Genomic DNA, 61,927 nt, shown 5'->3' on the forward strand with positions numbered 1-61,927 from the left:
GGTAATGACTGCCTTGTGTGTAACACTGGCAGGTATAGGTGAGACTGTCTGAGAAGTCTCTGCTCATGAAGAAATGGTCTGAGCTGGCTGTAAACTGACATATATTAGGGCTTGTCTTCACTACGGGGGAGATCGATGCTGATGCAATTGATGACCCACTAAATCAATGGCAGAACGCTCTCCGGTCAACCCCAGTACTCCACCTCTCTGAGAAGAGTAAGGGAAGTCGACCAGAGAGCATCTCCTGTCTACACAGTGCAGTGAAGACACTGGGGTAAGTTGACCTAAACTATGTCAACTCCAACTCCGTTATTCCCATAGCTGGAGTAGCATAACTTAAGTCGACTTACCCCGGTAGTGAAGACAAGCCCATAGTTCTAGGGTTGGGTTGATACCATCCACACTGCCACTGCTTGGCATGAATCTATACATTTGTGTTTTAATTCAGAAGTGTTCATTTCAACTCCTTTCAAAACACAGAAGAATCAATGACTGCCTCCATACCAAAGGTCAAAATTGTGAGGAAAAATATTTTGAAGCTTCAAAGATATTTGTGAACAGGAAGTACCAGCCACATTTTAAAACATTTGAAGGACAAGAGTCTTTTGCTCGCATTTTCAGATAAGCCCAGAAGTGAATATCTAAACAGAAGGCTTTTTTTAAAAATAACAGTTAATCCATATGTATTTTTCAGCCAGCATTTGGCTGCTCCCCAGCCATTCAAGCAAGTATTCAATCATACGAATATCCTAGTTCCACTAAGATCTATAAAGTCAATATTATTTACTCTATTTCTGGCCAAGCTTCAGTAAGAAGTTACATCGTTGTGTTTGTGCATTCCACATAGTAAGATCATTATTACCCTAAGACACTTCAAAGCAGTTTTCTTATCTTAACAGTCACATGTTAGCACTCTCCTTTTCAGTTGGAAAAATGCTTTCTGAATGTGGGGCAATGTTTAGCAGTGGTAGCCAGGTGGATAAACCAGCAGTACCATATCCAATCATTTTGCCCCAAATCTGACCTACCTTAAAACTGTAATAACTTGATGGCAAATGGCCATTGAAATCTAAATGAATATATTTTAACATGCATATCTCTGTAACTGACATGTTTTGAAACAGGCACTTGTTCGTGTAGGGACAGACAGAGGTGATGTAAGTAACATGTAGGGGGCACCAATTTCTTGGCTCTCTCTTTCCACCTCTCTCCTTGGCTTCCTAGTGTATGTGAAATTCTGTGGGCAGGGACTGCCTCTTACTCTGTGTCTGCTCGGTGCCTAACACAATGTGGCCCCCTTCTCCTTTGGCCCTGCCCCCAAGGCACTACCCTGAGAAATAATAGTAATGAATCTTCCTCAGACCCAGAATCCTTTCCCAGGAAACTGCTCTCCCCATCTACATTTCTTTGGACCTGTGACTGCTAAGATTACGGAGAATGATCACATGGCTATTCAGCTGAAAGTCATGGGATACCATGTGCAGTGGCCAGGGTCATATATCCCTAATCTGTCCCTGTTCTCCAAATTAGTGCTTTCTTATGTCTTCTCTCCACATACTACAGCAGCAGTTAACTAACACATACCAGCACCATCCCCAGGCCTGTGTTACTGAGCTTATCACTGATGTTTACACACAGAAAATGACACACAAAAGAAATTCATTAATTGTCACTAATGACCAGGGGTTCTGTGGCAGACTACTGAACTTTTGAGAATCAGTTAATAAATGAACCAAGTCAGTAAAGATGTGGCATCACAAAATGTACTTTGTACTTTCAGGGCTGGATCCTGCAAATTCAGATTATGGAACTCGCATTGACTTCAATGGGATTTTTCCTATGTGAAGGGCTTTTCAGATGATGATGTTATTTTGATAAGTGCAGTTTAGGTTTATTTAGTTTTGTATTACTTGCATTATGGTAGCACCTTGGAACCCCAACCGAGATCAAGGTCCCATGGTGCTAAGTGCCACACAAACATAGCGTAAGAAGCCGTCCTTGCCCAGAAGAATTTACAGTCTAAATAGACAAGACAAACAATGGGTTGGGGGGAAAAGGATATAACATACATTCAGTGATCAATGGAATGGCACAAGCAGCATGTGTTAGTTCTTTGATTTTTTCTTGGTCTGTTACTCTTTTAAGTGTGGGGTTTTGTTGGGAAGGAATTACCTAATCAGGAAGGGAAAAGGGATACTGAAGGGAAGTGGGAAAGGGAAGGATAAAGGGCAAGTGGAGTGAATAGAGCTGGCAGAAAATTTTTCAGTGGAACTTTTCTCTTTAGAAAATGCTGTTTCATCCAAACTGAAACCGTCCATGGGAACGTGTCAATTTTGACACTGTGTCATTTTTAAAAAAAGTTTATATATATATAAACATTTAAAAATGTAAAAAGTCAATTAAAATTTTTTGAACAATTTTGTTTCATGGGAAACTTTGAATTCTTTGTTTTTGTTCTAATTTGGAATGAAACCAGATTTAGAAATCAGTGAATTTCCTGCAAGACAGGAGTGAGGCTGAAATGAGGAAACTGTGAGGGAGGGGCAAGATGGAGTTGGAGCAAACAGCCAATTAGCAGAAATGAAAGACTATCGACATTAAGAACTGAAAAAAATAAAGCAGTCTGCTCTGATCACATCATCAGCATCTAAAGAGCTCTGCTCCTGCTGGCTTTCTGGCTGGTTCCTCCCAACAGGGTTGTGGTTTTTGTTTTTTTTGTTTTTTTTTGTAAACGCAAATGGCAAGGGTGCTCAGATGGGGAGTGGCCTTGCCTGCTGTGTTCTGGAACTGGGAATGCCCATGGAGAGGGATTCCACCAGTTGAGTCACAGTTCACCCCCCACACACACACTCTTCCCTTATTGGTGTGGCTGTCCTGTTACAGCTGATTATCTCGGTATTCAGCACTTCCTAGTACACCAAGGGTACATCTACACTACAGCGGGGAGTCGATTTAAGATACGCAAATTCAGCTACGTGAATAGCGTAGCTGAATTCGACGTATTACAGCCGACTTACCCCGTTGTGAGGACGGCGGCAAAATCGACTTCTGCCGCTTTTTGTCGGCGGCGCTTACTACCACCTCCGCTGGTGGAGTTAGAGCGCCGATTCGGGGATCGATTGTCGCGTCCCGACGGAACGCGATAAATCGATCCCCGAGAGGTCGATTTCTACCCGCCGATTCAGGCGGGTAGTATAGACCAGGCCCAAGAAAATAGGTATATTGTGTGAGAGAAAAAGACTTAAGAATGAGAGCATCCGGCAGTGCAATTTTGTATTTTTGCTAAGAAGAAGCAAGGGGAAAGCATAATGGGGAGGGGTAATAGGCATGATTGTATTTGTGGCACGGTGAAGTGCAATACTAATGTAAATGAAGACCAGTGTTAATTTCACACACCATTAGAAACAGAATTGTTTAATGTGCAGGCATTTGGGGCAGGATAGCCATTTTCTGTTTCTAATTTGCCTTCTGTTCTAGGACCAAGTCAGCAAAGCTTGTAAGCTTCTGCTTAATTTTAATCTATCAACTTCAATGACTTTTAAACACGTGGTTTAAGTGAAGCACCTGCTTAGATACTTTGCTGAATCAGGGGCCTGTTGCTGAAAGTAACAGCAGATAATTATTGTTTTGTTTCCTCTTTCCCCTAGTTTCTCTGCTCCCACCCCAGCACTCCATCTGGTGTCTCCTTCCTCCCACAACTGACTGTGGCCACTCCTTCTGTTTTCACTCTTTTCTTTCCCTGCTTCCTTTATTACCTTTCTCCCTTTCTCTGCTCCTCTACTACCCTTCCTCCACTCGCCATACTTGCTCCGATTTCCCTGTTCTCGCTGCTATCTGTACCTTATCTGCTTTCTCGAATGTCTCATTTCCTCCTTTGGCAGAACTGTCTCCTTCCTCCCCATTCTCTATTCTCGGTGCTCCTTCTCACTGTGTTTTAATTGCCACCATAGTCTCTGAAGTGCCACCCACGGGACATAGTGGAAGGGGTATGAGTATACAACCTTTGAGATTTACAGCTCAATCATCAGACATTTAAGGATTCAGATGGTGTTGAATAGAGATGGACCTGAACCAAAAGCCTTTGTCTCCAAGCTACGGAGAAGTTTGGATCTGGACCTGGATCCAAACTTTGTGTCTGCATCCAGTGGGCTAAGCCAAAGTCTTGGACCTTAACATCCCTAAACTTTGAGATACTGTACTCTAGAGCCTGATCCAAATCATAACTTTGCATTGTGGGTCCATCCCTGGTTGAGGGATGATGGCTGTGGTGTTTACAGTAGTTACATTTCCTGCAGTCCAGCTGCATGTTCAATAGTTTGTTTTAAAAGCCGCATTTCAGCCTCTTTAGAATTTGTAAGTACAACTGTTACATAAGGAGAGAGAAAAAAATTGTTTCCTTTACAGATTAGCTTTATCCAAGTTTTGACTTCAAAAAGATTTTTAAACAAGGCAGTCCTTATCATCATGTGTGTAATGACAGAGATGATAGAACTATGGTAACACTTAATCCACCTTATGTCTTGTTTCCTTTAGACATAGTGACAAACTGTATTTATTGAACCTCTACGCAGCCCACTTAACTGTACTGCCCCATAAATTTCCTGTTACAAGCAAATTACATTGCAAAATGCTAACAGTTCATCGCTCTATTATGTTTATACCCTGTGTAAATCCAATGTTTGTGTAACTCAAATGGAAGGTAGTAACACATGATCTCATTGCATGAAGTTGATACTGAGGAGTCCATAGCGGGAGACTAGTCTATTATCACCTCAGGGAATGGGCAAGACCAAACAATGGGGTAGAATATAAGGAAACTTTGTGCTCAGGTACAAGAGTGAAGGGTGCAGTATCAATACATGGCAGGCGGATGGATGTGGGGAGTCTGATGCTTACTGTAATGGGAGGACTCCATTGTTTCATTAAAACAAAACTAGAATGTTTCTGATACCTTTGGCTGCAGAAGATAAAGCTGCCTCTGCTTTCCATGCATCAAATGCATACCTTAAGGTCTATGTGACCTGGGGAGGATTGCTGGGCATTCATCATGCAAGGACGATTTGTTTGCTGTACATCAGTCGTGCCCTGGCATTGCATCAGAATCACAAGCATGTCTTCCTCTTCCACCCCTCTTGAACATTTCTTATCTAATTGGTGTCAGAAAAATTCATTTGGATGAAAAATAGAAAAGCCTGTATGGCCTATTCTGCACCGGCTCCCTGTCCTGCCTGCAGCCAATGTGCTGTAGTGAGTTGTTGTAGGGCAGCGGTTCTCAAACTTTTTTTTTCACAGACCACTTGAAAATTACTGAGGGTCTCGGCGGACCACTTAATGAACTTTCCAAATGTTGTTTGTACCATTAGCTAACTATTGTAAAGTGCTTTGGATAAAAGCATATATATAAAAATAACTTAATAATTAACTTTTTTTTGTTCTACAAATAAAAGCACACAATGCATATTATCTCCCCCACCGCAGCAGCCCCCGAGCTGGGGCTGGGAAGGAGGGGGTATTTCCCCTGCCACATCAGCCACATAGCTGAGGCTGGGAAGAGGGGGGGTATCTCCCTGGCAGCCCTGGAACTGGGGAAAGTTGCCTCTTTCTCAGGCCTCCGCAGGTGAAATAGCGTTTCTTTGATAATACGACACAAATGAGTACAAAGGGGTTGTTTGCAAGAATTCCATTTTCAGGCAAATATCCTGAATGGGTGCTGTGGTGATAGTGGTGATTTTAGAGGTGAAACAATAGAGATGACTGTGGGAATAAAATCTTTGACCAGACTATAAGTACTAGCTGGTATGCAGTACAGAACAAAACTGAGATATATTTAAGGCTCTGTCCATGACCATGAAAATTACTGACAATGTCTGGCCAAGAGAGGCATTGTAGCAGAAAATGAAGACACTGCAAAATGAAATGAATGTACTTCTGTGTCAGTACACAGGCACAAACATCAAAGGCAGCCTGGATGACATGCCACTGCAAATTAAACAAAAACTCCAGAATTTGCTATTAACCCTAACAATATAGTATCTGGGAATGTAGCTCAGTGGTAGAACACATGCTTTGCATGTATGAAGCCCTGGGTTCAATCCCTGGCATCTCCAGGTACTTGGGGGGAGGGATAGCTCAGTGGTTTGAGCATTGGCCTGCTAAACCCAGGAATGTGAGTTCAATCCTTGAGGGGGCCACTGAGGAATCTGGGGCAAAATCACTACTTGGTCCTGCTAGTGAAGGCAGGGGGCTGGACTCAATGACCTTTCATGGTCCCTTCCAGTTCTAGGAGATGGGATATCTCCATTTATTATTATATTTCTATATTATTGCTCACCCCAAAGAAATGCAAAGTGCTCTAAGGCATACAGATACCAGCACAGTGCCAGTAGATTACACCCCTCTGTCCCACTGAACTCCTTTGCATCCCATTGGGATTCACTCTAAGAACAGGTAGGCATCTGCACTGCCATGCTCCCTCAGGTTTTCCACTAGAATAAGAATCAGCTTCACATCCTTCCAGAGGCTCCAAAAGAGCTTTGTCAGTGGTACTCATTCGTGAGAGGCACCGACAGTGTGGTCTCAGGCTGCTCTGGCCAATCTCCTTTTCTGGTCATCAAGGCTAACTTTTGGGGCTGTGCTAGAGAAAATGACGTCTTTCCAGGTCCAAAGTAGGTGGTTGAACTTTGCATTTACAACAGCATACAATCATAGCAGAGTAAGACTGGAAGGCACCTCAATAGATCATCTTGTCCAGTCCCCTGCACTCAAGGCAGGACTAAGTAATAACTAGACCATTCCAGATAGGTGTTTGTCTAACCTGTTCTTATAAACCTCCAGTGATGGAGATTCTACAACCTCCCTAGGCAATTTGTTCCAGTGCTTAACTAGCCAGACAGTTAGGAAGTTTTTCCTAATGTCCAACCTAAACCGCCCTTGCTGCAATTTAAGCCCATTGCTTCTTGTCCTATCCTCGGAGGTTAAGGAGAACAATTTGCCCCCCTCCTCCTTGTAAAAACCTTTTATGTACTTGAAAACTGTTTTCATGCCCTCCCCCAGTCTTCTCGTCTCCAGACTGAGCAAATCCAATTTTTTCAATCTTTCCTCATAGCTCATGTTTTTTAATCATTTTTTGCTGCTCTCCTCAGGACTTTTTCCAATTTGTCCACATTTTTCTTGAAATGTGGCGCCCAGAACTGGACACAATACTCCAGCTGAGGCCTTATCAGCATGGAGTAGAGTGGAAGAATTAGTTCTTGTTAACTAGGCTTTATCTAGAGCATCTTTGTTTCATTCTTGTTTGTTCTGTTCTATTTTAGAAGTTTATTGGTACATAGTGATCATAGCCATAGTAGGTTGGTACTGTGACACTAATTCATGCAATCAACAGAAAAATAGTCTCTCAGTTGAAGATTTGGCTATTATAAAGGACTAGACAGTAGGGTTTGCCATAATAGTTAAGTAATACCCTGATTAAGCAGATTTGCAATGAAATATGGCTCTGGCAGACTGCCAAAGAGAGCAAACTCTGCAGGTGAGGGCCTTCTGTCATTGCTGGGCAATGAAATTCCAGGAATTTACATCAAAAGCTGCCCATCAAATCTTAATTGTGTGGAAGACATACATTATAGGAAGAGAAAATCTTCAAGGCAACCGGGTCCAAGACCATTTAGAAGTTTAAAAATCATGGGCTTGTATCTAAAAGCAAATGAGTAATCAATGCAGAATGTGGCAGGGAGGGATAGCTCAGTGGTTTGAGCATTGGCCTGCTAAACCCAGGGTTGTGAGTTAAATCATTTAGGGAACTGGGGTAAAAATCTGTCTGGGGATTGGTCCTGCTTTGAGCAGGGGGTTGGACTAGATGACCTCCAGAGGTCCCTTTTACCCCTGATGATTCTATGGATGATTGGTGACATGAGTTCACAGTGATCCATCCAATTTAGGAAGTAAACCATGGTATTCTGCATCTTCTGAATCTTTGAGGGTAGTCCCAAGCACTTATATAGCCAGGAGATGAAACAAGTGAGAATCCCTGTGGTAAGCGCTGAATTGGAGAGGAGAAACCACAGTCTCCTGGGCAAATTTGGATGAAAGACAGCACTAAGAGCCCCTGCCATCCTCTGGGTTTCCAGGACCAGAGAGAGACTGAATATGACCTGCAGACCATATCACTAAAAGAGTGCCCACACATACCCAATAGAAAGTGCAGGTACTACAAACTGCTTCCAATGTTTCTGCTTCTGACTTCCATCTTGTCTGGGCTGGCCTTCTGCAAGTTTGCTGTCAGCCTCCTCCTCACCGATGTCAGTCCTTGGCAAAGCTAAAAGATGTCAGTATTCAGTTCCAGCAAGAAGGAAAGGTAGAACTCTGCGCCACATACCTCATTTCTGTAGAAGAGGGATGGTGTCCAATCCTGTTTAAGGGATGCACTAATAATACTATTTTGCATTGATGCATAATGCTTTTCACCTGGGGATCTCAAACCACTTAACGAAGATTAGTGATGGTTAGTATTGTCAGGAAGAAACTGAGGCACAAATGGGTTAGTTGATTTGCCTAAGTCAATGGCAAAGCCTGAATCAGAACTCAGGTCTACTGCTTCTCACTCCTGCACCCTATCTGCTGGGCCACACTGACTGCCTTTTTATGCCGCCATAACAAAATGCTATTAATTGTACTTTTCTTGAAAGAAGTGCATTGTGCATCATGGGGAAAAAAGGAGCCCAGTGAAACATTTATGAATAGGACCTAAGACAATAAACATAAGGCTCTAAAAATTAGATTTGGCAAAATGCATTGCAGATAAAATCAATGTTTTTAAAAAAGGATAAGAACAGTATTAACATAAAATATTTCCCCAGGAAATGGAAAAAGTTTCATAACAGTCATTTTTAACATGACAAGGTTATCTGAAGGGCAAGAAAATAATCTGAAACCTCTCACATTGGCCAAAAATGGAAAGAAAAAAACACGGTGACTGCTAAATCAGATTTGGAAGCAGCCAGAAAGAACTTGTGGGGGAGATCTATGGAAATCTCCAAGCCCCAGAGCTCCTGGTCCAAATTAGTCTGCATTGGCTGCCTCCCAGCTCCGCTGCGACCACAAGACCCAGAAGGATGTACCTGGGTCACTAGATCCCGAGGCCCCCTTCCAGCAGCAATTGTGAGGAGCCTTCACAGCCTCCAGGCATCATCATTCACTCAGTTGTTAAAACTGGGCTCTGCATACATTGTCCTCATTTGCTGTATTGTCATTGGTATTGGTTCCACTTTCCTTCTGTCCCCCTCCTACCACTTACAACCCTTCAGCTTCCCAGCCTGACTCTCCTTGCCCATTATGCTTGTCATCTTCCTTCTCTTGTCCTGTCCCTTCTTTCTCTTCTATCTCTCCATCAGTTTCTTCTTCCTTTCCCACTCCCCTCTCTTTCTCCAATAATCCCTTCCTTTTTTCCATTTCAATCCCTAGTGCCCATCTCCAAACCCCCACTAAAATCAACAAATAATGATAAAAATAACGTAGAACCGGTAAGACCTGTGCCCATCATCACCTTGATCACTTTAGCTGGACAAGTTACACCTATTGTCTGTGTTGTGTCTTTTTAGACCTTGTCTCCATAAGAGTTAACTGGAGTTACAACTCAAGAGTTGCCCCTAACTTGAGTCCAGTCCACACACACAACTCTTAAGTCAAATGTGGTGTTGCTTGTAACTCAGGTTGGCTGGCCCACTAGTAGGTATAATCTAAAGCTCAAGTGAGCACAATTTGTCAGCTGCTAACACTACCAGTCTGTAGTGTGGATGTAGGCTAGTTCCACTTCAGTGTGGCTAGTTCTCAAATTCCCCTTGTGTACCCATAAAGGATAGACACATTCTCTCACAATTCACTGGGAAAGAATTCATAGAGAGTCTTCAGCTTACTGCAGTGCAAAGAACCATAGGAAATGTCCTCAGAAATCTTAATGCCACACATGAGTGAATTCAGGTTAGTGTGGATACAGCAGCTCGAGTGTTGTTTCACAGTGCTCTGACTCAAACTAGGCTAACACGAGAGACGTAACTCAAGTGTAGATAACAAGCTAACTCTGCAGTGAAGACATACCTTTATGCTGTAAGCTCTTCGGGGCAGGGACTGGGTTTTCCTCTGTGTTAGGAATAGTGGGTGCTAGAGTCACTTAAATTAATATGTGCCACTTTCCATATAATGTCAATATTCACTCTCTCTCTTATTCCTTTCCCCATATGTGTATGTTATTAATGACTCCAATTCATTTTCACTAGTTTTACCCTAGAACAATATTTCACACACTTCCAATATGAGTTTAAGATTAAAGTCATGTGACTTGACCTTACCTTTGCAGACCGCATCCAAATTCGGCTTCCAGTTAAATCCAGTGTAATGCCATTAAGATCCATGGATTTAGTCCGGATTTATCGTTGTGTAATTAGGCCCAGTTTGTTGTTTAACTTCCATTCATGCCATTGTTTTCCATTAGCTGTCTCCAAAAGACTGTCACTGTGCTGAGATGTCTCTCAGGAAATTGCACTATATTTCCCAACTATATGTCCTATTATAAATTCCTCTGAATTGTATTTTCCATATAACATAGTACATGCAACCATTCCACTCTGAGTTTATGTTCATTTTAAAAATGTCTAGAGGATCTCTAGACACTTCAGAACAAGTTTTCCAAACTGTCCCCCTATAACTGGCCCCACATATTTTGTATATGCAAATTGGGTAGTTACTGTTGGTATCTAGATATTTGATTGGTGTGTACACAACTTGAAGGCACAATTTTAGAAAACATATGAAATGTAGTCCTTTCTGATATCTTACCTTTGATAGATACGTCCTAATATATAACTATTTTGGTACATTCACACCAGAATCAAGTGTTCCCTAAATCTCCATTTCCAAATCTTCCTGATCTATATCAAATCTATTTCCTTTGCATTTATTTATTAACAATTCTCTGGTAAAGGTGTACAATTCATCTCTTGATGGGTTTGTTACATCAGAGACATCTTTCTTCTTTCCTAGCATATAGATTATATAGAGGTGACGGTGTACCCCATAAGACTTCATGGAAATATGCTTATGAATGTATATATGATATAACTGGAATATGTTTTATGCTACATATGCCATGTAACATATCTATGTAAAGGTTATGATCTACTGAATACATTCCTCCTATTTGTATGCATGTATCATTTTTGTACTTGAAGTTAGGAATATTGGCTGTATACTTGCTTGATTTCTAGGTAGCCTTAGTAAGCATTTGGTCAGCTTCTTGAGAAAGGAATGTGCAAATTAAGTGCCCAGTCAAGAACCACTTAAGCCAACAATGAACTCGAAGATGCCAATCCACATCGGAGCTTTCCCAGGAATGTGGTTTGGCTGGTAAGAAACTCAGTCATGCATGGACATGTGACTTGACCATGTGACTCCAAAACTCCATCTTGGAGCTGGACTTTGCATAGGAGAGAGGAAGGGGACTCCACCCACAAGAGAAAGTCTACTTAAACTCTTGGGAGACCCCTCCATTTTGTCTTCAGCTGTCTAAAGAGATAGCCTCTCCACTCCCAAGGAAACCTGAAAGAAATTGGAACAAAGGACAGTAACTACAGGGGGTGTGAGTGATTGCTGGACCCAAACTAGAAGGAGACTAGTCTGTAAAAGGAAGCTTACTGGAATTCCTCTAAGGGTGAGGTTTTATCTGTATTCAGTTTTCTTAGACATAGACTTGCGTGTTTTATTTTATTTTACTTGGTAATTCACTTTTTCTGTCTGTTACAACTTGGAACCACTTAAATCCTACTTTCTGTATTTAATAAAAATCACTTTTTACTTATTAATTAACCCAGAGCATGTATTAATACCTAGGGGGTGCAAACAGCTGTGCATATCTCTCTATCAGTGTTATAGAGGCCGAACAATTTATGAGTTTAAAGTTTATACAGGGTAAAACGGATTTATTTGGGGTTTAGATCCCATTGGGAGTTGGGCATCTGAGTGTTAAAGACAGGAACACTTCTGTAAGTTACTTTCAGCTAAGTCTGCAGCTTTGGGGCACGTGGTTCAGACCCTGGGTCGGTGTTGGAGCAGACTGGTGCGTCTGGCTCAACAAGACAGGGTTCTAGAGTCCCAAGCTGGCAGGGAAAGCAGGGGCAGAAGTAGTCTTGGCACATCAGTTGACAGTTCCCAAGGGGTTTCCGTGATCCAACCCGTCACAATAGACTCTTTGGTTTTATTATAAGGACCAATTATTCTCATTAGCCAATGAGAACTGAAAGAGATGTGTTGCTTACTCATACATTATCTGGAAATGGGGGTGAACAGTGAGGTGGCAACATTTTCAGATGATACAAAATTACTCAAGACAAGTCCAAAGCTGACTTTGAAGAGTTACAAATGGATCTCACAGAACTGGAGGACTGGGTAAGAAAATGGCAGATGAAAGTCAATATAGATAAATACAAAGTAATGCACACTGGAAAACATAATTCTAACTATACATATGTAACCCTTCTGCCAGGCAGAGCCAGCATCAACCAGGGCTGCGTTCAATATCTAGGGGTTACTTTCAATCAATACAACACAGAACTGGCTCGATCCCCCACCCAGTGACCTGGGAAAATTACACACCACCCCTGGGCGCCTCTGAGAGGCAATACTTCCCCACTTGCCAGCACAAAGTCTGAGTGTAGAAAAGACACTTTTAATAAAAGGACGGAAGTAACTCAGTGTTAATTTGGGAAAACACCGCAAACAGAGTTCATAAACATAAACCGTGAGCAAAAGACCCACCCCAAGTAAGTTGGGCTGTGTCCTTTTCCCCTTGGGGTCTTAAGTCCAGCAACCCCAAAGTCCCCTTCACATGCCCGACCCTTCTCTGCACCCCACTCACAGTTGCTGTCCTTCGTCAGTGCAGACCCAGAGTTCAGAGGTGCATCTGCAGAGTTCACCTCCCACCCTGGGTGGAGATAAGGAAGCACCTTACTCACTCCATGACCTCTCTGTGCCAGCTACCCTGCTGGCCACTCTCTGAGCCTCTCCACTGGCCGCCCCACTGGCCACTTGCTGCACCTCTCCGGCAGTCACCCCACTAGCCATTCGCTGCGCCTCTCCACCGGCCGCCCCACTGGCCGCTCGCTGAGCCTCTCTGCTGGCCTCTCACTGCGCCTCTCTGCCTGCCGGCTGCTCACTGCACCTCTCTGCCAGCCAATCTGCTGTGCCACCTGACCACCCCGCCAGCCGCTCGCTTGCTGTGCTGCCTGGACGCCCCACCAGCCACTCGCTTGCTGTGCCGCCTGCTCGTCCCACCAGCCACTCATTCTGTTCACCGCCTCTGCAGCCACTCATTCATCAACTGACTGTCAGTCACCTTATGCTGCCACCTGCCTCTCTGTTGTGACCTCTGCACATCAGTCTCTTAGTGATTTTCAGCTCTTTGCAGTCTGGGCAAAGACACTGCCCCATCTCAAGTGATTTCAGCTCTCAATAATTTTCAGCTCTGGGCAGAACACAGACCCAGCCACAAGTGATTTCAGCTCTGAATGAGCATTTAAAGTAACACAGAGGCATCTAATGAAGCCCATTTAGCTCTTTCTTTAAACAGTAGGAAAGAATAGGTTAAATGGGTCTAGGGAAGACCCTTAGTGAGGGTGTGCAGCTGCCTAGATGGGACACCTGTCCCCACCTCTCTCAGTTTCACAGGGCTCTGGCATTGGAACCCCTGGCTTAACGAGGTTCTTTCCACTGATGGTGATCCCCTCATTTGGGACAGGTTAAGCACAATCCTATATTCCTACAATAATTACAACATTGGTAACCATATTTCACTACCCCTGCATTTAGTACTAAAGTGATTTGTAATCCCACACCAGCCAAAGTTGATTATTTTGACACCGCCCTCTCTCTCTCTCTCACTCTGCAGAATATCTAAGCAGAGTAGGAGCAAACTCTGTTTACATAAACACACCCAAAGTCTCTCCCATTCCCAGCTAGCTGTCAGGGAAGCATTCATTCAGACCCTACTTACACATACAAAATGGTAGAGTCTAAATTAGCTGTTACCACTCAAGAAAGAGATCTTAGAGTCATCATGGATAGTTCTCTGAAAACATCTGCTCAATGTGCAACAGCAATCCAAAAAGCTAACAATATTAGGAACCATTAGGAAAGGGATAGATAATAAGACAGACAATATCATATTGCCACTATATAAATCCATGGTACACCCACATCTTGAATACAGTGTGCAGATGTGGTTGCCCAATCTTAAAAAAGATATATTAGAATTGTAAAAGGTACATAGAAGGGCAACAGAAATGATTTCGGACATGGACCAGCCTCTGTAGGAGAAAAGATTAAAGATACTGGGACTGTTCAGCTTGGAAGAGAGATGATTAAGGGCGGAAGGGTATATGATAGAGATCTGTACAATCATGAATTGTGTCAACCATTGAAATTAATAGGCAGCAGGTTTAAAACAAACATAAGGCAATACTTCTTTAGACAACATGCAGTCAACCTGTGGAACTTGTTGCCAGGGGCTATTGTGAAGGCCAAAAGTATAAATGGGTTCAAAAAAAGAATTAGATAAGGTCATGGAGGATGGGTCCAAGATGGTTAGGGAGGCATCCCCATCTGCTGGGGTTCCTTAAATCTCTGACTGTTAGAAGCTAGGACTAGATGACTAGGGATGGCTCATTCAATAATTGCCCTGTTCTGTTCATTCCCTCTGAAACATCTGACACTGGCCACCACAGGTGCCAACTTCTCCTGGTGCCAGTGGGTGCTTGACCACCCCCAGCCCCGCCCCACCCTGACTCTACCCCTGCCCCTCCCCCTCCCACCCCAATTCCAACCCCTTCCCCAAAGTCCCCACCCCAATTCCGCCTCCTCCCTGCCTCTATTGGACTCCTTCCTTAAGTTCCTGCCCTAGTCCCGCCTCTTCCCCGCCTCCTCCCCTGAGCACGCCATGTTCCTGCACCTCACCCCTCCCTCCCACAGCTTGTTGCACCACAAAACAGCTGTTGCATGGCGGCAAGCACTGGGAGGAGAAGCAGGGATGCAGCGTGCTAAGGGGAGGAGGCAAAGGTGAGGTAAGCTGGGGCGGGGGGGCAGGGTGGGGCGCTTGGCTGCCAGTGGGTGCAGAGCACCCACCCTCCAGCCCTGGAGCACCCACGGAGTCAGTGCTTATGCTGGCCACTGTTGGAAGACAGAATACTGGGCTAGCTGGACCATTGATCTGACCCGGTATGGATATTCTTAGGTTCTTATGACTTAAACTGCATCAGCGAACATCTGGTTAAATATTAGGAAAAGCTTTTTAGCCATAATAAGTCAGCTAGTGGAATATGTCGGTAAGGGAGGACATGGAATCTCATTTATTGAATATATTCAGCATTAACCCATATTGGTCAGGGTTGGTTTAGGAATAATTAAAATTAATCTGATTATGACACTGGAGGAAGGAGCAGATGATTCAGTAGAGGTCCTATCCAGCCCAAATTATTGTATGAATAACAATTACAGTATTCACTGCAAGTTACATAACACTACATTGTCATCATTCTGCTGAGTTAACTTGCAGTGATGTCCTTCGGAACTGCACTTGGTTTATATTGATTCCCCTGTGTATAGCCCTATGGTTCTGCTTACTCCACTGTATTTATAACAAGCCTACCTATTTTAGCCATTCTGCATCATTTGGCTGACAAATACCTAGCAATGTAAGAACAAGCTGTTCAGCTATAAGTTCAAAGATCTGCTGTTACATGTTTTTTATCTTCTGTTTTGCTTTTGGAACATGTAATATAATGAACAAGTTAGAAATGTTTTTCCTGGCTCAAGTCACTTGAAATTTTGTTTACGGAATCTAAATTTTCATTCTGAGTATCTTCAGGCATTTTCAACTGTACTCTGAGCGCTCACGAATGTAGCCATAACTCACTGGTCAGTGGGTGTTATATGTCCCTTTCTATACCCAATCAGTCAAGTATGTGATTCTGTTACTGCGTCCAACTAGAGGACCTGGCTTTATGGTTCAAGCAGAAGGCTCATGAGATCTCTAGTTCATCCCCTAGCATCAGCCAACTCGGTGACCATCACAGAAGTGGGGGCTTGTCTGGGATTTGAACTGCCATGGGCTTCAGATGCTGGAGATGAGTTTCATCCATTGAGGGGTAGTATGTAATCTTCTGGTCAGTGTGTGTTGCGCATCCCCTCTCTGATCAATGCACATAGGATCCTAGTCAGTTACAGTCACTGCATAGTGTCACAACATACCAGTTTTAACTAAAGCTGCCATCCAGTTTTGAGGCAATAACAAGAGAAACTGATTTTTCAAAAAAATCTTCCAAAACTCCTTATGAATTGTACTTAGGAATACCTGTTAGACAGGAAGGATGGGGAGACACCTTTGCCACACGAAGCAGTACGATCAATGTGATCTATAAGATTTTATGGGCCAGGTTCTTAATTCTTCCTAAGTTCCCTTTTTCCATAGTCCACACACATGATATGGAATGTCTTATTCCAAATGAGCCATAGATCCTAAAAAACAGAATTGGCAATACATTTCTGCCAGTTTTAACAGGCAAAGCAGTAGATAATGTAGTGTAGGGTGCAATCGTGCATCAACTTGGAGATTGGCTGAGTATTGACTAGGTCTCTTCCATGTAGAGTGTCTATGATTATATGATTAGTACAGATGTACTGTATTTTAAAAGCAGGCATTAGGACAGGGTCTGAACCACACCCCCAAAGCTGCAGACTTAATTGAAAACAGCTGAGCAGGTCACCTCTCTCCAGCACCCAGACACCCAGCTCCCAATGGGATCCAAACCCCAAATAAATCCATTTTACTCTGTATAAAGCTTATGCAGGGTAAACTCATGACTTGTCCGCCCTCTATAACACTGATAGAGAGATATGCACATCTGTTTGCTCCTGTAGGTATTAATCACTTACGCTGGGTTTACTAATTAACAAAAGTGATTTTATTCAGTATAAAAAGTAGGATTTAAGTGGTTTCAAGTGATAACAGACAAAACAAAGTAAATTACCAAGCAAAATAAAACAAAACACGCAAGTCTAAGCCTAATACATTAAGAAACTGAATTCAGGTAAATCTCACCCTCAGAAATGATCCAATAAGCTTCTTTCACAGACTAGACTCCTTCCTAGTCTGGGCCCAATCCTTTCCCCTGGTAAAGTTCTTGTTAGTTCCAGCTCAGGTGGTAACTAGGGGTTTTCTCATGACTGCAGCCCCCTTTGTTCTGTTCCACACCCTTTTATAGCTTTGGCCCAAGGCGGGAATCCTTTGTCTCTTTGGGTTCCCCCCCCCCTTATAATTGGAAAAACACCATGTTTAAGATGGATTCCAGTACCAGGTGACATGGTCACATGTCCTGTGAGACTCCAACCCTCCATTCTTTCCGGCCTGACTCACATGAACACAGGAAGGCTTACAAGTAAACAGAGCCATTTACAACCAATTGTCCTGGTTGGTGGGAGCCATCAAGATTCTCAACCACCATTAATAGCCCACACTTTGCATAGTTACAATAGGACTTCAGAGTAATACTTCATATTTCTAGCTTCAGATACAAGAATGATACATTCATACAAATAGGATGAACACACTCAGTAGACTATAAGCTTTGTCATGATACCTTACAAGAGACCTTTTGCATAAAGCATATTCCAGTTACATTATATTTACACTTATAAACATATTTTCATAAAACATATGGAGTGCAACGTCACAGGTCCATGGTTTATCACTTCAAGGGCAATGTGAATAGTGTAACACAACACACACAGACTTTGCACAGGATTCTAAAACCATTGCTCTTTACTTAATTGCACGAGAAATACGCAGAACTATACAACAATAATAAACCCTACATGCATTTCCCTGCCTCAGTTTCTTCACCACTCTGAAGTGTTCTTTGGTCTGGGGTCCAGGGTCTTCTAAGGCCATGCAGGGTCCTTCTGCTGCAGTGCCCAGCTTATGTTCTGAAACATGGATTCTTCCTCCCCCTACCCCCCACCCAGTTTGCGGTCTCTGACCTTGGCGAATGCATCCTCTTCCCCCTCCTGCCCAAAACTTCCTTTGTGTCTTTCCCCTGTGACTCCATTTACAAACTTTTAGCCCCTCAAACAGGTGGCCCCGCAGATCAGCCTCTTCAGGTGATCCCAGACTTTGTTGCTCGGTGACCACTCCCCTGAGAAACCAGTTCTCCTGGGGAGGACCCAGCAGGGCCGGTGCTACCATTTAGGCGAACTAGGTGGTTGCCTAGGGTGCCAAGATTTGGGGGCGCCAAAAAGCAGCGCCACCAATTTTTTTTTTTTTACAGCGGCTACAGCGCTGGGAGGGAGAGGGAGTCTGAGCCACAGGCAGGCAGCCCAGGGGTTCCCCTGGGTCAGTGCGCCTCCGGCAGTCCAGGGGAACCCCCGGGTCAGAGCTGCCGCACGGATCCCCAGGCCGGGGTGTGGGCAGCTGGTGCGGGGGGGGCGCCTCAGGGCAGGGGGGGAGCTGCCGCGGGGGAGTGGAGGAGCACCTCAGGGTGGGCGGGGAGCTGCCGCAGGGCTGGGGGGGGTGCAAGGTGGAAGTTTCGCCTAGGGCGCAAAACTTCCTTGCACCGGCCCTGGGAGCCAGCCTATTGTTTAGAGCAATTCAGTTTCAATGGGACATTGTCATTGGCCCTCTATTGTCAGCTCTTTTCCATCAGCCTTCGGAGTGCCAGTCCAGCATGGTGGTAAGAGGTGAGAGAAGGTAAAGACCCGCACATCCAAAATGGAGTCTGCAGTCTGACACAGATACATGTAAAGAGCCCCCAAGATCAAACAGAAGTCATAAGTTGTACATACAGATTTCCCACGTTTCTCCCCCTCAAAAAAGAGCAGAGCAGGGATACATGCCAAGTATCCCAGAGATGTTCTGGAATCCCACTTCTAGACAGAGTATCTGCTATTACTTATTAATTCAAACATCATACATTCAGTCAGTAAACAATCCCGCTGATTAAATATACACACACACACACACACGCACACACACACCAATACACGTTTTTATGAAAAAGGGACAGAATAAGTATCGGCAGAGTTCCTGGGCTCCCATATGCTCTTGTCACTTCAATACTTCTGACTGGTAAGGGTGTCCATGAGAGACGTGTCCCTCTGCAGGGTGGATCTTGGCACTACAGTGCTTCTGGGAGATGAGTGGTCCCTGTCCTGGGGCAAGGTAGAATCTCCCTATTTTCTCCCAAGATGAGTCCCATTCTTCATACTCCTGGAGAGAGGTGAGTTGTGCTTCCTCCTCATTGGGATCAATTACATCTTGACTGACCACCCTGAAACTATACACTAAGAAGAACCTTCCCCCTCTTTTCCATCTTCATCAAGTGATTGCTTCATACCCCTGTGAGGATTTTCACACCCTCTGGCAGGTATCATGAGTTTAGCAGTATTATTTACCACCCTCAGGTTCCCTTCTCCCAGCAGAGGTCTGATACAAAGCATCGTTCACCCATGCCTCAGTTTCCCTGCTCCCAGCAGGATTTTTTACCCTAGATGCAATCAGCACAGACTTTGTTTCACCAGTAAGGAATAGGCAGAGAGCCTGAGCCCTGCATCACAGAGCATGTGTCAGGCTGTGCTGGTCTTACAAAGGCAGGCTCAGGTTGAGTTCTGGCCCAGAAGAGCAAGGAATTCTGGAAGTTGTAGTTCCCAGAAGGATCCAGGCACTGTAAATTGATAGCAAAGCATGTTGGGAAGAGAGGTTAATGAAGTTCACTTGCCTTCCTCAATACAGAGTCAAAAGGAACAGGTCCTGTTCTCTGGCAAGGGAGACATGGATAGCAGCAAACTTCTGCCAGGGCTAAGTCAGGGCCGAGAGCTGCAGTAGGGTTCTCAGCAGAGAGTGAGCCCATGAAGGAGCTTGGGAGGGGCTGAGCTGAAGAAACCTGTGGAAGGACTGGGGAGAAGGCCTAAGAGGCAGGCCGACAAGCATGGGGGACAAGTAAAGCAGGAACACCTGAGGCTGGAGATGCTAGGAACTTTAGTATTTTGGGCCTCAGTGTTGGAGCCCATGGTAGGGAGAGGGCACAGGCTGTTCTGTGCCTTAATAGTGCCATATAGAAATAGTTTTGCTGAGACCCCTGCAACCTAGTGCAAAGGATTGTTTGTAGACCCCTAGCTGCAAGAAGGGTAAACCCTTGTTGAGGGGAGGAGGTTGAGGTCTCACACACCTTGAAGAGAGGGCTGTGGCCCAGGGAAGATGAAAGACTTTGTGAGGTCCCTGCACTGAAGGATTAAGATATGGAATGGGGGTGTTCTCTTTTGGATTTTTCCTTACCTTAGACCAAGCAGACTTTTTAATTTGTCCTGAAGGCCAAACTATTCACAGCTGGGAGGGAAGCTTTGCAGAGAGCAAGGTAAATTACTCAAAGGAGGTGAGGAAACTGAGACAGCGCCTGCATCTCCACAGGATGAGATAAGAGCTCTGTGACAGAGCACAAGAAAGGTAGAATCAGGCTCATAGTGTCAAACTCAATAATACAGTATGACGTCTTCTAGCTGGGGTGAATACAGGTGAACCATAGAGTGTATTTACCGTCCTACAAAAAAGTTACGTGTTCTAAATGGGAGACAGTCTGACTGAGTGAAACTAAAACAGAAGTTAAAACAAAATGGAACTTTTGCATATTCCCTCTTGAGATAGAACCACATTGGTATATACAAATGCAGTGGTGGTCTTTGATTCCTAATCATTTATTTTATTTATATGATCTATAAAAATATAAATACACTCATCCCTAACACTGCACCCTCTGACGTAATTTAGTGTCAAACACAATGGACTGATCTTCCCACCATAAAATACACTTCAGCAGATGAAATAACCCCCACAGCAAACAACCAAAGCTCTCCAACCTTCAGCAGCTGGACAATGTGATGTGGTGAGACATGGCTGAAGGCCAAAAGCAAAGTTTTTATTGGCAGTACTCTAAGAAAACATATTTTAATGCAATGCTACCAAAGTAATGTTCCTTTCCTTCCAGCTCTGTACTTTATACAAAAGTGACCAAAAAATTGCTGTGTAAACACCCACCCTCCCACACCCCTCACCTCCCTTTCAGAAGGGCTTTTTTTCTATCCCTTTCAAAAAAAACATAGCCTTTCAAATTTGGGACATACATGCATACTTTGTTTTTTTTTAAGCAGGGAATAAAAACTTACAAACAAACAACCCTTCATCAGTGTACCGCCAAATAATTCATCAATATAAGCCTGTTTTTTAAACCATGAATTAGGCACAGCCCACTGGCAAGTTACCATTTCAGGTCTCTATTATGGAAAGTTTTGTGTTAAACTCCACCAACAGCATTGGTTTTATATCCTTGTTTCATGGACAGCAATAAAGCCCTTGGGAGAACATATAATTACTATCTAATGTATACAGAGCCAGAAGTTATTTGCAATATTATAATACAGTAGCACATCAACAAATTTGTACAGACTTTAAAAAAAAATCTCTCTTTTTTGTTCTTCTTGGAACACTAAAGGAGGACAATGGTGCTTACGCAAACAATATAGACTATCCCAGTGGATACATGCAATAAAGGGAAAATTAAAATACCTACTATTTCACTAACCTAGGTTGCTTAATATATTGGTGAGTCACAGTCATTCTTACTGTCCTAAATTTACAAGAATAATGTAATAATATAAGCAGGTGTGGTCCAAGTCAGAATATCTCCAGGTATAGCTAGCTTTGGGGAGCAGTTAAATTTATGGTCAAGGGATCCCTCCCACTTTGTGGGAGAAGCCTAAATTGATTGACACTCTGTTAACTTGTTGTTGTAAAGAGAATTGTAGGAAAATGAAAACTTTCTCTAAGAATATAGAGCAGTCAATATTTACTAATAGTTTCTGGGATCACACGTTAACTCCTGGCAAGGGCTGATATTTTTATTAATGGCTGCCACTGAACCTTGTATATAGATTTTATAACTGAATCTTAATATCTAATAGAAGTGGGCAGCAGGGGGAACCTGCATGTATGTGTTTGTGTCAAGAGTTTCTGAAAATACATTTATGGGAGGTCTGAGTTACAAAAGTCATTTGTTCCCCTAATAAAATAAACAATTATTGTGTTAATGTTTTCAGTTCAGCTGACTCAACTGCATTTTTCTTAAGTTCTTTCCTTTTCTTGTTTTTCATTTTGAGAAATACACCTCCTACAACCAAACCTGAAAGAGAAGAAAAATCATGGCCTAATAAAGGGAATTTTAAAACATTCTTAAAGTATTTCAGCAAGGGATTAAGCTTTATTAATATACAAACTATTCACAATACTTTCCCATCCCTAATTGGAACGAAACGGATTTTAGGGATATAGGAATTACCAAACTGGACCAGACTTGTAGTTCTTCTGGTTCAGTTGCTTCTCTCTGACAGTGGTCAGAATACTTCAGAGAAAGGTATAAGAAATCTCATACTGGACAATTCTGCGATGACCTGAGAGGAGGTTTCTTCCTTAATCCCCTTCAGTTAGAGGTTATTTCATGGCCTGAGACATGAGGGGTTTTATCCCTTATCATTTTTCTTATCCAATCTAATGTAACTGTAGATGTTCTCACTATCAATATAAATGTTCCGTCTCTTTCTAAAATTGTACTAAGCCCTTGGCCTCAATGATATTTTGTGGCAATTATTGCACTGTGTAAAAAAAATTTCCTTTTTATCAGTTTTAAATTTATTGTCTTTCATTTTCAGTGAATGTCCCCTTGTTCTTCTCTTCTGAGAAAGCATATGAGTGACTGTTATCCTCTGTACACCATTTATTACTCTGGACGTCTTTACTGTGTCACCTCTTATTAGTCTCCACTCTGAATTGAAGAATCCTAATCTTTTCAATCTCTCCACACATGAAAGTCTTTCCAGATCTCTCATCCTTTTCATTGCCCAGCTCTGAACCCCCTGCTAAATCTGTCTGAGTGGCTATGGTTCTTGTTCCTGATTCAAAGGGGAAAAGGTCCTTTATATGTGTGAAAGTGAAACTGTATGTTTGGCTTAGTAGTTTATTTTAAAAATCATGAGTCGTATACAGTTTTTTTAAAAACTTACTTTCACTGGCCTCTTTAAAGTAGGCCAGCATAGAGCTGGACAAAATGTCTTCACTGAGTTTGCTGGCAAACCAACAGCGAATAGAAATTTCAAGTAAGGCAGTGACGTGGGATCAAGTCCTTAGTACTAGGAGTCATGTTTTGCTATTCCTGTTAATCTAATTTTCCTATGGTACACTTTGTCTCTAGTTCATATTAAATGAGAGATCGGATGAAGGCATTACAGGGAAATAGTGATTTCAGAGGGTTGAACATAGATCTAATGTAAAGGGTTTCTCTGGCAATCGCAAACTCTGATCCTGGCTTTTTTTCCATTCTCTTAGCTTTCTTTGAATCACACTCTATCCTCCTTCCCCCTTTCATCTTCTAAGGACCAAATTATAGTCATAGGTAGTTTCTCTTGTTCCAGAGGCTTGTGAATTACACAGCAAGTGTCATCACAAAATCTTGGTTTCCTTTTCCTAGTTGCAGGGCAGAAAACTTGTTTTCTGGTGCCCATTCTTTTTTCCTATGTAACTGAAGTAATTGAAAGCTTACATAACTTCTCTTTATATCATCTTCTACGTTTGTCTGATCCCTTCGGATATGATGTCTACATTTTATTTAATTTTAGCTTTTTGATATTTTCGCCCTCTCTAAATCTGAGTCACAGTCAGTCAGTCTGCTGGCTGTAGCTACGCCATCCAAAAATCACAGACTGTGCTCTGAATTCTTTTGTTTATTTACTTACTGGGTGGGATTGGTGGGGGGGGGAGAAGAGGAGACTGGATCTCATCAGTCAGTCATCCCGACTCCTTTTGTGCTTAAGTTTATTAAAAGAATACTCAAAAGCATTCTGTCTTGGTTTTGGGGAAAAGGTATAAATCTGTTTGCCGGCATTCCATCAGCTCATGCCTATCCGAATAAGATCCTGTGCAATACAATCTAACTTTACAATCATGCTTGTTGGCACCATAAATGTTGGTGTTCCACAGGCTCACGGGAGTTAAAACAATGAATAATGTTAAACTGAGACATTAAAGTAATCATGTCTCTAAGAAATATCACCTACCGATGAATATCAATACTCCAAGAAGAATACCAACTGCCATGCCTGTGCTTGGCATCCCAGGATGGTTTTCTACTTCTATAAAACATCTCTCCTCATCGGAACACCTGCAAATGTTTACTGCAGTCAAAGAGAAATGTCATAAGATTAGTGGAATCGTTTATCAGCCCTATAGAACTGTCCATGAATATTGCCATTCTCTGTAAATCAGTAACATAAATGCTGTGTGTGTGTGTAACGTACCTTGAAGATCCAGGTTTCCTTCCAAAGGTGGTTTTCCGTTGTCGTTAATTATTAATGGAATGCTATACTGTTTCTCCTCTAGATTAGTGTGCTTTGGGGAAAGGTAAGCATGGGTGCCTGTTAACATGAAACAGGACATACACATCAGGACAATGAGGAACTGTAAAACGTGCTCAGTTTCGCTAAACACCTCCACCTGCAGATGCTCTACTGCCCAGGTCTTTTTTTTTTTTTTTTAAGATCTAGTGGTTCCCCAATCCATTCAAGCTGCTGTAAAGGAGCTCCAGGGCAGATGCAAGGGCCCCTGGGGAATAACTCCAGGTGCAGACAGCCTTTGTGTCTGGCACTTAGCTGCCTCCATCAGCTCTATGCCGCCTCTGCAGGGACCCCAGGCACAGGGGATATTCTAGGACAGGCCAAGGGTGGGGCAGAGGTGGATGTATGAGAAGGACTCAGAAGCTCAGAAAGTTCTTACATGTGGTCTATTCTGCCCCCTGCAAAACCACATAGGGACCTTTATGATCATCTCCTGCAATACACAGGCCATAGAATCTCATCCAGTGCCTTCTGCATCTTAACTTCTATAATATACCACCTCTTATATTCAGAAGGAATTCCACACTCATGCAACCATTTCAGAATATCTAAACCAGCTGGGTTGGCCATCCTCATTTTACATCCCATGATAACCTAACATGGCAGGCTTTCCTAAAAAGTGCCCCCAAGGTCACCTAGCAGGACAAGCCACCCCTTTGATGCATGCAAACTAAGCCAGTGTAGTGGGGAACCTTCACCAAACATTCTAGCTACAATACATACCATAAATCTATAGTCAGGTTTTGCACATTGCCACATCCAACATCAGAATATGACCCTTAAAAATGCAATGTCCTGGGAAAAGTCTCTAATGCACAGTATACTCTAGCTGCTCTGTTTCTTTATCAAAAACGGTTTTATACTGTTTATATTGAAGTAGACTCTCAGAGCACTTTGAGTCACATGTGTTTCTTCTCTCTTCTTGTCAGAAAAATCCCAGTTTGCTAGCACACTAAATAAAAGTGTCATCTCTTACAGACAATGGGTTTTATCAATGTAAAATAAAGCCAAATACAACAATCTAAAGTGTTGCCATAATCATGTACTCAAATATGTATTATTTTCTCAACACACCTAAATATTTCAATGTACGGAATATAACACACAAAGGTCAGAATGAAACAGGAATCCAACCATTTCTTAAATATACACAATAAATACATGCACATGCTACATTTTCCATATGATTGAAAAACTTACCATCTATTCTAGAAATTTCCCAGTCACTCTTTATATTTTCACCACCCCCGAGAGAAAAAGTGAATTCTGGAGAATACAGTTGTTCATCATCATCGGTGGCCTGGATCTCTGCTCTTACTCCTCCACGGAGCGGATGGCAGAAGAATAGATGATTACCCTTTGCTAACCGGGGAGGATTATCGTTCACATCTTTTATGTATAGCATGAAGACTGCTGTGGAGCTCTGAGATTTTTTATCTATAGAATTTAAAACAGTGCAAAATTATACTTCAGGTCGTAGACTTCAAATTCACGGTCGCCTGAGGCTGGCTTGTTGATTTTGCAGCCACAGTGGCCTTGAAGAGAGTGGGTATGGTGGTGCAACATGAGAGAGGCAGGTGTCGGAGCTACTCTGTCTGTAGAATACAGAGGCAGTCTCTGGAGCCAGAAGTGGTAGCTAGTGTCACTTTTTAAAAAGTGGGGGGGATGGGGGTGTTAACACACCCCTACACATTTTTAAACGTGGCACTAGTTGCCACTTCTGACTGACTAGTGCTGGCTTCTGAGTGCTAACTGGTGAAAGAGGAGATATATTAAGCCACCATATCCAGCAAGCCCTCTTTGGAGTGAACACAAACCCCAGCTTTTTGGCTATTCCCTGCGTGAGCAGGCAAAAGGCAGGATATGGTTGCCTGAGCTGTCTCCCTTTCTTTGCACATCCCTGCAACAGCAGCCCCAATCTAGTTCTTCATCTAAGACCTTCTCTTTCCCCAGTAATGTCAACAATTCTTTTGATAAGTCAAAAACAATGGACAGTATTACAATTTAAGTAATTGCTGTTGTGTTCTAGTTAATTAGGGAAACCTGGGTTTATGCCTTAAAAGACAGATTTCAACCCAAATACATCCCAGTCTTGTTAGCCATCCATGCAGTGTAGCTGGCAATATGAAATCCCCTGCCGGGATAAACAAAAGAAATACTATTTTTCAGTTCACATCACACAAGCACTGTAGTGCAATCTCTTTATCGTGAAAGTGAAATTTACAAATGTAGAATTATTACTTTTCCACATAACTGCACTCAAAAACAAAACAAAGTAAAACTTTAGCGCCTACAAGTCCAATGAGTCCTACTTCTTGTTCAACCAACTGCTAAGACAGATACGTTTGTTTACATTTATGGGAGATAAAACTGCCTGTTTCTTATTTACAATGTCATCTGAAAGTCAAAACAGGCATTCGCATAGCACTGTTGTAGTCGGCGTTGCAAGGTATTTACTTGACAGATATGCTAAACATTCATATGCCCTTTCATGCTTCAACTTGTATCTTGCACTGTCTTGTTTTTATCTTTTTTACAGTGCAAATATTTGTAATCAAAATAGTAATATAAAATGAGTACTTAACACTTTGTATTCTGTTTGTAATTGAAATCAATATATTTGAAAATGTAGAAAAACAACCAAAATATTTGTAATAAATTGAAATTGGTATTCTATTGTAGTTTAACAGTGTGATTAAAACTGCAATTAATTGCAATTTTTTAATCTCACGATTAATTGAGATTATTTTTAAATCATTTGACAGCCCTAATCCATATTATCAATAATTTGAAGTTTCATTTTACAGAAAGTAATTCCTAAACGAATATATCCTCCCAAGCATAAACAGCAAGATGCATCAAGAATAATTTGACAATGCAACTTCTATAGTTGTATCAGACAAAGTCAAGGTCTTGCTGTTAGCTGTGCATGTAGCCTTGGAAAACATACATGGTGCTTTCATTGCTTACTTTCTTCTGTTGCAGTGACTTCTACTTTGTATTCATGTTCTACTTCTCGATCCAAAGGAGCAGCGGTATATATCTCTCCAGAAAATGTGTCAATCCGCAGCCAGTTTCTGTTGTTGCTTTTCAACATGTACCTTCACAAAGCATAAATATAAATGTGTATATATATTCTGTACCAAGCCATAATAATTTTTATAAAGCAAATGTCTCTTCATTGGTTAAACATTAAATTATCTGTACTGATTTAAAAACTATCGGTAAATAGCTTGATTAGTAGAATATCTAAAGGCCAAGGATAGAATTCCTTGGGGAAAATTGATCGTCCTTCCACCAAAAAAGAGAGAGACAACTCAACAGATGCCCTGGGGTCTGCCCTTCAGTTAGGGTTAAAGACAAGTGAAAAAAATATGAGACTAAATGCTCAGGGAGGTCCTACTACCACAATCTAAAAGCTGTGCCCTGTGTCTAATGCAGTTATAATAGCTGTATAATTGTGATTTTTTAACGTTCCCAAATAATTAATTTAAAATGACTCTAGATCCTTAATTTACAAAGAATCTTTAAAATGTGACATGAGTATAAATTCAGTTTAAATGACAAAGAGTCCCGTGGCTCCTTATAGACTAACAGACGATTAGTGTGTTAGTCTATAAGGTGCCACAGGACTCTTTGTCGCTTTTTACAGATCCAGACTAACACGGCTACCCCTCTGATACTTCATCAGTTTAAACAGAGTGTAAACAGTGTTGTTTGACAATTGACTGAGTATGCAGACAGCTAGCTCAGAGATATGTATGAACTGCTCCTATTAATCTCAATAGGATTTTAATTCTGAAGACAAATGATGATTTAAATATCAATATTTAATTCTTTCACTACTGATTAAGTTAGCAAAAACATCTAGTTAATGTGCTTATATATCACTTTTGGACATAGTGGCAGATACTGGAGTAAGATGAAGTAGGGTAGCTGGTTGTTGACTGGGTTGTTAGGGAAGGGAATAAGGAAATCTCATAACATGCAGACAGGAGCAATAAAGCTTAGAGTTATGTAACTCACTGTTGAATATCATGGCCTTGGTTTAAGGATCTACCACTTACCGGGGACACTCACAACATCAGTTCCAGGGACAATGACCCCATGACAAACAGCCACAGTGGAAGCCATCTGAATGCATTCCATGACACTTGCACCATTTAGAAGACAAGCAAGTAAAGAGGCCTTAACCTTAATGGTCAGCAACAGGGAGTATACTGCCTTTTCGTATAGGATAAAGACAAAAATAATGTTTGTACCTGTATACTCTACCAGGGGGAGGAGAGAGGATTTGTATGAGGCACAGTGATAGAAGAAAGTGTAGATAAACTAGACAAGGTGTGTGAGGTAACATCTATTATTGGACCAACTTCTGCTGGTGAGAGAGACAAGCTTTCAAGCTTACACAAAGCTCTTCTTCAGATCTGAGAGACCTTCTAAGATCTCTGTGTAAGCTTAAAAGCTTGTCTTTCCCACCCACAGAAGTTGGTCCAATAGGAGATATTGCCTCCCCCACCTTATCTCTCTAGTATGCTGGAACTGGCAAGGCTACAACACTACTGTCTGTGGTGAGACATGTATTACAGTCAGAGGTTGTGATCATCATGCTTCAGTATCATAGAATATCAGGGTTGGAGGGGACCTCAGGAGGTCATCTAGTCCAACCCACTGCTCAAAGCAGGACCAATCCCCTGACAGATTTTTGCCCCAGATCCCTCAAGGATTGAGCTCACAACGCTGGGTTTAGCAGGTCAATGTGCAAACCACTGAGCTATTATAAGTGATTGTTAGTGCATGGCAGAGAGCACAAGTTGTTGCCCTGAGTGTTTCCCCTTCACACTAATTTATCAGGGGCAGAGAGATTGTCAGTCCATCTTTAAATGCTGTCCTCTAGGTGTCACCACTGGCATTTTCACTGAGACAAACCAAGTTTATGGAATCAGTGTAAAATATAGATCATTCATATGTGTGGTGCTGGGGAGACCTGAGGTCAGATTCATCTTTCATGTAACTCCATTAGCTTGCTTGGTGTTTTCCTCAAAACTAGTTAATGTTGTTTTTTATTTTTCCGCAAAACCTTCAGTATGAATTGTACATTAGTAGTGTCAGAGCATTTTTTGCATCCTAAACAGAGGCTTAGACTCTGAGAATTGAACGAAAGAAGATTGATTTGAAAAAAAATCTAATGTATTATTGAAGACCTGCTTTAGATGTGTTAAACTCTTTGTTTAGTTTGTAGGTGTGTTCTGCTGCATAAAAAGCACTAACATGTGCCTTACTGAAATGAAAAAAAATCATTGTCCTCTTGCTTATTCTTAGTCTCCATCTAGGAATATTTTATACACAACTCATTCATTATTAAACCTACTTGAAACCACAAATCCAGGAAAAAGGGATTGTTTTCAAGTCAACAGTGCCTTTCTTTGGAGATTTACTTTGGCCTATTTTTCATTATTAATCTCATAAACCATGAGCTCCATTGGAATTATTCTTGCTATAATACAGGTACATACAAAAGTCTCTACCCTGGAGTTTGCTGCAGAGAAGACCATGTACTGCAACAGGAACACACCCAACTGTTTTGTATTATCTTCCACAATCAAATGTAAACTATACATACATTGAAAAAATTGTTGCATTTCCTTGTATTCTATGTTTGGATGTGTCCTCTTCCTAGCACAGATGTGCTATTGCTCTCAAACCACAGCATTTCAATCTAGATGATCACTGGTTTAGGACTAGATTGACAACTGATGTGAGAATCCCAGTCAATGCTAAAAACTACAAATAAATAGAAGGCAGGGTTTTTTTGTTTGGTTGTGGGGATTTTTGTTTTTTGTTTTACCTTATCTGGTCCCCCTCAGGATCATTGGCTGTCACTGTCATCACCAAAGTACCTACAGGAACATCTTCAAATATATTTCCTATATAAATGTTCTGAGAGAAAACTGGCACTTCATTCACATCCACCACAACAACTCCAAAATAGGCAGTGGAGCTTGCATTATACTGTACTCCTTGTACCAAAGGTTCTGGATTTGTGGCCTTGACTGTCAGGTTGTATGTTGAAGACATTTCAAAATCAAGAACCTGGGGAAATGGGGAGAGATTGCAATAAACAATCATTTCACTGTTCTCTTCAATAAGATAAACGGTTGAGGAATCTCTCATGTATGCCTATAATCTCCAACTCATTTGAAGATTTCCATCCCTGGGGGAATTGGAAGCACGAGGGTGGGTATTCTCAATGCTGAAGATAAACTAAGAAGTTAAAAGTAAGGCTTTCAGGCAACCTATTGATTCTCCCCTAATTTGAAGCCAACAGACACAATGGTACCATTTCCCCTGCTTTGGAGACAGAGTATATCTTAGGTAATGAAGAGATAGGGCAGACTCATCATGTAGGAGGACAACAGCACAGCACTAGAAAGAATTATTTCAAAACGAATAGATCTTGGGAGTGTCCCTCAACAAGTAACATTTCCAATTAATGTCCAATTCCATTGATAGCAATAATATTTATTGTTACATACAAAAAGACTCTGGCTCATGATTGGTTGAAAACAGTTATGCAATTAGCTAATAGGTTTCTAATGGTTATATCCTTGGAAAGCAATAATAGTGAGGTCTAGAACAATGTTAATCAAGAAAGCTGAACATGTGAATGACTGCACCCAAAATGACTGCAGGTGAGGTAATGAAAACTATATTTTACCCATTAGATGATGAATAATTATTTGTTTGTTTTTGGATCTCTCTAACTTCAACTGCCTTTGAGAAGGTTAATTTCAAAGGAAAAGCACCTCTGGTTTTTAAACTTATGGTCATAATACAGAGTTTTCCTGGTATTTCTAACTATATATTCGCTGACTTCTTGTTTCAGTGAGCAACATGATTTGTTATCTATCAAGGTAAATACTGACTTTGGCTTTGTCTCAGTCAGTGTTCACTTTAACAGAAACAAACCCTACATTTGTCCTGCTCCTGAGACATACTGAGCACCTGCAACTCCCATTGTAAAAGTCAGTATGGGTTGGAAATGCTCACCAGCTCTAAGATTCCATCCCGGAACAGATATCTTTTACTTCGTATGGTATTACAAACAAATATCTGTGAGACACTGTAATGTTTACTTGGCTTAGTTTTCCAGTGACCTTACAGTGTGTGTGTGAAGAACAAAGATCTACAATACAACATACCATCATCATATCTTGTGATATAGTCTAAAGAAACAAAAGAGTTGCAATAAGGGACACTGTATGTTCAATGTGTCAAAATAACTCCACTGACATCAAAGCAAGTTCCACATAAGGAACAAGCGACCCTTGTGGGAATATTTTAATTTATTGACTAGAATGAGAAATTTATTTCATTCTGATGTTCTAGTAAAGATTAAAATATAATTTTGAGTCTGTATGGAGTTTTCCTCAATTGAAGAGACATGGGTAACAGGTACAACATTTGGTGTAACAGTGATAAAAGGCATACATATTTTGAAGGGCAAAGAAAACGTCTCTTTGTGGGTAACTTGTCTGGAAATCAAAACCCTTTGCTGTGTAGCGCTCTACAAACTATTACCAGCTTTGTTACACTGTATGTGGCATAGGGCTGGGATACACTTAACAGTTAAAACACACCTTCTGCTATGGTACAGCCATTTTGTAAAGAGTTCTAGATATTTTTCTGGTTTCAGTTACCAATTTTTGTAATATGTTGGGCTTCCTCCTCATTTTTTTCATTTTTCTTAGGATGCAGGTAGTTTAATTATTGCTACTGTACTGGCCACTTCCTTCCAGTTCAATATTCAAAGCTTTAGCTCACCGCTTTACAGTGGGGAACCAATGAGACACACATTTTAAGCTGTGTTTTCTGGAGATCCATAATCCATCAGCAAGCAGTTAAAAAAAAAAGCTTACTGGATGTTGTTTAAGAACAAAAAATAAGGCTTAAAGAAAAAATGTACTTGTACTGCTGTAATTTAGGAATTAAAGAGATCTACTTACCTTGTTAATCTTTACAAATCCCCTATTTGTTTTGGTGTCTGTCTCTATAATGAAGTTTTTATTTTGATCTCCCTCTTCAATTTGGTAAATGATATGAGAGCTCCCAGTGAATGGTTCGTCAGCATCTGTAGCTTGAATTTCTAGTATTACTTCTCCTACTGGAGTATCTTCAAGAACAATCAAAATACCATACTAAAGAGAAAAGAAAATTGAAACATGAAACATCAGGAACCATTCAAGGAAATGGGCTTCAGTGCTACAATTTAGTGATGCACAATCATTAATGAGTTCAACCACACAAGGAAGTAGAGAAATATTTTCTCTATTTACAGATGAGGCATAAAAAGATTGAGGCTGAGATCCTCAAAGGTATTTCAATACCTAACTCCCATTGAAATCAATGAGAGTTAGGTGCCTAAATGTCTTTGAAGATCTGGCCCAAGGTCACACAGAAAAATTGTGGCAGAACCAGGAATTCCACCCAGTGTCCTGAGTCCTAGTCCACTTCCAAAAAGACCATCCATTCTTCTAACTTAGGTAAACATCCGAATGATAAACTCAAAAAGCAGAGTTATGTCAATCAACTGGCTTGAGTGCCCCATTTAATTGGCAAGGATGGGTAGTGGTTGCTATACCAGCCTAAAGTAGGTACTTTCTATTCAGTTAACCATCAGGGATTTCACCCTCAATCATTCCTTAATTAAAAGTGCCTATCTGAAATTTCTAGGCCCTTGTACAAACCTTACACAAAAGATACATTGGACATATGTCAACAATAAACCTCACGAATTGCCAACATGCTCCTTAAAGATTTTTTTCCTTAACAGTTGAATTCATTTACAAAAATAAGTAATACTTCTCATGCAAGCAGTGGTTAGATTGATTTTTTTAATTTATAAATGTTTTTATCTTTTAAATAGATCATAATTATAACTATGTATATGTATGGTTCATATTGCTATTATTATTTTGGAAAGAAATTGCAGAATATTATTTAATTGAAATCAAATATCTGTAAAATTAAGTCACGGAGCTACAAAGGTGTAATTGATGGCATAATCTGGCCTTTGACATGTTTCCTCCAACTATTTAATCTGCCCCAAATAGCTTGTTACAATTTTTTTTTCAATAGTTCTTTTTTTAAAAGCCTTACATCCTTGTAGTCTAGAAACTGAAGGGATGCTGCCAGGTTAAAATGTATATATTTACATACAATTATTTCTGTATTACTAGAAATATTTTAATTTATTAGAACTGAGCAAACTTTCTAAATCTAATCCATTCCTCACCATTCATGCTCTTTGTCTTTTGCACTTTCCCTTTACAGAAAGAAAACAGACTGGTCAGTTTCACTTGTGATTACAGTTAATTTCACTTTCTGGTGCATATGCACTAGCACTGTTTTTGCAATGGTATTAAGGGGAAATCTTAAATCAAATAAATTTTTTACATTAAGCCATTTTAATCCATTTCATTTCCACTCCCCTTCCCCCCTTTATAAAACCTAAATTTCAGGCCTGATTTCCCAATATTGTCCCTTTAAATGAGCAGTATACATTTTAACTTATTTTCATACTTTAGAATAAACTATCAGATTTGTGTGTGTAAATCTGTTTACCGCAGCTATTTAGATCTCATAGGCAGGCCTTGCTGCAGAGGCATAATGTTATCTCTACTGCTCACTAGCAGCCTTAACAATGACCATTGTAGTTAATGGAAAAACTCCCATTGACTTCAGCAGGCTTTGGATCTGGCCATAGCTTTAGTAAAAGTTTGTCTTGTAACATCAGAAACAATATTGTGAGGAATACTCACGTCTGATTTTTCAAAGATGGGAATCTGATCATTGATGTCAATGACGTTTATTTTCACATCACACAATGTTGTGAACACTGTACAAAACAGAATAAAGCATGTCACAAGCAACATTTCTGCAGAAAACCTGGGTTGTTTTTTTTCAAGTGTCCACAATGCGATAGGCATTGTACAAGCATACAACATGGCAAAACAACAACGTAGCAATCAAAGCAAAATCCTACTGCTGTGAGAAAGCCTGGCCACAAGATATTGGGAGTCACAATTAGTTTATACTTTGACGGGGATTCCCTCAGTCTCTCCTTGCCTCTTCCTAGTTCTCTCAATATTTCCTCCATCCTTACTCTTATTCCTTTTTCCAAATTTACTTTCGCCCCACTGTTGATCAGGAGCAGGAAGATAATGAATCTTTTGTGTTCTTCATAACATGGAGATTGAAAGGAGACTCCTCCCTCCCCCATCCAGAGATATCAGTCTTTTTTCCCCTATGTGGGTCATCAGAGAACATTGTGATCTTTGCTTATAGCTGGGTCCAGGGCTGGCTTCAGGCACCAGCTTAACAAGCAGGTGCTTGGGGCAGCCAAGGGAGAGGGGCGGCACCTGTGGCAATTCAGAGGCGGCAGGTCCCTCACTCCCTCTAGGAGCGAAGGACCTGCCGCTGAACTGCCGCCGCCGATCGCGGCTTTTTTTTATTTTTATTTTTTCCAATTGCCGCCGCCGGTTGCGATCACGGGTTTTTTTTTTTTTTGCTTGGGGCAGCAGAAATGCTGGAGCCAGCCCTGGCTGGGCCTAAACTAGACATAATTAACAGAATGCCAATCAGTGAACTCAGACAGCAGCAGACCTCACAACCTTGTTTTAAATCCAGGAATGTGCCACAAATGGGGGAGAGCCCTTAGTTGGTTTTATGGGTCCAAAAAGCCTGCTCTGATTGACTGTAAATTGTTCAGACATAGTCAGATCCCAGTATTTTCATCATAAACCAGGACTCAGTGAGTATCCTAAACAAAGTAGTTTAGATATAATTCTAAATGAGCTTCCAAAGCCAACTACCAAGCCTTTTGAAGTTCTATCATTTGTTTAAACCACGCTGTTTCATTAATGTAAGAGAAATGTAATCCTGCTTACTCTATGCGCTTCTATCTCCTATGGAGGTCAATGTAAATTTTGTAAGTTTTGCTTGGCTAAGAACTTCAGGATGAAGCCCTTAATCTTTAATGGGAAAATGTACGTACTTTCTATTCAGTTAACCATCAGGGATTTCTGAGCTCTTGGATAATGAGTCTTGCAAAACCTTTTTGAAGATGAACTTTTGTTCTGAATATTTGTATAAACCATCTGGACTCTCTGGCCAGCTGCACTGAACTCACTGAAGTTTCTTCAGTGAGACATTAATGCTTTCCAATAAAACCAGTGGAAACATCACAAATCATGCAAACCCTTCAGAGATTCCCATGCAGTAGAAAACCTCTTACTGGAGAATTCTAGTGAACCCTCTGCCCTAGTGCTTGCTGAATTTAATGATCACATTATGAGTCATTTCTCTGTGCATCTTTAAAACAATTAAATAAAATTCAGTAAGAAGAGCAGCCCTCAATACTGCTGCTTCCTGTAATGCCCTGTCTGGGAATCGCTTAACATGAACGTCGTGGATACTGAACACTGAAACAGGAAAGCTGACGAATGAAATTATTTCAGTGTGTGATGGGCTGTTTGTACTGACCTTTATCTGTCACCTCCACCCTTATAAAATAATTCGAAACTACCCGCTTGTTTAATGAAGGGCTAGATAGCTGGAAAGTCCCAGCTTCTTGCTGGATAATAAAGAGGTTATCTAAAGGGATTTTGGGGTTCTGGTCCACAATACGGAACTGCAGGCGAGAATTAAGAGTGTTTTCTTGATCCATGTCTGTAGCACGCAGAGTTCCAATATTGCTCCCTAGGGTCAAGGAAAGAATGAAGTCAGTTAGATAACACATCTATCAATATATCCTATTTTCCCATTGAATCAAATACTATAGACAATGCTGCTAGTAGGAATATAACAGATACCATAAAAATGCCAATTGCCTGGAAAATATTGTTTACAGTGTTGCTGTAGCCGTGTAGTCAGGATATTACAGAGACAAGGTGGGCGAGTATGGTGGGCTTCACTCACCACAAGGGGCCCCTCCTTGTGGCGCCTCCTTGTGGATTATCTCCACTCAGGTCTGATGCCCCCTTCCTTGCACCATGGCCCCTCTCTCTCCAGGCTCAGGATACTACTTCTTTGTGAATCAGCCCCTCCAGCGAAGTCACTCTACTCCTCCCCTTCTGAGGTAACAAAGTCTTTCCAGACCAGCTTGTGCAGTTGGCATCTCCTCCACTCCTGTGTCATTTCCCAGTGGCTGGTAGGAGAATCCAGGCCTGCCCTCTACACCGGGTTCCATCCTAGGGACCCTACAACAAACAGCCCAGGTCTGCATAGTCCTACCCCTTGCTGCTGTTTCCCTGGGCTTCTTCTTAATTAGCCCTCACAGGCTTCCTTTCCCCACAACTCCTCTGGGATTTACCCTTCTGTTAGGGCTGGAAACCCAGGGCTTATTCTTCCTCCTGGGTTTTCACCTCTCTTCCTCTCTGCTCCCAGGGATTGACTGCAGGCCCTCTCCCTGCAGCCTCCTTCTGCTGCAAACTTTCTGGTTTTATAATCCAGCCTATTCCAGCCCAGCTGGGTTTCTTGTTCAGTTAGGCCTGGCTGTCCCTCCAGATGCAGCCAGGTACCCTGGCCCCTCAGGTCCACGTTAAACCTTTCCAGGCATATGTGGAGTAGGCACCCCATCACAGTGAGGTAATAGCTTTTATTGGACCAATTTCTGTTGGTGAAAGAGAGAAGCTTTCAAGCTACTCAGAGCTCCTCTTCAGATCTTGAAAAGGTACTCAGAGTGTCACAGGTAAATACAAGGTGGACAGATTGTTCCATAACCCTGCAATAACAACAGATGCAAAACCTGCAGACATATCTCCAGTGCTACAGTGATCTGTATCCCCCACAACACACATTTTAAGATGCATGAGTCCCACACGTACCTATCACAGCATATGGTGTACCTCATATAGTGCACTAAATACCCCAATTACAACTATGTGCGTAAAACCAGACACTTGCTACATTCTCAGATGAATTCACACAGAAAAATGATAAAAGACAAAAATACCATATCACCCATGGGCAAACACTTTTCACAAAACAATCACTCATCTGACCTCTCAGTCCTCATCCTCAAAGGAAATCTGCACAACACTTTCAAAAGATGAAGCTGGGAACTTAAATTCATAACTTTGCTAGACACTAAAAATCATGGTCTTAATAAAGATATTGGATTTTCTAGTTTATTACAACAATCTGTAATCCACACACCCCCTTTTTTGTCCTATGACTGCAGAGGTGTTAAGTGACTACTTCACCTTGAATGGTCTCTTACAATGTGTGTTAACCACTTACACTAAACAATCTGTTCCACCTTGTATTGAGCGGTGACCCTCTGAGTACCTTCCCCAGACCTGAAGAAAAACTCTGTCTAGTTCAAAAGCCTGTGTCCTTCACCAACAGAAGTTGGTTCAATAAAAGATATTACCTGACTCGCCTTTTCTCTGGAAAATACTGTGAAGAAACACAGTAGCTTTATATTAAAGCTATGCATCAACATAGCTCAATCAACAGATATGGGATTGATGCAGGAATTACTGAGTGCAATTCTATGGCCTGTGTTGTGCAAGAGGTCAGAGTAGATTATCATAATGGGGTGTTCTTGCCTTAAAACCTCTGAACAAGTAATGTAGAGACTTAGGGGCAGATTTCACTAACGTTGGTGTAAATCAGAAGTAACTCTATTGAAATTAATGTAGTTACACCAATGTAGCATCCATATAAGGGACAGGAGAATCAAAGCACTTATCCAGTGAGAGCAAACCATACTTTTTATCTTAAAAAAGGAAAGCAAATTCTATTGTACATTTTAGCATTGTGATTGTAGGAGAGCACAATATTGTATTTTAAATGACATTTCTGTTTTACGCATTGAGGATTTGATTTTGCAGCTCTCACTCACCATGACTAGCTTAGTTGCACAAACAATCCAACTGTAGTCAGTGGGACAATTTGCATGAATAAGCACTATTCAAAGTGAATAAATGTGACAGAATTGGGCCCTGAAACTGTTAATTCTAGTTTCATCAAATGGAAACAATGTTCAGACAGTGAGAATGATTTATATAATAGTTACTTTCATGATGTCTTACCTAATCCTTCATTCTCCTGAACTTCAAATATAGTCAAAGCATTCTGGCACACAGGAGGATTATCATTAATGTCTTCAACCTGAACGAAGATTGGCAAAGGCCGGTCCAGTTCCTCTCCTCCTTCATCTTTTGCAGTTGCAAAGAATGAATACTACAATGATAATATTGCAATTAGGAATAATAAACGCAAGAACTATAATAGGTCCATTTAAAGGGATCACAATGAAAACCTTGCTACCAAATGAAAGCTCTTTCTGTATGTCTTAATAACATTTTCATCTATTTTAATAATAGTTACTTATAGGCTCTTACATGGTACCTATTACCATGTTATCTGAATGCCTCACAATTCATCAATGCATTTATTCTCCCAACACCCAGGAGAGGCAGGAAAACATTGTTCTCTCCATTTCACTGATTAGTAACTCAGATACAGATAGGTGAAGTGCACAAGACACCTGTGCGAGAGCTGAAACAGAAGCTATGGGTGACATCCTAGCATCAATGAAGTCAATGGCAAAACTCCCATTGATTTCAAGGGGTTGGGATTTCACTCTATATACCTCTACCTCAATATAACGCTCTCCTCAGGAGCCAAAAAATCTTACCGTGTTATAGGTGAAACCGCGTTATATCTAACTTGCTTTGAACCATCAGAGTGCGCAGCCGCGCCCCCCCCGGAGCACTCCTTTACGCATTATATCCGAATTCGTGTTTTATCGGGTCGCGTTATATCGGGGTAGAGGTGTATCTCCATCTAGTCCCAGGCCAGTGTCAGTTACAACCACAAGACTATCGTTCCTCTCTGTGGCCACAATTTAGTAAGGAATTTAAGAATGTGCCTAACTTTAAGCATATGATTAGTCGCATAGAAGTGTTTAAAGTTAGGCACCTGCTTATGTTCTTTGCAGAATTAGGGCCTATAACTGTATTCTTTCCTGGAAATACTTATTCTACCTTCAGTGAGAAGTAGGCAAATGATCACGGTTTTATTCATTAAGTCTCTTTTTCATGCCCCTCTTGATGATGCATTGCTGTGAGGTCAGCAAATTCCCAGGCAAATGCTGACTGTACAGTTAGAGAAAACAAACTGAGAAATGTTATGGAAGGTACCATTTTTAAAATTAAACACAAAACACAAAATGGTGATGGAGATCAAATCCCTTTAGATATGCTGACTGGTCACTATGTAGTATTTTAGCAATTCTTTCAACACCACAAGAAGGGAGATTTATAGCCTGAAAGCTTATAAATTATACAATGTATTTATTGCCCCATAAAAAGCATGGCATTATTTTCCTTGTCCAGCAATTCTTTTTCATAAAGAGAATATGTTTAATACCAAAATAGACTCACTTTAATTCAATGATGACCCCTAATGTCAGCATCGCAGACTATTCCTGGGGCTAAGTTAAAATGCAGCTCTTCAATTTTGTATTTGTTCAAGATGACAGGCTAGATCCTGTCATCATGGGTATGTCTACACTGCCATTAAAAACCCCTGGCTGGCCTGTACCAGCTGACTCAGGCTCACGAGACTCAGGCTAAGGGGCCGTTTAATTGCAGCGTAGATCGGGCTGGAGCCTGGGTTCAAGGACCCTGTGAGGTGGGAGGGTCCCAGAGCTCAGGCTGCAGCCCAAGCCCAACCATCTACACTGCAATTAAACATCCCTTAGCCCGAGTCAACAGGCACAGGCCAGCCATGGGTTTTTAACTGCAGTTAAAAACTTCATGTCTTCAGTTCCAGTCACAGGCACCAACTTTCCACTTTCCCCGCTCCACCCTGAGGCCCCACCCCCACTCGGCCCCTTCCCCCAAAGCTCCACTCTCACTCCACCTCTTCCAGCCCCAGCTCCTCCCCATCCCTTCCAGCACCTCCCACCCGCCACGGAACAACTGATTGGCGGTGAGTAGGAGGCGCTGCGAGGGAGGGGGAGGAGCTGATCAGCGGGGCCCACCAAACAGCTGATCGGCAGGTGGCTGGTGGGTGCTCTATTTTTTTCCAGGGGTGTTCCAGCCCTGGAGCATCCCTGGAGTCAGCGCCTATGATTCCAGTCCACCAGCACAAAACAGTCATAAGGCTGGTGCATATAGCTGTCTCATTATTCCCCAGCATGGGGGAAACCCCAGGTGGTGTCAGGCCAGCATAGCAGCTCCTGTGCCCAAACCCCCTTTCCCACTCTCCTCTCAAGCGTAGGACCTATGGGCCGAGACAAGGGGGCTTAGCCAAAGGGCTGCTGCACTCTAGTGAACCCCAGCTGCTAGACAGACCTCTTAAAGCCACTGACAACTGGCACAACTTGGAGCAGCCCTGGAATTACAGTTGCTGTTCAAATTTAAAGTGTTCTTTGTATGAACACTTGCTTTTAATTAGTGAGGCACACACATGTGTGTGCTGTTAAATCTTAGCCCTAGCTGATGTAGGCTACACAGAATATACATGACTAATTTCTTTCCTCTTTGTGGAAAGAACCTGTAGGAATGTATCTGAAGAGAGAGGGAGAGTCTGATAACATCTGTTGTTGGGTAAACTCTTCATCATCTTTACAGTAAGTTCATTTCTTTTGTTTTGCCTATTGTGAAGAGATGCCTCCCCACCCCACCTCTTGGAGAAGAAAGGCAGGAAGACTTGAGAGAGCTAAGAATTCCACCCACCAGCAAAGCCACAGTCCGCCACTCGATCAGGTATTATAACACTGTCTCTGTACATAGCACATGTTCTGTGCAATTCAGGATAGGCTGTGAAAACTGCAATAACTACAGAACTCGTGTTGCTTTAGAAAGAAATATTATAAAGTGCTGAATTAATGGCTGTTGGGTGGATGAATGTAGTGTGGTGTGATGGGCATGCCTGCTGGTAAATTGCCTGAGAGTCCATGTCTATCAAGTCACTCAAATTCATCCAGAAACCACATCAAATTAAACATATCTATCCTCTTTCTCCTCCCTCTCCCACCACTAACTCTCCTACATTTACATGCCCAGCCACTATTGAGTCTCAGACTTGGGGCTACTGCATCAGTCAGGTTTCTCATGTTTACTTACCAATTCTTTTTCTTCCCTATCCAAAGGTTCAGTCACATAAATCGTCCCATTCTGATCAATCGTAAATGGGAACCTGGGTAGCCTCTCCTTTTGCAAAAGGTCATATTTTGCACCTGGCTCATTCCAGTGCACCTAAAATCCCCAAAATGAGTTAAGACAAAGCATTAAAAGCGTGGACTGAGATGTGACTGGTTGAAGCGCTGGAAATGAAAAGGAAAAGATAGATTTTCTGTTTTGCACATTATTTTATTTTAGGTCATAAACCTAACCATTTGGCAGGCCTTGGAACTGGGACTCCGAGGCCCAGATGATGGTCCCAGCTCTGCCACTGGTCTGCTGAATGACCTTGGACAAGTCACTCTCTTTGCCTCAGTTTCCTTATCTGTAAAATGTGGATAATAACACTTACCTCCTTTTAAAAGCACTTTGAGATCTACAAATGAAAAGTGCTGTGTAAGAACAATGTATATTATTACAGTATTGTAATGGCATCATGCTAATTTACAGCATCTTTTTGTACCAGCCAACTTCTGTGTTTTTCCTCTTCAGCTTTAGTCACCTAAGCAGTTTGGTTTCACAGATGGAAATGTAGAGTGGCAAGTCAAATCTTGGAGGGGGGGCGGGAGAGGTGATACACATAAAATTGTCTGCCTGATCTGGCACATAGTCTGACCTCCCAGGGACTTTAGGGGCTGAACCACTACTGTTTCCTCATGGAGGGGGTGAGGGTGGGTGAGCATAACCAACCCTGCAACTGAAGAAGTTGGAGAATATTCCCTAAGGGGAACTTGAGAGAGTTTTCCTCCCTGCTGGGCACCCTCCCATGGTTTGTCTGTGAGAGAGGCAATCAAGCCCTACATTTGCTATTCCCGGTGGTAGTACCTAATACTACTACTATTTTTCCCAACTGCTGTATTCCCCATCTGTAAAAATTCTCCCTGCATTCTTTAAAAGACTAATTCTCTATTACATCAATGAGCTCTTGCTTTTGTAATTCATATTGTGCCAAACAGCCTTGGAATGAGTATTCTTTCTGTTCCTTTGAGTTTTCTATACATCAGCAGAATTCCTTATGCATTGCCTGCAGTTCATAGAATATACCAAGACTAGCACTTTCTGTAAGCTTGAGTGGGAAAATCCTTGTGTCACTGTAACATTGATATTGCTCTGGGCTGTACCTTAATCATCTCCCTAGCATCCATTTCATAATAAGGATCTTATAGGGAAATCGACACTAACGCCCTCTTCCAGTTTATGTAAAATATGCCCAAGGGGCCAAATCTTGAAATCCATATTCCATTTTTACTCAGTCCTTCCTCAGTCTAAACTCCTATGGACTGCAATATCCAACATGGAAGATGTACCAAAGTCTTGATAACTGGAAGAAGTTCCTGCAGCTGGCAGGGAACATTTAAGGCTTGTAGATGCACTGACATTAGTCATTTCTGTGATTTCTAGATCCTACCTGCATGATAGAGATGGGATGAGGCTCAGTAGAGTTTTCTTTGATAGATACTTTCGGAGGTGCCTTCCAAAGGTTCTCCTTCACAGTTATTTCCACGTCTGTGTTACTGGTTAAAGCGTTCTCTGACATTCCTGCCAAATCCTTCACTGTGACAACAAGGGTGAACATAGCCTGCGTTTGGGGATTTAATAAATGAGAACCTAGAGAACAAAGCAAAGAGACATGAGAGAAACTTAGCAAAAGCTCTGTTACTGGTTCATTGTTTAGCTGCAGAGAAATCCCAACCTCTGCTTTGTATGCGTCCATTGCTTTTACAACTGTTAGTCTAGGCTTCTCTTCATGAACTTAAAGATGATCCTCTGTGTTGGAACTTGGGAAACAGGAGAAAGTGGCATTCCAAGAGAGGCAATGGGTATTAACTAGTACAGGTAATGGTTTAGAATCTGATCAAACTCCCATTGAAGTCAGTGGAAGTCATTCCATTGATTTCACTTGGAGTTGAATAAGACTCTTAGGCTACGTCCTCACTACAGGGGGGGAGTCGATTTAAGATACGCAAATTCAGCTACGCAAATAGTGTAGCTGAATTCAACGTATCAGAGCCGACTTACCCCGCTGTGAGGGATGGCGGCAAATCGACTTCTGTGGCTCCCCCGTCGACGGCGCTTACTCCTACCTCCGCTGGTGGAGTAGAAGCGTCAATTCGGGGATCGATTGTCGCATCCCGACGAGACGCGATAATTCGATCCCCGAGAGATCGATTTCTACCCGCCAATTCAGGCGGGTAGTGTAGACCTGCCCTTAGCCTGCTACATTGCTTCAATTTCCTGAAAAAGTTGAGAACTACAGTTTTAAGAGATACGCTCTCAGAAAAAAAAAATTAAAAATCAAATGCAGAGTTGCATAGTTGGAAATACACCTGTTCATGACAAATTCTTAAACTAGTACTGTTTCCAGCATATTTAGATTGTAATCTCATTAAGGCACGGACCATCTCTTTGTTCTGTGTTTGTACAGCACCTAGCACAATGGGGTCCCAGACACTACCAAAATAAAAAATAATTAATAATAGCAATAACAGCAAATGAGACTATAGTTCCGTAAATAGCTCCCGTTGACTTCAGTTGGAATCACAAATCCTCCATACCTCTCAGTATCAGGGCAGGCCTTTAATAAATATGTCCCATGGGCTAACTTTATTCTGGGGATTGGTTGGAAAGGAGTTTTCTTCTTTTATCTTGATTCAAGTCCCTCTTAGACCCACTCCTTCCACAATGATCACAAGAAGAGGCTTAAATAAATAGCTAAGGAAAACCCCTCCTAAATTATCTCTCTTCTGGGATTCCCTGTGCTCTCTGTTTTTAGTCTATAGACTCTTCAAATCAGGAAGTAACTGTTGTTATTATTTTGCGTCACATACTGCATGGAACTTGTGGTCGGTGCTTAACATACAAACAATAACAATACTAATGGTAATTTTACATACCAAGCTCACTTGTTGAGATTGCTCCAGTTACGTTATCAATCTGAAAAAGCATCTGCTTATAAGGGTCGGGGAAATGGTGGAGAATGTTGTAAAACAGCTGTGCATTGGGAGTTGTAGGATCATCACGGTCAGTGGCATTGACATACAGGAAGGGTTTGCCTGTTTGGATATAGAAGAAAAGCCAGTAGAGAATGGAGAAAGGGCCTTGATTCTCTAATCCATACATGTGCAGCTCAGGTGTGGTGGAGAGGAGGAGACCCACAGGGATGTGCTTGCCAGCTCCCTGATTCAGGACCTCACATGCCCTGTACAAGTTAGGGTTGCCCAGAGCAGCCTTAATTTACATCATTGGCATAAGTAAGGTCCCTCTGTGAACCTTGCCCCCCTGACACGCCCCTGACATGCTGCCGCTTTTCCCTTACACAAGGTGGGGACTGGCTGATGCAGGGTGTGGCAGTGCAATCTCAGCCAGCTTTCCACCTGCACAGAGTTCCTTGGGAAGGTGGGATTCTCTGACAACTCTCTTTGGTTAGTTGAGGGCCACATTGTGGTGCTTCTGCAAATAATCCATCACAGAGTGTATAGAGAACATGCAACACTGTCACTGCATTTAGAATTGTTACCATTAAAGAGGCTGCTCTACACTAGAGCTGGTCGCAAGTTGGGATTTTGGTTTCATGGGAAATGTTGACATAGCAAAATTTGGTTTTGTTCCAGAACAAAAAGAAATACTTCTGAAATTTCCTGCAAAATGGCAATTAAAAAAAATCATTTGGGAAAATGTAATTTGGGAAAAATTTCACATCACAATGAAATGTCTTTTGAAATGTCTTTTTTCCATTTCTACATATTTATTATTTGTACATTATTTAATGACATGTCAGTGGTAATAGTGCATAGTATGACATCCCATAACATACCCAATCATGTCCTAATATAACATGTCGTCTTTTTTTTTTAATTAAGGGCAGATGCTACTTAGTACAGATTGAAACATTTTAGTTTATTTTTGATCAAAGTGTCTCCTACTTGTAACAAAACATAACATAAGAACAGCCGTACTGGGCTAGACCAATGGTCCATTTAACCCAGCATCCTGTCTTCTGACAGTGGACAGTGCCAGGTGCTTCACAGAGAATGAACAGAGCAGGGCAATTGTTGAGTGATCCATCCCCTGTCATCCAGCCCCAGCTCCAGAGGCTTAGGGACACCCAAAGCATGGGGTTATGTCCCTGACCATTTTGGCTGATAGCCATTGATTGACCTATCCTCCTTGATGTTATCTAATTCTTTTTTGAACCCACTTATATTTTGGCCTTCACAACATTCCCTAGCAACAAATTCCACAGGTTGACTGTATGCTGTGTAAAGAAGTACTTTCTTGTTTGTTTTAACCTGCTGCTTATTCATTTCATTGGGTGACCCGTGCTTCTTGCAGTATGTTAAAGAGTAAATAACACTTCCTTATTTACTTTCTCCACACCATCCGTGATTTGATAGACCTCTATCATATCCCCCCTTAGTCGTCTCTTTTCTAAGATGAACAGTCCCAGTCTTTTTAATTTCTCCTCATATTGAAGCAGTTCCATTCCCTTTATCATTTTTGTTGCCTTTCTCTGTACATTTTCCAATTCTAATATATCTTCTTTGAGATGTGGTGAACAGAACTGCATGCAGTATTCAAGATGTGGGTGCACCATGGATTTATATAGTGGCATTAAGATATTTTCTGTTTTATTATCTATCCCTTTCCTAATGGTTATTAACATTCTATTCACTCTTTTGACTGCCACTGTACACTGAGCAGATGTTTTCAGAGAACTATCCACGATGACTCCAAGATCTCTTTCTTGGAGCTAATTTAGACCCCAACATCTTATATGTATAGTTGGGATTATGTTTTCCAATGTGCATTAGTTTGCATTTATTAACATTGATTTTCACCTGTATTTTGTTGCCCAGTCACCCAGCTGTGTGATAACCCTTTGTAATGCTTCGCAGTCAGTTTTAGACTTAACTGTATTGAGTAATTTTGTATCATCTGCAAACTTTGTCACTGTTTACCTCTGTTTACAAAACAATTTGACCCTTTTCACTACAATACAAACAACAGACACTTTTAATTTTTTCAGTCTGTGTTATGTAGCAGTTGCCATAATTTTTTAAAAATAAAATATTTGACTATTATATTGTCAAAATATGACATGAAAATATATGATGTCATATTATGCACTATTACCACTGACATTCATTAAATAATGTAAAAATAATTTTAAAATGAAAAACATAAAATAAAGTTCAAAATAAAAATTTCATTTTGAAACTACATTTTTTAATTTTTCCAAAACAATTTTTTTTTTTCAAATGAAAAAATTTTGCTTTGGGAAACATTTTTCTTGCAGGAAATTTCATTGAATTTGATATGATTTTATGAAAATTTTCAGTTCAATCAAAATAGCATTTTCTGATGGAAAAATGGTTGAACAAAAATTTTCAGACATGCTATATAATAGACCTTCTTGGTGAAAAGCATAATGTGGAACATTAAGAGATAGTGGAGAGTATATCGAAGCATGGAACTGTGAACAAACTTTTAAACTTTAATTGTTGATCCATTCAACCAATAAAAAACTCTATCACCTGGATGAACTGCAAATATACTCAAGAACTATTGCATTTCTTTCTTGCCTGCTCGAACCACAGATTCCTATACTTTACTAAAAGCTCCTTTTTTGTTCCATGATCTGAGGGCATGTCTACACTTACCTCCGAAGTGATCGATCCAGCAGGGGTTGATTTATCGCGTCTAGTGAAGACGCGATAAATCGACCGCCAAGCGCTCTCCTGTCGACTCCGGTACTCCACCGGAGCGAGAAGCATAGGTGGAGTCGACGGGGGAGCGTCAGCAGTCAATCTACCGCAGTGAAGACGCCGCAGGAAGTAGATCTAAGTACATCGACTTCAGCTACATTATTCACATAGCTGAAGTTGCGTAACTTAGATCGATTCCCCCCAATCTGCCCATTGTAGACCAGGCCATAGTGTTAATAGCTGGTTATATCTCTTTTTTCATTCTCTTGGCTCTTATCACTGTTTTCCATACCTTTATGACTTCTAAATTGGTTTACTGCAATCTACAATACAAAACTACTTGGAAATTACTGATGGTGCAGCCCACTTTCTGGGCAGAGTTTTGCCACAGGAAATATAAAGCACCAATTATCTAACAAATCTAGTGGCATCTTTTTTCCCCCCTCTATGGTGATCTATAAAGACCTAAATAATTTAGATCCCTTGTAACACCTACTTTCAGTGTGATCTTGGGCATGTTTTTTAACTTCTTTTAGCTTCAGCTTCTGTCTGCAGTGCACAATGGGGATAGTGATATTTACTTACTAAATAATGTTTGTAATATGGTAAGTTCTGTGAAACATTTCAGCTGTGATAGACACACATCACTCTGTTTACCTATGTGCTATTTGTATTATATTGTACCCAGTCATGTCTTTAGTTTGTCACATCCTTTTTGACAAGGTGCTATTCTTTGTTTAGCATTTTCAATCTACTATATTGCACATCCTCATTAAATTGCACAGTATACATTTTAAATAGTAACAATAATAATATTAATTATTAATGATAATGGCCTTTACCTGGACGGGAATTCTGCCATACTGCTCCAAAGTATTTTGACTTCTCAAACTTTGGTGGGTTGTCATTAATATCCTGAACATTGATAGTAATAGAGTAGGGACCTTTCTCTTTCTGTCCTGTTACATTCAGAGCCTCCACCTAATATTGAAAAGCAAAAGAAATGGCCAGGAAAGATTTTCACTAAGTGAGTTGGAAAATTCAGCATGTTAAAGCTGAAGAGTAAAAATGGTCTGAACCTGATCATTTTCATGTGAAGATGAAACTATATAACAGTCATGACAGCAACTGCTGAGACACACTCAATAAATCTTGGTACCACCTCATTTCAAAGTGAGTTTCACTGGAATGGAGCATCATTAGCATACACCCTTATTATAGTTGTTTTATTTTAAGCTTCATTAGTCGTGACACTGTTCATCGGATGATTTTCATTGCACAGTATACAAACATTATAAAGTAGCCCCTGATGTTAGTGACCTGTTTCAGTAGCAGTCTGATCTTCATGGTGGAGACCAGGTAGGTCTTAGGTCTGGAAGGTGCTGGACCAGGGCAGAGTGCTCAGCACCTTTCAGGAGCGACTCCTTAATGCTTTCCCTCTTCATATAGAAATTGATGTTTTCCATACCACAACGACAAAAGCATGAGTATGTGTCTGCGTGAGTATGCTATTCTACAAGTGGCCAGAAAAAGTAAACTGAGCCACAGGGTCAGTCTAAGGAATTAGCCACAGCACAGTGTGTTAGCAGAGCTGTCCAGGGATTTTCCTTTGCATAAACATTTTTGAGATTTTGGCATTTTTGGGGGTGGGGCGGGGCGGGTTTGGGAGGGGAGAGGTTCATTCTGAAAAATCTCAAAAACAAATTGTGGAAAGGAGACTGGAAAAATTCCACTGTGGTAGAACCAAAGCAGAATGTTTTGGCTTGTCAGCTGCCTGCCTGGTTTTTAAAAAAGCAAACTGAAAAAAAAAATTCCCTCATGTGGCATCAGTCTGACACCCACATTAGTCATTGACTAAATTGGAAACTTATGTCCCCAGCACAGACTTTTGCCACTTGAGCTAACAGAGTAATTGATAGCAAAGTAGGTTGTCATTCTCTCTATAAGCCAGCACTGGAGAGGGATGAGACAACACTTTGCCAGAGGGTTTCACAGATATTTGCTTATAGCAGAGGAATGGTGAGACTCAGGAACCTTTGGTTCCATTCCAGGCTCTGGAGGAGAGTGTGCTCTTGTGGATGCAGAATCTCTTCTGCCTGTTTTCCCCAAGCTTTCCCCCTTCTGCCCCATACCCTCCAACCTGTACCTATCCCAGTCTTGTCTTTTCTCCAGCCCTGCCTCTTTGTCCAAGTCCCATTCTCCCTGACTCCCCAGTCCCAGTCTCCACTCTTCAGACTTCTCGTCCCAGTCCAAATTTCCTTGCCTGTCCATTCTTAATCTTCCCCCTCCATGATCCATGTGTAAGTTTCAGTCTCCCCTACCTACTCCCAATATCTCCCTCTCCCTACTCACAGTCTCCTCCCTCAGGCAGTCCCAGTTCCTCATCTGATCTGTCTCTCCTGACATACTTCCTCCCAGTCCCAATGTCCCTCCCCAGGCTCCTCATCTAATCTCAGTCTCCCCCACATTCTCTCCTTGGCCCCTAGACCCAGACTCTTTTGCTCAGATAGTCCCAGTTCTCCTCTTGCGCCCAGCTTCTTGTGAGATCTGTCTCCCTTTGCCCCACTTTCCCCCAAAATTTGTTCCTAGTCCCAGTCTCCTTGCCCAACCAGTCACAGCCTCCCCTTCCAACTTTTCCAGCCTCTCCACCCAGCTCCCAGTCCCAGTCTCTTCGCCCAACCAGTCTCAGTCTCCCCCTAACTCCCTGTCCCAGTTTCTCTCCCCATCTCCAGTCCCAGTCTTATCAGACTCCTTGGCCCAATCTATTCCATTCACCCCTCCCCCACAATCCAGCTCCTTTCCCCTTTGTATTCAAATTAAACAGCTTCCTCCTCCATGCTGCCTGGATTCCAGGGGCTCAATGAGAGGACAAGAAAGACAGGCTCCCTGCTGTGAGTTCTGGTGCCTGGCCCCACCCTGCCCTAGAGCAGTAATTACAGGGAAATTACCGGGAAAGTCTGGTTTCACCCCTGTATTGCTGGCCTGGAGCATGTTCAGTCACTCTGGGAGGATGGTGCACGTGGAGTGTGGTCAGCACTAGGAACTGTGAGAGGCTTGAACATGGATGGAATCTTCAGCAATTTTAGCTGCTAAAATGGCAGATGTCTCTACTGAGCATGTGCAAACTGTAACTTTTCAAAGGCTTTTAACTTGTCCAAATTTGGGCAGATTTTCCCGAGGATGACCTAGGGCAAATCTTTGACACAAAAGCTTTCCCCCTGATAAATTTCAAACCCTGCTCCAAAGCATGGGATCACTAGTGCCGTTCAAAGAAAAGGACGCCAGAAATTTTTAACAATTTTTTTCCCTACCCTTGTTCTTGAAAACAGCTGAACCACTCTGGCTGAAATTAAAAAAAAACAAAAAATCAGCCCAGGGCAGACACCCAGGATGAAAAATTTCAACCCAGGTGGTTAAAATTGGACCAAGTTATAAGCCACTGAAGACAGGATCTTATCATGGGAAGTGTCAGGCAGCCATAGTAGTAAGTAGCTCTACCAGGCCTACAGTCATATCTGGATCGTTTATAAAAGGTTTATCCAAGTACAAAGCATTCAGCACACATTTTCAGTGTCCCAACCCCCTCCTCTGATGACAGTAGCCTTCCACTATAAAAACGGAAACAAGCACTCAAATAAATGAATATAACATAGCTAGCTGTCCCCAGGCTGCCAGATGAGGAGAAACGTCTTGGAGTCAAACTCTCTACTGGCAATGAATTAGGTGGCAGCAAACAGGTTGGTAGGAAATGTCAATTGACATGTTAGTTTCAAATTTCGGCAAAAAAGGAGAAAAATTAATAACACTCCCCAACTCTTTTTCAACCTGCTCCATTTCTCATTTATTTCACCTGTAGCCTGTGGATTGCTTTGTTTTCCCTGTCTAGAGACCCGTTGAGATACAGATAGCCGCTAGTTGATGCAATCTCAATGACGCCATCTTTTTCACCAGACAGTCTCAAACTGACAGCAGGTGGCTCAATTGTAAACTAGAGAGGAAAAAAGAAAAGTCAGGGGAAGAGGTTCCTTTTCAGGAATATTTCAGAGAATTTAACTTTCTTAATTCACAATTTTTTAAATTCATTGTCAACATTGCTCCTTGCTAGAATGGGCAAATGATATTCAAACTCATTGGTGTTTTTCCTGTCTTAAATTAGTAGATGAATCATTGTTAACTTTACTTTCCCAGCTCTAGGATGCAGTAAGGGGGAAAGCAGACATCTGTCTAAAACGGAGGCTGATCTGAGTAAAGAAATGGAAAAAACATGACACACTCATCCTCCGTCTATTTGAGTATTGGCTCTGCCATTCATCTTTCACTAGAAACAAAGCTCGTGACAGTTGAAATGACTATCACTGTGGGTAAAAGGAATCTCTAAAGAAAAGGAAATCAGGTAGAATGCAGTTCACAGATTCATAGATTCACAGGCCAAAAGGCCCACTGTGATAATCTAATCTGACCTCTTGTATAACACAGGCCATAGAATTTTCCCCAAATATTTCCTTTTGAACTAGAGCATATCTTTTTAAAAAAACAACCAATCTTGAATTCAAAATCGCCAGTGATGGAGAATCCACCGCCACCCAGGGTAAGTTGTTCCCATGGTTAATTACCCTCACTATCAAAAATGTAGATGTTATTTCCAGTCTGAATTGGTCGTGTTTCAGCTTTCAGACATTGGATCTTGTTACGCCTTTGTCTGATGGACTGAACGTGAACTGCATGTAATTTCTTAAGTTCATTCTCTAGGAATGCTGATTATAGCAACAGACTATTTTAGATTTATCCTCTTGGAACTCATTTGATAGAGGCTGATGCTTTAAATTTTATCAGCAGGCACTAAATTATCAGATAATAAAAGTCAAAGTTTCTATCATAACACATCTTGGGGTTGCTTTTCCTACTGATTTCAGCATGAGCATAGGATGGGTCTTTTGAACAAAGAGCTAACACTCAGAGTTAATGATTACCTGGTATATTACATGAATTCCAATTGTACCTTCTGATACAGAGAAAGTCATGTCTTGCAGAGGTCCACTGGCATACAATTCATTTATACCATGGCACGTAGCCTGTGCAGGAGGGAAGTAGAGGAGATGATCAATATCTTTTCTATGCTAGCTGCAATTCAACAGTGGCCCTAGCATCACTGCAGTATGAAAAAGAAGCTTTTAAAAAAAAAATTTGCACTAAAATAACGTGAAGTGAACAGTGCTGAGAATGGCTGGCTTTTAATGTCAATTTTTAATGTGTTTTTAATTATTTTTAATGCTGGTTTTTAATGTAGATCCATTTTTTTTAAATTGATATCATTTTTTAAAATTCTATTTCAAAACAAATATTTAAATGCTGCCTTTTTCCAAAGTAAATATATTACTTAATTAAATGTCACATGCTCAGCTTGCAAAAGGAACCAATCTGTGTGCACAAAAGGACTGAGGGCTAGACTGAGACCATACATCTAGTCAGAGCTGTAACTAGGCATTTTAGCACCTGGAGTGAGCAAGCATATTTGCGCCCCCTAGAAGCAATGTGTGGCGGGACATGCAGGGTCACCCCTCAGATTTCTGCTTCCGTTTAGCACAGAGGTTTTCAAACTATGGGGCACACCCACCTACGGGGCGCACCTCACAGTTTGAAAATGGTTGCCTCTTGCTAGGAGCCAGCAGATCAGAAGCTGATGGGAGCCACCTGGCCTGCTCAGGCCCCTGGTTCTTCATGCCCGCCCTGCCCTGCTCTCCGAGCCAGCCACCTCTGTATGGGTGGGTGCTCCCCAAGCATGGCGGGCAGCACAGCTCTGAGCTGTGCCCCTGACACACTCCTACCTCTCCCCCACAGAGCCCAGCTGCTATGAGATGCTCCCCAATGGGCTCACTCGCCGCTGCGGAGCAGCAGCAGAACAGGGACAGCAGCTGGTTCAAGAGGCCATCACCAGCCGGCATTGGGCTCCTTCAGCATAAGGAGCCAAGGGCCCAAGTGGGCCGGGCATCTCCCAGTAGCTTCCAATCTGCCAACTCCTGGGAGGAGGTGACAGTTTTCAAACTGTGCTAAATGGAAGGCAAAAATCTTGGGGTGGGGGGATGTCCCCACATACACACATGCACACACATGCACACACACATACTGCCCCATTTTCCCACCCCCTGCACCTTTGCACCCTGAGCAGCTGTCTCACTTGCCCCTCCCCAGTTACAGCCCTGTGTCTAGCCCCCTATAAGGGACAGCAGATACCTGTGCTGCCCTAAGAGCAGCTTACTTTCATTCTGACTGGCATCCTGGAGGCTCTGCCCACTCCTGGCTAACATGCCTGTGGTATCGGGGGTGGGGAGGGGCTGGGGTGCCTGCTCTTCCATCTCCTCCCAGAGTGCTCATGCAGGGAATTGGGGATCAGGGCTTATGCCCCTGACTCCTCTGCTTGTCCATGTAAGGGCAAGTGACAATCTTGCCCAAAATATGTCAGTTGGTTGAACTGAGAGCAGAGCGGGCCAGGGCCTAACAAGTTTCCAAAGGGTGGTTCTTAACTACAAACAGTGAGGAAAAATGATTTTCCAAATGATGACCAATACCCTTCACAGTGTGTGCCTGTGGATTCGGTCACCTGATTTCTGATATTCATATTCTTTTTTTCTTCTTGTTCAAAACTGACTTGTCTTCATGTCACTGGCTGACAAACCTAGATTACAGCCTGTACAGCGATAGTCTTCCCTGTGTACTTCACTACTAAGAACATAATGTAAATACACTGGAGTAGTTATTGTTTTTTTAATGGGATTGACGTTCATTGTAAACATCAGTGTTCCAGCACAACAGTTGTGGTTATGACCAAAGCTCCCTAGGAGTAGACATGCTGTTCGAAGTTTGCTTCCTGCTCTAATATCTTGCTGTGTTATTAAAAACATTAAATAAAACCGGTTTTCTGAAGCAGCTTTTAACATATACACATTAATGTTTCAGTAAGCTCCAAAATTTACAGAACATTTTTAAAAAGTGCTTTTAATGGATTAATAATGTGCAAACATTAAGAATATCCATAGTGCAAGTCATTTCCTTCCCATTAACTTTCTTTTAGTTTTGCCAGGGAAAACACAGAACAACAACTGATCATTGTTAATACAATTTCCTTAATAAAAACATAACACCATGGTAGTTGTTTATATGAAATTACACACAAAAAACTACGTTAAAAGTTACTCAAAAGTTAGGAACTTTAAGAATAAAGGTTGTCTGACAACCATGATTCAACTCCTTTGTGCATATGCATTATGATAGCCTCTAATTAATTTCATGATTACATACTGTTTTTTCCACAGGACCCTGCCTCTTTCAGTGCACTGGCTGGATCTGCTTTGGGGCTGAATCAAGGTTGTATAGGGAAGGTGGCTGTTGTCTGTGGGACTCCCTGACTCATTTGTTGCAGAAGTTGGAAAGTGTGTAGTGAATGAGGCAGAGGATTAGGGTCTCATAATTAAGGCAGTCAAAGGCCACCCTTGAAAATTGGATTCTAGCCCTGCCTCTGCCACACAATTCCCATGTGAGGCTAAACAAGTCATTTAAACCAAACTTTTCACAGGTGGTCACTAATTGCATGTTCATCATTTTCTGGGTGCCCAACTTGAGACTCTGGGGCCTGACTTTCAGAGGTGCTGAGCACTCACAGCTGCAACTGAAGTCAGTGGGAGCTGTGTTTTGATTATATTAAGTACTACGTAATGCTAAGTACTCTGAAAATATAGGTCCTAAGTATCTCAAATTGGACACCCAAAATTAATGGAGACTTTGACCTTAATCTCTCTATGCCTCAGCTTTTCATCTGTAAAGCCACCACACCTCACAGGGGTGTTATGAAAATAAATGAATTAATGTTTGTGAAGCATCAGAGCCATAGAAAAGCCCATGAGAAAATTAATAATTCTGTCTTCAGGGCAGAGTTTGAAGATTGAGGATAAATCAAAATATTGAATAGCTGTTCATTAAGTAGGCACTGGCCATCCTATGCATTGAATGAGGCAGGAAAATAGTACAGATCATGTAATTAAAGATTGCATCATAATGCTACTGGAATAAAATCACTTTTATTCCAGATCATTGTGTCCACATGTGGAATTATACCAGCATAGCTATAGTGGTATAATTATACTGCTGTGTTCTGCTGGTCATTTTCCCTGTGGAGATAAGCCCGATGAGTGAATCTTGTCTGTTGGATGCCTTCCATCATAAATAAGATCCAGTCCTTTGTGGAGAAATTCACAACAGAAATCCAGAGTCACAGGGCTTGAGGCACAAAGGGATTTAGGTGACTAACTGCGGCAGTAGGTGCCTATGTCCAAAATGTAGATCCTTAAAACCCCCGCTCAGCTGCCACCTAACCCTGTAGGCACCTAAAGTAGCTAAGCACCCACATATCTGCCATAATGCCCCACACACACACATCTGGAACTGTCAGTGAGCATGCACACAGCCCCCGGAAATAAGTTCTGACACCAATCTCATACCTCATCCCAGGTGGAATCCTCAGACTAAGTGTTCCCTGCCTATCTTGCCTGCAGGGCCCAATTCCACAGGCATTCTGAGATGTAGGCTCTCAGTTTCATATCCCACTCTTCATGATTTGCTCCCACATCTCCCAGGAGAGCACCCTAACCACTGAGCTATGGGATATTCTGGGGTGGGGCTGTTTCTCTCAATCTCTCCCCTTGAAATTGTTCCACTTTGTATAAATAATTATAGAGTCATTAGAACAAGGACGTGAACTTGTGTCTCCTACAGCCTACATGAGTACCCCAACCCCTAGGCTATAGCACTGGTGTCATGCTCTCTGGCCCACTGAATATTTAATTATTTATACAAAGTGGACCAACGCTGAGCCTAAGTTCCCTTCGTGGATCTAGCCTCTGGGTATTATGCAGCAAAGTGCAGCCGTGTTAAAGACAAGTGTATTCAAAGTACATGCTTCCATACTTACTTTCCAGGGAAAGACTTTATACAAGCTAAAACAGAGGACATGCAAGGCTCAGTACAGTTTACCATGAAGTGCTATTGTGCTGTGCTTCAGGTGAAGTTCAGCTGACATTGGATCCTACTGTGAGAGAATGATGACCATGGAGCTGTCACCTTTACTTACATAGTGTTTGTGCCCTATTGGGCAAGTCGGCTCAGGGAGTTCAGAAGGGCTTTTCAAGAAGTAAGATCCCTCTCAACGAGAGCAAAGGAGGCAGAATCCGGCCTTATAGATTGTAAACTGTTTTTTTTTATTATTATTATTGTTGACCATTGGTTTTGGAGGGATTTTACTTTGTCATGTTTTATAGGTTGATGTGTCTATTCTGAAGGAACAAAGGCTAATATTGTTCAGTCTAACTGTAGGGTTCAAAGTTTAGCTCTTGTATCAAGCAACAGCTATCTCGTCCTGTCAATTAAAACTGCTTTATATGAGCCATAAACATTTCCTAATGCATGAGTATGTTGTGAATCATTATTCATGAACCAACAAGGAAGAGCTGTTTACCTTTTTGGTCTAGTTTCTGTTTGGCAGTTGCTACAATCCTGTACAAACTATAACCGTTGCAGTCCAATTTCAGGAGTTCTATAGGTGCACCAATTGGCAATAAAAATTTGAAGTACAACAAGGAACATAGGATGAGTCTTGCAATCCTATGTTCACACAAGTAATCTACTGAGGACAATGGGATTTATGAGAGTAATGGTTATACTGGTCTCCATATTTGGGGGGGGGGGCATTGTTTTATTATAGGTTTGATCTGACTCTTTTATACTTTATGTTAGTTACAAATGCAGCTTAGAGCCCCAATCCTTCAGCCTTTACACATATCAGTAATTTCATTGACTTCAATGGGCCTGCTCCCATAAATGAGGATTACTCATATGCGTAAAAGTTGAAGGTTTAGGCCATAGATATGAAGTTAAGTAAAATAAATAATAGGTATGATTTAAATGATGTAGCACAGTCTGTCCTAAGCAAATGCATTTATATAGCAGCACAAGTGTAAATTATAATACAGAGCACAGCACTAAACTAGTGTAAAAAGTCATCACTGTTTGATGATGTAGGGTGGAATCATTCTCAAATCTTTATTAATGTGAGGTTCAGCTACAGCAAAGAGAAATATGACACCATGTCTTAATCATTCTCCCTTAGCAGATTTAGTTACTATAGGAGAAGTGTAAGAAGATCTTTTTATTTAAAGCTTGTCACCAAACTGTTTTTTTAAATGACTGACATTAATTGTAATCTTTTGAATAAGGATATGAATGTCCAGGATTTTTATCCACAGTCAGTATTATAAAAATTCTACATAGAATATGTTGCCCATCCTACTTTTATACTGAAATGCCATTTATGAAAGATAATTTAAGGGCCTGGATACATCTGTTGATATTCATAGGTTTTTACCAACTAAACAAAAGAAAAAGCAATCACTCACCAGGTGAAATACCAGGAGATAGAGTACATGAAGTCCACAGAGCTTAACCATCTTGATGATTTCTTTTATTTTGGCTTCTGTGAATGATTATGTAATAGTTTACAATCCATTCATCTTAGTCCATCAGAATTCTCATTCCATATATTTATAAATAAAGGTTTAAGCCAAACTTTTAAAACCTGGGTGCCAAAAGTCAAGCTCCCAAATCCATATATAGGCACTTAAATTAATGCTAAATTAAAGCTTCCTGAATTTCAAAAGAACTGAGCACTCATAGCTCTCAATGACAGCCAGGGCAGTTCAGTGCTCTTACATTCAAGGTTGCTATTCAGGAACCCATCACAAGGAACCCAGCTTTGAAAACTGTGGGCTCAGTTGTGTGTATCACTTCCTGTCATAAACCTAAGGGACTGGTGGAAATGAAATTCCCTTCTCCTCGGGTTAGAACACTTCCACTTAAAGGACTAGACCAATTCTGTAAAGCAGTGCTGACACGCAGTGAAAGTTAATGTTGTAAAAAGTAGTGGTGGCCTCTGCATTGATCATTCATATTGCAGTTGAGCGCTCAGCACCTCAGCATCTTGGCTCTCCCCCATTCCGCAGTACACAACCTTAAGCTACCAAGCCCCAACCACAGGGAGGGAAGAACATATTGTGGAGGCAGAGCCCTCTCTAGATTCCCTGCTTTTAGGGCTTTTCCGTCCCATTTAATTCTTCTGTTTTCTCCTCTACAATTCACAGGAGAAGGCAGTTTCTGGACTTACGCATCGGAACTATATTGCCCAGCACTAGTGCCCAGCACTAGGAAGGCTGTATTTGTTTCCCTGTATACAACTGTGCTACACAAGAGGAGCTTGACTTTGCACTCCCCCACCCACCCATGTGAGCAGGCATTTGTGATATAAGGAATCCCACTGAACTCAGGGTGGCTACTTGCATGGACAAGGCCTAATTGCAGAGGTATAGAAAGAAGAAAACTGCTCTCCAGTGAAACTGCAGGAAGAAGTTAGATAAACAGAAAATTAGCATTTTGCCAGGAAACAGGTTCACATCCCACCCAGTTGTCGATTATCCTGGCAAAGGGGGAAGTGAAGAAGGTGACTCGCTTTTCCATGTGCGGCAAGAGAATCTGGGGTGTGATCTGAGCAGTACTGAAGGAGAAACCCTTGGAGCAGCCAAACCTGGGGAGATGGTTTGATCTGATCTTTATGTTATCTTACTGGAGGAATTCCCTCCCACTTTTTAATAAAGCCAAACTCCAGAAAGAGGATGAGTTTTGACTATACATACCATGGAGACTATGGTAGCAGAGTAGGTTGGCAAAGGTACCCACTCACATGGCAGTTATATACTACCTCGTCCACTTAAACCAGGGATTGGCAACCTTTGGCATGCGGACCATCAGGGAAAGCTGCTGGTGGGCCGGGATGCTTTGTTTACCTGCAGCGTTCGTAGGTTCGGCCGATCGCAGCTCCCACTGGCCGCGGGTCACCGTTCCAGGCCAATAGGGGCTGTGGGAAGAGGGGGCCCGGCCCTCACCACTTCCCGCAGCCCCCATTGGCCTGGAACGGCAAACTGTGGCCAGTGGGGGCTATGATCGTCCGAACCTGTGGACATTGCAGGTAAACAAACTGCCTGGCCTGCCAGCGGCTTTCCCTGATGGGCCACGTGCCAAAAGTTGCCGATCCCTGACTTTAACCTATCCCAGCTTGACTGAGAATTACAGTAATATGAGGGATACATTGGTTTGGTAAATTATAGTTTGGGGAAGGCCTATTTTTCCTCCAAATTTCATATAATTCCTTATCAAACATATTTATAAAACAGGCCACTGTATCAGTTGATAAAACCTAGAACAGAGATTTGATCAATGCTTATTTCTTCATCATAACCTTGCACACTGAGAGGTGGGACCAGTATTTCTCAGGTGGCTAGAGTCTCTTACCAGATCTCTTACACTCTGGCATTCCCAGGGGTCAGAAGCCCCTGAAATGCACAATCCCCTATCGCCCAGGAAACCTCAGAACTCATGAATCCAACTGATCCAACTCAGCTGGTCCAGTATAGAATGCAAAACCGGCTGAGACTTAGAGAAGGGTTTTAGCTAACATACAAGAACAGTATAGGGTTAAGCAGAAGGAGCAATATCTACCTAAGCTCTTTCTAACACACACACAAAAATGGAGAGTTTGACAGCTGAGAGCCAGGCTGAGGGTTGAACTAGTTCATTTCACCCACTTCTCTTTTCCTAACCAGTTTATATATCCCTAATGATCTTCTTTATGGATTCTCTGTCTAAAAACACTTAAAAATGAAATATATATGACTCTAGGGTATCCAATATGCAAATATACAAGCAGTTTTTGGTAATAAATGCTCTGTGAGTATAGTACCTATTTCCAGATGAAGAGATGAAAGTATCTGATTACATGAAAAGTTTAAAAAAAAACATATTTTAAATGCCTGCTTTGTATTTTTTGTTTTAGAGATTTAAGTTTTAAAGTATAAACTACTTTGCCTTGAAGGAGAAAATTGATCTGCATCAGATACAAGCCACTCCTAACACTAGCAATACAGCCTTCCATTTTCCAAGAAAAGGAAAAGCGCAGGCCATCAAGTTGCTAACATCACCAAAAACCCAACTCCCTTGCTTTGGCACTTAAAAAACTACCAAAGAAATGTTAGTTAGAGCACCCCTTACCTTTAGTATGAATATGTTGTTTCCCTCTAAAATATATTTCCCTTTTTGAGGCTTTAGAATCACCTGCTGCAGTTAATGATGTCTCTCTGTGTATCTATGCACAGTTTTTGGTTTCTCAGATTCTCCGTGCAGGTTGGCTCAAACATTAACTACATTGATTACTATTGCTCCATAATGACTAGGTGTGGCATGAAATGGCAGCTATGAAAGGAAGTAGTATAGCCATGAAATAACCTACTCCTCTTTAAGCATTTTTACTTACCTTCAGGATTTCAAACTGAACTCTGCTTTGGAGTAAGAGAGTAAGGAGCTACGGGTAACTAGTTACATAGATAGGAATAATTTCTCCTCTCAGCCTCTATCTGTAAGAGAGGAATTGGAAAGGGATGTACAAAGGGCACTGTCCTTCTGGGGAGATACTCTCTCTGTCACTTTGTTAGTAATGGCGATGACTCAAGATCAGAAGACAAGAACTTGGACATGAGGGTGACCTGTCTTTGTGACCGTTGATCAATGCCGAGCGAAGAGAGTCTATTCACTAGGAATAGTGCACCCGACTGGGACTTTGGATATTTGGGTTCAAATCCTAGCTCTGGCACAGATTTCTGGGCAAGTCATTTAATTCCATCTGGAATTGTGGATAATATTTCCTTCATCCCACCTTTTGTCTTTCTTGTCCATGTAGATTGTAAACGCTTCAAATCAAGGAATATCTTTTACTTTTTGTATGTACAACAGCTAGTACAATGACGTGTTAAATTCAGTTGGGGCCTCTAGTCATTACGGCAATACAAATAATAAATCAAATAGCATTGAAACTCTTCTCAAGAGGAACAGCAGTTTTTAAAACTCTACCATGCAGTGTGCTAGGATTCTTTTTATTCTAATTTCTTAATTTGCTTTTTATTTCATATATTTTGAGTCCACAGTAGGTTTACTTTCTTGTCTAATATTTTGAAACAAAGATGCAGATGTTAATCCTTATCCAGATTTTAACTTCCATTTTAGCTTTCCTATCACACTCTTATTTGTTGCTTTATTATTTCTGTAATGTCCAAAGCATTTCCTGAGTTCCTATTCTATATTTTCAAAAAACAAATTTTAAATCAATTGCAACTTTATGTTAACTATAAAAGGTTAGCTTTCTGTTTGGACTCCAGATCACAATCTCAACCTGAAATCAATATTTTAGTATTTATTCCTGAAGGAAGAGAGTTTTGATTTATTAAAGATTTTAACCTGCTTTCCAGCACAAAGTGTACGGTGTGTCATTTACCCATAGACTCACAAAGGATGTTGATCCTCTCAAAAGCTGCACCTTATGAGCAAATTATCTTTAGAGCACAATAC

At 41.6% G+C, this 61,927-nt stretch overlaps 1 protein-coding gene across 2 annotated transcripts; it reads right to left on the reverse strand.

Moving 5' to 3' along the window:
* Nucleotides 1–18,595: 18,595 nt before the first annotated feature.
* On the reverse strand, nt 18,596–60,670 carry CDH17 (cadherin 17). Of its 2 annotated transcripts, XR_004644781.1 has the most exons (19): nt 60,578–60,670; nt 57,877–57,953; nt 52,405–52,506; nt 51,285–51,422; nt 48,277–48,415; nt 44,624–44,782; nt 43,138–43,337; nt 41,673–41,804; nt 38,628–38,778; nt 36,073–36,288; nt 34,350–34,426; nt 32,535–32,726; nt 30,377–30,621; nt 27,499–27,629; nt 25,729–25,965; nt 24,433–24,549; nt 24,193–24,309; nt 20,369–22,265; nt 18,596–19,757 (listed from the first exon to the last, which is right to left on the reverse strand). XR_004644781.1 is itself a non-coding variant. In XM_034763287.1 (18 exons), exons 2-18 carry the CDS (start codon nt 57,925–57,927, stop codon nt 22,162–22,164), a joined length of 2,508 nt encoding a protein of 835 aa, XP_034619178.1. In that variant the 5' UTR covers nt 57,928–57,953; nt 60,578–60,670; the 3' UTR covers nt 18,596–22,161. The 2 variants fall into 2 exon arrangements, 1 of the variants encoding a protein (XP_034619178.1); XM_034763287.1 differs by having other exon boundaries at nt 18,596–22,265.
* Nucleotides 60,671–61,927: the final 1,257 nt, after the last annotated feature.

The sequence above is a fragment of the Trachemys scripta genome, chromosome 2 (assembly GCF_013100865.1).
Source record: "Trachemys scripta elegans isolate TJP31775 chromosome 2, CAS_Tse_1.0, whole genome shotgun sequence".
In the NCBI taxonomy this organism is placed as follows: domain Eukaryota; kingdom Metazoa; phylum Chordata; order Testudines; family Emydidae; genus Trachemys; species Trachemys scripta.

Bases quoted from the DNA above. Each gene is read 5' to 3' on its own strand.
- CDH17 (XM_034763287.1), bottom strand. From the start codon at position 57,927: ATGGTTAAGCTCTGTGGACTTCATGTACTCTATCTCCTGGTATTTCAC. The intron at 44,783-48,276 runs GTAAAGGCCATT...ATATCCAAACAG, and splicing joins ATGGCAGAATTCCCGTCCAG to GCAAACCCTTCCTGTATGTC. The intron at 36,289-38,627 runs GTAAGACATCAT...CCTTGACCCTAG, and splicing joins TCAGGAGAATGAAGGATTAG to GGAGCAATATTGGAACTCTG.